The following is a 58216-nucleotide window of genomic DNA, read 5'->3' on the forward strand; positions in this document are numbered from 1 at the left end:
ATTCATTCAAATACTTATTGAGTGCTAACCATTGAATTATGTGTCACTGTACTAAACGCTGGAACTTGTAACTCCCCAAATACTTTATTACTGTTTGCCATTATTTTATCCATCTGTAATTTTCTCTTTAGCTTTCCAACTTTTGTGTGCCTAGTAAATTCACGTTCTTCCTTTAATACTATCTGCAAAAACAATCCCTGTCCCCATACCTCCATCACCATGAAGTTTATCATCCTCTTCTCCGTACTACCTATGCACCTTATACAGAATTCCATATTTTATTACCTGAATTCCCTGGTAAACTGTAAGTGTCTGCTGGCAAGAACAGTGTCTTATTAGTTTACATATCCACAGGATTTAGCAGTGATTGGTCCAGGGTATTTACATGCACAACAAATATGCAGCGAAAATATTTGCTAATGAAAGCTGGAAATCTATAGGCATCTATTAAAAGCAAAATACTGTAATAATGGGCTCTCTTACAACAGTCTAGGAATAAAGCAAAACATTTTTCTTGCCAGTTAAGTTTTCAGGACTTTAAAAAAACACAAAGTTGATTTCCTTCTTAGTTTGGATATATTTTTTAAATTCATGTAATGCAAAATAATTTAAATAATAAATGATTCGGCCTATTAGGATATAACAGTTCCAAGCAGTTGGGAGGACACATGAACCCAAAGTTACTTTACCTTTATTGCACTTTCACAAATGCCTTTAAGACCTTAAGAATAGGAGAGAATAGACAAAATTAGATGAAATGAGGATTTTTGACTAGGCCAGAAATAAAGCAGTGAGGATATGCAATTCTCACAAGTAATTCCAAGTTAAGTTTAACTTTATCATGTATTGCCATTCTAATGCTCTCTTGAAATCCCCAAGAGGAGCAAGAAATGCAATAGGCAATGAGATAAGCCTGAGGAAATTAGGTGACTGTGGGCAGGGCATTCTCTTGCTTCTCCCTAGTCTTCAGGTGTGTCACAATTTATTTGGGACTGACATGTATTTGTATGGCAGATTGGCAGAGGAATTAACAAGCTAGAGGGTGTGTGTAGAAAAGAGGGGGAAAAAAAGACCTGCCTCTCCATGAGTTACCTCTGTGCTGTTTGCTCACCCATTTGCTCCAAGGGGTGGATTTTTATGCTTGCTTTACAAATACGAAAGAACAAGTTTAAGTGGGAAGTTAGTAGTACTATCCTGTATGCATGCTCACCCTCACAATTTGGATTGTTGTTTTATCAATTGTGGTCAAAGTTAGGATGACCTAACCCATATACATTCCACACATTCCACAGTCATCTTAAATTTTAGGTATTCTCAAAAATAACTTTTACAGGAGGAAAACTTAAACAGAAGAGCCCAACTGTGTATGATCCAATTACAAAAAAGTTATCTGATTTTATTTCTTATATATTTGGCACAAACAGCAGAGACTGAAAGCTACTACACATGTTGAACTGCTGACAGGAAAAGAACCCAGTAGATAAATCTAGGGTTTCCACTCCATATATTAGCTGGGGCTGCCATAACAAAACATCATAGACTGGGTGGCTTAAACAACAATTTACTTCTCACAGTTCTGAAGTCTGGAAGTCTGAGAACAGGTCGCCAGCATGGTTAGGTTCTCGTAGGGTTCTCTTCCTGTTCTGTAGACAGCTGGCTTCTTCCTGCATCCTCACATGGTGCAGACAGCAAGCAGGCTTTCTGATGTCTTTTTTTTTTTTTTTTTTTGAGACGTAGTCTCACTCTGTCGCCCAGGCTGGAGTACAGTGGCGTGATCTTGGCTCACTGCAACCTCCGCCTCCTGGGTTCAAGCGATTCTTCTCCTTCAGCCTCCCGAGTAGCTGGGACTACAGGCACATGCCACTGTGCCTGGCTAATTTTTTGTATTTTTTTTTCCAGTGGACACGGGGTTTCACCATGTTAGCCAGGATTGTCTCAATCTCCTGACCTCATGATCCACTCGCCCTGGCCTCCCAAAGTGCTGGGATTACAGGCGTGAGCCACCGCACTCAGCCTGATGTCTCTTCTTATAAAGGCACTAATCCCATCATGAGAGCTCCACCCTCATGACCTCATCTAATCCTAATTGCCTCCCAAATGCCTCATTTCCAAGTAACATCACATTGATGGTGAGGATTTTAACATAATTAGTTTTGGGGGGGACATAAACATTCAGTCCATAACAACTCATATTACACCACTTATTGCATACCAGTATTGTTACATGAAAATACCAATGTTTACTCATATAAATATAGATGATTTATTTCCAAATAAAACAATACTGATTTCTCCTGGCTCTGAAATCCTCATTCTTCACTATATCTTGGTTCTTTTACTGATAGCTTGTCTCAGCCATGTTAGACGTTCACACCATGAAGATCATATATCCTCATATCCGTGGAGATGGTACAGTAAGGTTTCTACTGTTACACACCACTATGAGCGACAACTTTATCTACCTAAAGACTCACTTTTCTTTATTCTCACCCACAAGTCTGTCAGCTGAAAGTGGCACCCTGTTTTGCCGAGAAGTTCCTTATATTTGATAATTCTAGATCTGAGAAACAGACTCAAATTCTTTTTTTCTGTGACCTTAAATCAGGCTCAGAGCCCTATAATGGACTTCACAATTCTATTTTGTTGTATGTGACCAATAAATTACCTTTAAAACTATGCTGGAAGTAAAATATCAGTAATTTTTTTTTTTTTTTTGACACAGAGTCTTGCTCTGTTGCCCAGACTGGAGTGCAGTGGCGCAATCTCTGCTCAGTGCAACCTCCACCTCCTGGGTTCAAGCGATTCTCCTGCCTCAGCCTCTCCAGTAGCTGAGATTACAGGTGCGCACCACCACACCCAGCTAATTTTGTATTTTTTAGTAGAGATGGGGTTTCACCATGGTCTCAAACTCTTGACCTCGTGATCCGCCTGTCTCAGCCTCCCAAAGTGCTGGGGTTACAGGTGTAAGCCACTGCGCCCAGCCAGTAATTCTTATCAAATGAAAAATGATCTTCATTCACAATGACTGACCAAACTTCTGAGTTTCCTTCAGTTAATTTCAAATCCTGAGGTCAAAATCACCAATGACTTTTGCTCTTTGGCTTTCAAAGTGGGACATATCATCAAATGGTCCCATATACACAAAATTTACATTATAGACAAATACATATTTGCCATATGTTTGATAGCCTCATTCGTTGATTTTATAGATTTAAAACAACCTTAGGCTTTTTCTTCAGAATGTGTATTCTGATGTCGAATCAGGGATGAACTCCGACTATATGCCTTCCCGCATTTACTACATTCATAGGGTTTCTCTGAAGAATGACTTCTCTGATGTCGAATAAGGTCTGAGCCACTGCTAAATGCCTTCCCACATTCATTACATTCATAGGGTTTCTCTCCAGTATGACTTCTTTCATGTAGAATAAGAGATGTGCGCTGACTAAAGGCCTTACCACATGTTTTGCATGTATATGGCTTCTCTCCAGTGTGAATTCTTTCATGTTGGGCGAGGTGTGCACTCTGGCTGAAGGCCTTCCCACACTGATCACATTCATAGGGTCTATCTTCAGTATGAATTCTCTTATGTCGTGTGAGAGATATTCGGTGGCTGAAGGCTTTTCCACATTCCTCACACTGGTAGGGTTTTTCTCCTGTATGAATTCTTTGATGTTCAATAAGAAATGATTGGCGGCCGAAAACTTTACTACATTTATTGCATTTGAAAGGTTTCTCTTCAGAATGAATATTCTGATGTATTTTAAGGTTTGCAGTTCCAGAAAACATCTTCCCACATTCCTTACACTCAAATAGTTTCTTTTTCTTTGTATGAACTTTCTGATGTTGAATAAGGGATGAATGCCGATTGCAGACCTTCTCACATTTATTGCATCTGTATAGTTTTTCTCCATTATGAATTCTTAGATGCAGAATAAGGGTTGAAAGCCGCCTGAAGAACTTGTCACATTTATCACATTTGTACGGTTTCTCTGAAGTGTGAATTCTCTGGTGAAGCATCAGGGGTGAAACCCTATTAAATAATTTCCCACATTTTCTGCATTTAAAAGGATTCTCTAAATGGTGACTTCTTTGCTGTAGACTCTGACTTAAGGCCTTCGCATTTTCAGGGATTTTCTCTCCAGCATGAATTCTTTTATGTACAACAAAGACTGATTTCTTTTTGATGCCTCTCCCACATTTATTATATTTATGTGTTTTCTTTCCATTGTGAATTTTCTTATGAAGTAAAAGGGATGACATCTGACTGAAGGCTTTTCCGCACTTTCTGCACTGGCAGACATTCCCAACAACGTGAATTTTCTGCTGTATATTGAAAGACTGACATTGACTCAAGGCCTTCCCATAGTCAAGAATTTCCTTTCCATCATGAATTCTCATATGTAGAATAAGAGTTGTTCTTTGATTGAAGCTTTCCCCACATTTACTGCATTCATGGCTTTTCTTTCCACTGTGAATTCTCTGATGAAGTAGGATGGATGAGATCTGTCTGAAAGCTTTTCTACAATTACTGCATTCAAAAGGCTTCTCTCCCGTATGGATGTTCTGATGAAGTTTAAGAGAGAAGCTTCGACTAAAGGTTTTACCACAGTCATTACATTTTAAAGGTTTCTTCCCTGAATGCCCTTTCTTAGGTTTTATTAGGACTGAATTTTTGTTGCAGCCACTCTTTCGTGTAGGAGCTTTTTGTTGTGCAGAAACTAGTTTCTGGCAGATGCTTTGCCCAGATTTGTTGCATTGATTTGGAGGTAACTTCTTGGTCTCACATTTAGACCCCAAGTCTGAAAGACATAAAGGAATTAAATGTTTCTCCTTTTCCATGCTGAAAAAATGAAGATTCTACAGTATAAATGTAATTATCATTATTAATCATAACAACAATTATAATTACCAAAACATAACTTTTTAGTGTTTTATTGTGGTTTTGATGACTACACTAAAGGCTTTACAGAGATATTTAATAACCAGAGTTCAGAAGAGTCTGTAATTTGAAAATGAATAAGTCAAGATTTTATTTATAGGATAACTTTTATGCCATATACGGCACATTGAACTCCACAGGTTGTTCAATGGATAAATGTATGTTTATTAGAGAATGTGTCCAGAAAAGGCAAGTCTACAGAGACAGAAGATAAGTGGTTGCCTGGGGCTCAAGGTAGGAATGGGGATTAACTGAAAATGGACATGAAGAATCTTACAGGGTGATAAAAATGTTCTAATACTGGACTATATTGATGGTTATACACTCTGTAAATTTATCCAAAATCATTTAATTATATTCTAGATATAGTGACTTTTATGATGTTTACCTCAATAAAGTTGTAGATTTTAAAAAATGTATTCTTAAGATCAAATTTAAAAAGAACTAGTAAAAATTAGAATTGAGTACAGTCACGGTTGCTTAACAATGGGAACATGTTGTAAGACATGCATTGTCAGGCAATTTCATCATTGTGCAAACATCTTACAGTAGATTTACATAAACCTAGATAGTATAGCCTACTTATACACCTATGTTATTTTGTATAGCCTGTTCCTAGGCTATAAACCTGTACATGACGTTACTGTATTGAATCCTGTAGGCAATTTTAACACTATGATAAGTATTTGTGTATCTAAATATACATAAATGTAGAAAAGGTACAGTACAAATAACAGTTTTATGATCTTGTAGAACCATGGCCATATATGTAGTCTGTTGTTGACTGGACTGAAACATCATTATGCAACATATGACTGTATTTAGATATTTACAAAGGTGAAGACTTTAGCAAGAAGCAGGAAAAGCTCAGAAAAATAGGTAAGAGATTAGACTAAAAGAAGGAATCTATTTTGTAGTAAAATAGATCAATGTGGCTGGCATAGGGTGTCAAAGTCCAAGGTGATATAAAATAACTACTTGTATGGCAAACTGACTATAAACCTGAGTGAATGTGGCATGATAAACACAGGCTTTAGAACTATGCTATCCAATATAGTAGCCATTAGTCACCTGTAGCTACTGAGGAATTGAAATGTGGCTGGTTTGAGGTATACTATGAGTATAAAACATATGCCAGACTGTGAAAATTTACTACAAAAAGTATAAAGTATCTCACTGTAAAAATGCTGGTTATATGATATAATATGTTGGATATATTAGGTTAAATACATATATTACTAAAATTAATTTTACCTGTTTGTGTTAGGAAGTTCTTATATTGCTATAAATAAATACTTGAGTGGGTAATTTATAAACAAAATAGGTTCAATTGGCTCCTGGTTCTGTAGGCTGTACAAGCATGGTGCTGGCACCTCCTTGGCTTCTGAGGAGGCCTCAGTGAGCTCTTACTCATGGTGAAAGATGAAGTAGGAGAAGGCACATCACACGGTGAAACAAGGAGAAAGAGAGAGTGTGGAGGAGGTGCCACATATTACAACGATCAGATTTTGTAAGAATCACTCCCTATTGCTAAGACATCACCAAGGGAATGGTGCTAAACCATTCATGAGAAATCCACCCCCATGATCCAATCACCTCCCACCAGACCCCACCTCCAACATTGAGGATTAAATTTCAACATGAGATTTGGTGGGGACACAGATCCAAACCATATCACTGTTTTTAAATTTTTATTTGAATGTGGATACTAAAGATTTTTTCAGTACATATGTGGCTCACATTATATTTCTATTTCATAGGTGTGCTTTAAAGGCAGACATTACTGAATTAACTGAGGTGTTTTTCATTTAACTGCATAATCTTGTGACACACTTGTTAACTCTATTACCATAAGCATATTGTCTTGAAAATATAGATAATAATCACGTACCTCGCAAGGTTTTCATGAGAATTAGAAATAATGTGTGAAATTTCTGGCACATGCTATGACCTCTAATCTGCCATTCCAGTATTCAAAAAGCTGAGAACCAAAGTCTTCTTTCCTTTTTTCTTTTCCTTTTTGAATAGATATTTGGAGTAAAACCGCATCTGAAATGCAATGAGGCTATTCATAGCCTCCATTTATTGCTCTTAGGAAGTCTAGTCTTTGTAGCTATCTCAATGTGTTTGACTTTGGGGTACTGCTCCAGCCCCTGCTGGGTATGTTATGCCACACATAGTATATGACCTGTTCACCTTTCTAAAATCTGCACCATTCTGAATTCTGAAACATATCTTGCTCCAAGGGTTCTAGAGAAAGCTTTGTGGACCTGCAGTTGCTTAATAACTGGTAGTAGCTACCATTATAATTATTATTAGTAGAAATTCCAGAAAACAACCAGACAAAATAAGGAATTAACACAGGAAGATAATGGAAATTTTATAGTGAAGCTAGCAGCATCAGCAAAACAAGAAACCCAAGATTCTTCCTATAGTCCTTCCCACCCCACATCCCATTAAGTCACATCAGTTAAGCTGCTTCTCCCTCTCACATTTTACTAAAACTCTTAGCTTCCCTTCCTTTTCCTTTGTACCTTCCTTTGTTCCTTCCTGTGTGGAATACTAACATATCCCCTCAGCCCATCTCCCCATCTTCAATGTGGAAATCCTTAAACCACACCAGACACCAAAATTAATCCCAGGTAAATTAGTTCAATATAAAGTACAAAATCATTACAAACTAAAATAATATGAAATCTACCCCAAATTCTTTCTAACTATGGAAATAAAAAGAAAAATTACAATGTGAATGCCAACACTTCCAATCACACAAAAATGAAAAAAACTTTCATATAACCAATTAGAAAAATAAGAGGTAAATAAAATAAAAAGTCTTAGGAAAGAATGGGGAAATATTTGAAGTCAAATGTAATGTCATATGGTTAATGCATTTTCTATATGAAAGCTTACTATACAAGCAGAAAATAAAAAAGTCACTGCTAGATAAAAGGGGAAAGATCACGAAAAAACAATTCACGAGAATAAGTAAAAACAGAAAACAAATGCTAGTAAATCTACAAGAAAGATTTATGGCCTATCCAGCATGGGTAAACCAATATGGATATCCAGTCTATCCACAAGGGCTCAAGAAACAAACTGGTACTTGGGAGGCTGAGGCAGGAGGACTGCTTGAGCCCAGGAGTTTAAGGTTGCAGTGAGCCATGACTACACCACTACACTCCAGCCTGGGTAACAGAAGACCCTGTCCCCGTCTCCTTAAAAAAAAAACAAACAAACATGGTGACTCACACCTTTAATCCTAGCACTTTGGGAGGCCGAGGTGGGTGGATCACAAGGTCAGGAGTTCAAGACTATCCTGAACAACATGGTGAAACCCCATCTCTACTAAAAACACAAAAATTAGCCGGGTGTGGTGATGTGTGCCTGTAATCCCAGCTACTCAGGAGGCTGGGGCAGGAGAATTGCATGAACCCAGGAGGCGGAGGTTGCAGTGAGCTGAGATGGTGCCACTGCACTCCAGCCTAGGTGACAGAGTGAGACTCTATCTCAAAAAACAAACAAAACAACTAAAAAGGAGAAAGTGGAAGAGCCAGATGGCCAAATAGAGCCCTCCAGCGATGGCCCCCTCTGCAGTAACACCAAATTGAACAACTATCCACATAAGAAAACACCTTCATAGGAACCAAAAATTAGGTAAGCAATCAAAGTATCAAGTTTTAACATCGTATTCAAAGAAAGAGGCACTGAGGAGGGTAGAAAAGACAGTCATCATACGCCTGCACCACCCCTCCCCCAATGCCTGGCAGTGCAGCATGGCAACAAGAGAGAATCTATGTGTTTGGAGGAGGAAGAATGGAGTGATGGTGGGACTCTGCATTGGAACTCAGTGCTGCCCTGTCACAGCAGAAAGCAACGTGGGGCAGAATTTGGCCAGCACCCCAGAGGAAGCATTTAAATCAGCTCTAGCCTAAGAACTGTCTGCCACAGTGGTGGAAACTTGAGTTCCAGCAAGTACCCCCACCACAGACTAAAACACTCTGGTGTCCTAAGTAAATCTGAAAGGCAGTCTAGGCCACAAGGACTGCAATTCCTGGGCAAGTCCTAGTGCTGTGCTTGGCTCAGAACCAGTGGACTTGGGGTACCTGCTACCCAGTGACATACCAGTGACACACCAGCTGGAGTGGCCAAGAGAGTATTTGTATCAACTCTCTCCCAACTCCAGGCAGCACAGCTGGCAGCTCCAAGGGGACAGGGAAGAGTAAAGAGGACGTTGTCTTGCAACTTGGATATCATCTCAACCACAGTAAAAAAAAAAAGGTGCCAAGCAGTGTCCTGAAGGCCTCGTTCTAGGCCATAGGTCCTGGACAAGATTTCTAGACCTACCCTGGGCCAGAAGGCAACTCGCTGCCCTAAAGGGAAAAACAGGCCTGGAAGAATTTACCACCTGATGAATTAAGACGTCTTGGGCTTCGAATAAACATCAGTGGTAGCCAGGCAGTGGTAGCCACAGTCCTTGGGCAAGAATGAGTACTACGCTGGCTTCGGGTCAGACCCAGCACAGTCCCAGTGTTGGTGGCCATGGGAGTGTTTGTATCATCCCTTCCCCAACTCTAGGCAGCTCAGCACAGAGAGAGAGAGACTCCATTCATTCAGGGAAAGTAAGGGAAAAGAACGACTTCCTGGTAATCTAGGGAATTCTCCTGGATCTTACCAAAGACCACCAAGGCAGTACTTCTGTGAGTCTACAAGAGTCACAGAGTTACTGGCCACGGGGTGACCCCTAATGCAAACATGGCTGCAGTGAACAAAGACACACCCTAGCCCCTTTGAATACATGGAGAGTCTTCTCTGGAAGGACCAGTACAAACAAGCCCAGACTACAAAGATAAGAATAAATACCTAATTCATCAATGACCAGGTACTGACAAACATCCATAAGCATCAAGACCATCCGAGAAAACATGACCTCACCAAATGAATTAAATAAGGCAACAGTGACCAGTTCTGGAGTGACAGAGCTAATGTGACTGTTCAGTCAGAGAATTCAAAATAGCTATCTTGGCCTGGCACGGTGGAGCATGCCTGTAATCCCAGCACTTTGGGAGGCCAAGGCGGGTGGATCACCTGAGTTCAGGAGTTCGAGACCAGCCTGACCAACATGGTGAAACCCTGTCTCTACTAAAAATAAAAAAAAATTAGCTGGGCATAGTGGGACACACCTGTAATCTCAGCCGCTCGGGAGGCTGAGGCACGAGAATTGCTTGAACCCAGGAGGCAGAGGTTGCAGTGAGCCGAGATCATGCCATCATTGTAGTCCAGCCTGGGGAACAGAGAGAAACTCTGTCTCAAAAAAAAAAAAAAAAAAAAAAAGCTATTTTGAGGAAGCTCAACAAAATCCAAGATAACACAGAGCAGGAATTCAGAATCCTATCAGATAAATTTAAAAAAGACATTGAAATAATTAAAGAGAATCAAGCAGAAATTCTGGAGCTGAAAAATTCAGTTGACAAATTAAAGAATGCATCAGAGTCTCTCAACAGCAGAATTGATCAAGCAGAAGAAATAGTGAGCTTGAAGATGGGCTCTTTGAAAATATAGTCAGAGGAGTCAAAGGGAAGAAGAATAATAAAGCATGCCTACAGGATCTAGTATATAGTCCCAAAAGGGCATATCTAGGAGTTAGTGGCTTAAAGAGAAGGCAGAGAGACTGGGGTAGAAAGTGTATTCAGAGATAGTAACAGAGAACTTTCCAAACCTGGAGAAAGATGTCAAAATTCAAGTACAAGGAGGTTATAGAACACCAAGCAGCTTTAATCCAAAGAAGGCTACCTCAGATAATTTAATAAACTCCCAAATGTCAGGGATAAAGACATGATCCTAAAAGCAACAAGAGAAAAGGAACAACATAAAACGGAACTCTAATACATCTGGCAGCAGATTGCTCAGTGGAAACCTTATAGGCCAGGAGAGAGAATTATGATATATTTAAAGAGCTGAAGAAAACAAAAACCTTTATCCTGGAATATTATATCCAGTGAAAATGCCCTTCAAACAGGAAGGAGAAATAAAGACTTTCCTAGACAAACAAAAGCTGAGAGATTTTGTCAACACCAGACCTCTCCTACAAGAAAGCCTATAGGGAGTTCATCAGTCTGAAAGAAAAGGATGCTAATGACCAATAAAAAATCATCTGAACATACTAGCAATAGTAATTGCACAGATAAATACAAAATATTATAATACTATAATTGTGATGTGTAAACTACTCATATCTTAAGTAGGAAGACTAAAAGATGGACTGACAAAAAAACGGCAACTACAACAACTCAAGACACACAGTATTAAAATATAAACAACAAAAAGTTTAAAAGCAGAGGAGATGAATTTAAAGTATAGAGTTTTTATTAGTTTTCTCTTTGCTTGTTTGTTGGTTTGTTTTTGCAAAGTTAAATTGTCATCAGTTTAAATTAATGGGTTATAAGATATTATTTATGAGCCTCATGCTGACCTCAAATAAAAAATATGTAAGAGATATACAAAAAATATAATTCAAGAAATTAAAACATACCATCAGAGGAAATCACTTTCACAAGAAGGAAGACAAGAAGGAAAAAGAAAAGGCCACAAAACAACCAAAACAAATAACAAAATGTCAGTAGTAGGTCCCTACTTATAAATATTAAATGTACATGGACTAAATCTCCAATCAAAAGCCACAGAGTGGCTGGATGAATTTTAAAAAAGACGCAATGATCTGTTCCCTATAAGAAACATGATTTCCCTATAAAGACACACATAGACTAAAAATAAAGGGAGGGAAAAAAAATCCCATGCAAATGAAAACCAAAAAAGAGCAGGAACAGCTATATTTAGATAAAATAGAGCTTAAGACAAAAAGTATGGAAAGATACAAAGAAAGTCATATAATGCTAAAAGGATCAATTCAGCAAAAGGATATAACAATTGTAAATATATACACACCCAACAATGGAGCACCGAGATACATAAAGCAAATATTTTCAGAGCTAAAGAGAGAGACAGACCACAATACAATAATTGTTAGAGACTTAACCACTTCATTTTCAGCATTGCACAAATCATCCAGACAGAAAATCAACAAAGAAACATCGGACCTAATGGACCTAATAGATATTTACAGACAATTTCATCCAATAACTACAGGTTACACATTCTGCTCAGCACATGGATCATTCTCAAGTATAGACCACGAAATATTAGGACACAAGACAAGTCTTAAAAATCCAAAAAAAGCTGGGTGCACTGGCTCACACCTCTAATCCCAGCACTTTGGGAGGCTGAGGCAGGTGGATTGCTTGAGCTCAGTAGTCTAAGACCAGCCTGGGCACCATGGTGAAATCCCATCTTTAAAAAAAATACAAAAATTAGTCAGGCGTGGTGGCACATGCCTGTAGTCCCAGCTACTCAGTAGGCCAAGGTGGGAATATTGCTTGAGCCTAGAAGGTTGAGGCTGCAATGAATTGTGATCACACCACTGTATTCCAGCCTGGGTGACAGAGCAAGACCCTGTCCCAAAAAAAAAAACAAAAAACAAAAAAAAAAAACTTTCAAATTGAAACCATATCAAGTATCTTCTCTGACCACAATGGAACAAAACTAGAAATCAATAATGAGAAGAACTTTGGAAAGTATACCAACACATTGAAATTAAACAATATAATACTGAATGACCAGTGGGTCAATGAAGAAATTTTTTTTTTTTTGAGACGGAGTTTCGCTCTTGTTGTCCAGGCTGGAGTGCAATGGCGCGATCTTGGCTCACTGCAACCTTTGCCTCCCGGGTTCAAGCGATTCTCCTGCCTCAGCCTCCCGAGCAGCTGGGATTACAGCCATCCACCACCATGCCTGGCTAATTTCTTGTATTTTTAGTAGAGACAGGGTTTCACCATGGTGGCCAGGCTGGTTTCGAACTCCTGACCTCAGGTGATCCGCCCACCTCTGCCTCCCAAAGTGCTGGGATTATAGGCGTGAGCCACCACCCCCGGCCTGAAGAAATTTCTTAATTAAAATTTAAAAATTCCTCAAAACAAATGATAATGAAAACACAACATATGAAAACATGCTGCAACCTATGGGATACAGCAAAAGCAGTATGAAAAGAGTTTGTAACAATAAACGCCTACACCAAAAAAGTAAAAAACTTCAAATAACCTAATGATGCATCTTAAAGAACTAGAAAACCAAGAGCAAACCAAACCCCAAATTCGCAGAAAAAAATAGTAAGGATCAGAGCAGAGAGAAATGAAATTTAAATTAAAAAACCACAAAAGAGGCTGGGTGCGGTGGCTCACACCTGTAATCCCAGCATTTTGGGAAGCCAAGGTGGGTGGATCACCTGAGGTCAGGAGATCAAGACCAGCCTGACCAACATGGTGAAACCCCATCTCTACTAAAAATACAAAAATTAGCCAGGCGTGGTGGCGGACGCTTGTAATCCCAGCTACTCAGGAGGCTGAGGCAGGAGAATTGCATGAACATGGCAGTGGAGGTTGCAGTGAGCCGAGATCGTGCCACTGCACTCCAGCCTGGGTGACAGAGCAAGACTCTGTCTCAAAAAAAAAAAAAACCCCACAAAAGATCAACAAAATGAAATTTTTTCAAAAACATAAACAGAATTGACAAACTTTTAATCAGATTAAGAAAAAAAGAGATAAGACCAGAGATGCAAAAGGAATGACTGCAACTGATACTACAGATACTCAAAGGATCATTAGAGACTACTATGAGCAACCTAGGCCAATACATTAGAAAACCTAAAAGAAATAGATAAATTCTTAGACACATACAACCTACCAAGACTGAATCATGAAGACATCCAAAACCTGAACAGAGCAATAACAAACAATGAGATTGAAGCTGTAATAAAGTTTCCCAGCAAAGAAACACCCAGGACCTGACAACTTCACTGCTGAGTTTTACCAAATACTTAAAAAAACTTAATACCAATCCTACTCAAACTAATCCAAAAAATAGAGGAGGACAGAATACTTCCAAACTCATTCTACAAGGCCAGTATTACCCTGATATCAAAACCCAAGGACACATCAAAAAAAGAGCTTACTATTAATTCAAGAATCCTCAACAAAATACTAGCAAACTGAATTCAACACATTAAACAGATCATTCATCATGAACAAGAACGATTAATCCCAGGAATGCATGGATGCTTTGATATATGCAAATCAATGATATATATAAACAGAATGAAGGACAAAAAACATATGATCACTTCAGTTGACGCTGAAAAGCATTTGATAAAATTTAACATCCCTTCATGACGCGATCCCTCAAAAAGCTGGTTATAGAGGAACATTCCTCAACACAATAAAAGCCGTATATGACAGACCCATGGCTAGTATAATACTGAATGGAAAAAAAACCTGAAAGCCTTTCCTCTAACATCAGGAAAATAAAAAGAATGCCCACTTTCACAACTATTATTCTACATTCAACATAGCACTGGAAGTCCTAGCTAGAGCAATCAGAGAAGAGAAAGAAATAAAAGGCATTCAAGTTGGAAAGGAAGACATCAAATTATTCTTCTTTGCAGATGATATGATCTTTTAGTTGGAAAATCATAAAAAATCCACCTAGAAACTATTACAACTGATAAATTTAGTAAAGTTGCAGGATACAAAATCAACATATAAAAATCCAGCAGCATTTCTATATGCCAACAGTGAGCAATCTGAAAAAGAAATCAAGTAATCCCATTTACAATAGCTACAAATAAAATAAAATACCTAGGAATAAACTTAACAAACACAGTGAAATTACAATGAAAACTACAAAACCTGATGCAAGAAATTGATGAGGACACAAAAATATGGAAAGATAGTCCATGCTCATGGATTTGAAGAATAATTATTAGTAAAATGCCCATACTACCCAAATTAATCTACAGATTCAATGCAATCCCTATCAAAATATCAGAGACATTCCTCATAGAAATAGAAAAAGTAATCCTAAAATTTATATGGAACCACAAAAGACCCAGAATAGCTAAAGCCATCCTAAGCAAAAAGAATAAAACTGTAGGAATCATATTACCTAAGTTCAAATTATACTACAGAGCTATAGTAATCAAAACAGCTTGGTACTGAGAAAAACAGACACACAGACCAACGGAATGGAATAGAGAACCCAGAAATAAATCCATACATCTACAGTGAATTCATTTTCAACAAAGATGTTACAAATATATATTGGGGAAGGGACAGCCTCTTCAATAAATTGTGCTGGGAAAACTGGATATCCACATGCAGAAAACACTAGACTCCAATCTCTTGCCATATACAAAAATCAAATAAAAATGGATTAAAGACAAATCTAAGACCTAAAACAATCAAACTACTAAAACAAAACACGGGCAAAAGTCTCCAGGACATTGGTATGGGCAAATATTTCTTGAGTAATACCCCACAAACACAGGCAATGAAACTAAAAATGGACTAATAGAATCATATCAAGTTAAAGAGCCTGGGCACAGCACAGGAAACAATCAACAAAGTGAAGAGACAATCTACCGAATGGGAGAAAATATTTGCAAACTACCCATCTGACAAGGGATTGATAACCACAGAATACATAAGGAGCTCAAACAACTATATAGGAAAAAAATGTAATAATCCAATTAAAAAATGGGCAAAAGATCTGACAGACATTTCTCAAAAGAAGACATACGTACACATGGCAAACAGGCATATGAGAAAGTGCTCAACATCACTGATCATCAGAAAAATGCAAATCAAAACTACACAGTATCATCTCACCCCAGTTAATATGACTTTTATCCCAAAGCAGGCAAAACAAATGCTGGTGAGGATATGGAGAAAGGGGAACCCTCGTACACTGTGGGAATATAAATTAGTACAGCCACTATTGAGAACAGTATGGGGGGGTTCCTCAAAAACTAAAAATAGAACTAATATATGATTCAGCAATCCTACTGCTTGGTATATACCCCCCCAAAAAATAAATTAGTATATAAAAAAGATCTCTGCATTTCCATGTTTATTACAGCACTACTCACAATAGCCACATGACCATCAACAGTCATGCAGTAGTATTTAGCCATAAAAAAGGATGAGATCCTGTAATCTGCAACAACATGGATACAACTGGAAGACCTTATTTTAAGGGAAATAAGCCAGACACAGACAACCTTCACATGTTCTCACTCATTTGTGGGAGCTAAAAATCAAAACAATTGAACTCATGGATATAAGAGAGTAGAAGGATGGTTACCAGAGGCTGAGAAGGGTAGGCAGAAAAAAGGAGATGGTTAGTGGGTACAAAAATACAGTTAAGATGCAATAAATACAATCTACTATTTGATAGCACAACTGGGTGAATACAGTCAGCAATACTTTGTTGTACATTTTAGAATAACTGAGAGAGTACAATAGGAATGTTTGTAACACAATAATAAAAGCTTGAGGTGATAGATACCTCACATACCCTGATGTGATTCTTACACATTATATGCCTGTATCGAAATATCCTATGTACCCTGTAAATATTAATATATACACCTCTATATCCCGTAAAAATTAAAGGGAAAAAAATTTAAAAAGGTGAACTGCCAAGGCTTCAAACCTTCTACTGCATCTCCCGGACAGGAGATCCTGGGCAAGTTATTTAACATTTCTAAGACTCAAACCCTCATCTTGTCACTTGGGAATGACAGAGATTTCTACAAGTGTTGTGAGGACTAAATGAAATGCTAAACTTACAGGCTTTAGCACAGAATCTGCACAAAGTAAGTTCTCAATAAATGCTGACTGCTATTAATTTATTTTACTAAATAAAGAGAAACATTTTAATGGCAATATCCAATACTAGTGAGTATGAAAAATCAAACCCCGTTGCTATAGATGGTGCTGATTTGATAATTCTCCTTTTTAAGTTGTAGTCATGGTTATGATTTATTACAGCAAAAGGATTCAAAGCAAAGTGTGCAAAGGGAAATGGGGCAGACTCTAGAGGAAACTGGTCACAGCTTTCAGGAGCGGTGTCCCTGTGCAGTCACACAGGCTGCACTTCATTCCTCCTGCAACAAATTGCGACAACACACCCACAATTTGTGAAATTTCACAACTGTGAAACCTCACAATTGTGAGAAATGTTGTCTTCTAGATAAAGACCTAGTGCCTAGGGTTTTTTACTGGGGGCTGGTGATATGACAATTCTTCTGCAAAGTAATTCAGAAGTATCTAGAGCTCCCCCTCTGTGACTCAGTACTATAGAAAACAGGCAAAAGCACTTAATGCAGATACGCTGATGTTAATAATAAATTAGAATCTAAATGGAAAATAGAACATGAGAGACTAGTAACATAGAACATTTCTACTAAAACAAAATGTGAAAAAAGCAGAAATATATAAACCTTATAATAACGATGAAATCCAATTTCATAAAATAAACAATCAGTGATAACTCTATGTATAAACAGTTTTTGTCTTTTCCTTTTTCTAAACTTTGTTATATGACTAAATTTCTTCTAAACTTAAAAACAGTACTTTAATAAAGGATATTTCTTCATGTTGAAATTAAGATGTAAAACAATGCATATGTGTCTTCTTTTTGCACTGTGCTTCCATCTGGCTTCTCATTACACACCCTCAGAACCTGGACGTCACCAAAGCCAGATGCTCGAGGTGGTGCCGTTTTCTCCCAGCCTACACCAAAATGTTGATCCCTAGCTCCTAGATGACGCATTCCATCTAAGCAGAAACTCAATGAATGCTACTTAAAGAAACAAACATACAAAATATATAACTTGGCCAACCAAAGAGGAACCTATTTGTCAATGAATCCTTGAAAAGTAGCTGAAAAGAACACTTGGAGAAAAGAGTTAAAAAATATTTTTAAAAGAATCACAAAAATCATGCAGAGTTGAATGTTATCGTAAGTATTAACAGAGAGGGCAGTGTACACCTTCTCTGAAAGGAAATACGAAAGCAGAGATGCAGGGGGACAGGTGGGCGTAAGGGTGTGGAGAGCTGAGCTTCTGGAAACAGGCAGAGGCTGTTTGGCCCTCTGAAGAGGGTCTGGGCCTCAAACCCTCCTCTGCTGCTCCTTCCTAGCTGGGTGACCTTGGGCAAGTCAACAAACCTCTCTGGGCCTGTTTGCTTATCTATAAAGTAGGGGTAATAACAGCACCCACCTTATGGGGTTGTTGGGAGGAAGACCCTGAACTTAGAAGAGTGCTTGATACCTAGTAAGGGCTTACTAAATGTTGCTTTTTCTTCCTCCAGGACTCATACTGAAGAGACTTGAATTCTCTGTACAGGCCTGGAGCCTTTCAGTGGGAGAGGCACACAAATAATCTCTTAAAGAGATTGTCCCCTCACAATCACATGAGCTCTTATGCAGAACACCTGCCTCTATGCTGCAACAGATTGAACGTTTGTGTCTCCCCAAATGCCTATGTTGAAATTTTACCATCTAAGGTAATGGTATTAGGAGGTGGGGCCTTTGGGAGGTGTTTAAATCACGAAGGTGGAGCCCTCATGAATGAGATATCATCTATAATCACCTATAATCTCTCTCCCAGAGAGCTCCCTCACTCCTTCCTCCATGTGCAGACACAGCAAGAAGGTGCCACCTATGAACCAGGAAGCAGTCCTCACCAGACACCAAATCTGCTCATGCATTGATCTTGGACTTCTCAGCCTCCAGAACTGTGAGAAGTAGATTTCTGGTGTTTGTAAGTCACCTAATATATGGCATTCTGTTATAGCAGCCCCAGTAGACTGAGACATATGCCTTGGTTCTCTGTCACTCACCAGGAGCCCGGCGTCTTCTTACTGGCTCTACCATCCAGGGTGCTTTCCCTTTCTCCAATAAGGTGATCACATTTGGTCTCCGAAAGGAAAGACCTGTACGTGGGACAAACATGGGAAATGATCATAAATGTGGGCACCACAGAAGTCAGAGCCATGCTCTGCATCAACAGGAATGCAGGTTTAGTAGCATGAAGGGAGCACAGAGGATGTGAAGGGCAGCTGGAGAATGGGGAGTGTGATATTGTGATTTATAAGAAGAAATATGTATTTGCTTTTCATCCCTGTTTCCTGGCACACAGCTCCTTAAACCCTGGGAATCTCCTGCATATGTGTCTTTTGTATGTTAATGAGAAGACTGTGACTGGGGGCTCCTGGACAGCCTTCAGATGGGGGCTGGTTGCCGATCATGTGATTAGAGGATTGGAACTTTCAGCCCCATCTCCTGACCTCTGGGGAGGGGTCAGAGGCTGGAGGTTGAGCCAATCACTAATGGCCAATGATTTAATCAACCTTGCCTACCTGAAGCCTCCTTAAAAACTCCAGTGGACTGGGTTTGGAGAGCCTCAGGGTTGCTGACCACGTGGAAGGTGGTGCAGTAGAGGATGCATGCTCTGTGTCCCTCCCCCCATAACTTGCCCTCTGCACCTCTTGCATCTGGCTGTTCAACTGCATCCTCTGTAGTATCTTTTACACTGAGTTGGTAAGCATAAGTAAAGCGCCTCCCTGAGTTCTGAAAGCTACTCTAGCAAATGACTGAACTTGAGGAGAGGGTCATGGGAATCCGCTAATTTAGAGCTGGTCAGTTGGAAGGCCTGGACATGCAACTGGCCTCTGAAGTAGGGGACAGTCCTGTGGGACTGGGCTCTTACCCTGTGGGATCTGACACTGTCTCCAGGTAGACAGTGTCAGAATTGAATTGGAGGACACCCAGCTGGAGTGTGCTGGAGAACTGTTTGGTGTGTGTGGGAAAACCTCCAAACATCTGGTGTTAGAGTGTGCAGTGTTGAGTTTGGTTGTTTAAATCTCACATGGAAAGGCAGGAATCTAAATTATAGCCAGTAGAGTTGTTAAATTTTAATTCGACAAAGCAAACTATTTTCCTGAGAATTGAGTCAGAAACTCCTGAGGCTGGTTATGAAGTTACTGTCTTTCTGCTCCAGACCCTCACCCTTCTATTATCTGTTTTGTGCTGCCAGGGCGGGGGCCTTGCTGTCTTCACTTCCGCTTCACCGGCTGCTTCCTGTCAACATCCACCAATAGGGGCTTTGTTGGTTTCTATGTCTGGGTTTTTTAGTTCTGTACTCCCAGAACCAGTTTCATCTGGCTCCTCAGAAGTATAAACAAACCAGGCAGCACACTGCCCCCTCCTTCAGAAGCTCTGAGTCCCAGATCCGAGGGGACCTTCCCTGAAGCCCTAAAAACCCCAAACTCTTCTCTTTGTCTCTCCAACCCCAGGAATGGTGGCAGCATCCTGCAATTACTGTCTCTGTGTTACATCAATGTCCACTATTCACCTTTCAACAACACCTCTTAAATCAATTCCTTAAATTCTATCAAAAGAGGGCTGGGTGTGGTGGCTCATGCCTGTAATCCCAGCACTTTGGGAGGCCGAGGTGGGCAGATCACGAGGTCAGGAGATCGAGACCATCCTGGCTAACACGGGGAAACCCCGTCTCTACTAAAATACAAAAAATTAGCTGGGTGTGATGGAGCGTGCCTGTAATCCCAGCTACTCGGGAGACTGAGGCAGAGGAATCCCTTGAACCCGGGAGGCGGAGGTTGCAGTGAGCTGAGATCGCGCCACTGCACTCCAGACTGGCGAAAGAGCAAGACTCTGTATAAAAAAAAAAAAAAAAATTTATACCAAAAGAACTCAAGAGTTACCTACAGAGTTTCCATAAGACCCAGCAATTCTACCCCTAGGTATATGCCCCAGAGAAATGAAAACATACATCCACACAAAAAATTTGTATATGTTCATAGCAGCATATCAAAATAACAAGAGTGAAAACAACCCAAATGCCCATCTATTAACTGATGAATGGATAAACAAAATGTGGTCTATCCATACCATACATATTCTTTGGCAATGAAAAGGAATGAGGTATTGGCACATGCTACAACGTGATGAACCTCAAAAACATTAGAAATCAAAGAAGCCACATATTTATGATTTCATATGTATGAAAGGCCCAGAGCAGGCACAACCAGAGAGATAGAAAGTGGACTAGTAGTTGCTGAACCTGGGGGGATGAGTGGCCAGGGGAGACGAAGAGTGACTGCTTATGGGTACTGGGTTTTTGGGTGGGAATAATGAAAATATAATTGATTGTGGTGATGGATGCATAACTCTGAATACACTATTATAAAAACCATTTAATTGTGTACTTTTTATGGGTGAATTGTATAGTATGTGAATTATATCTCAATAAAGCTCTTTTAAAAAAGAAACTGCAGTGGCTTCCACTTTCCTGACTAGACCCAGAGTGATGCATGTCCCTCAATAGGCTGGTTCTGGATTGTGGGGGAAGGAGAGCCTTACCAAGCGAGACCAGGTTCCGGTAATTCTCCAACATGACATCTTCATACAAATCCTTCTGAATGGGGCTCAGCCATTCCCACTCCTCCTGGGAGAAGTAGATGGCTAAGTCCCCAAATGTTATAGGTGCCTGAAATGAAAAATCAAATGTCTATTCACCATGCACTTGTGCTTCCACATGGCTGGACAAACGGTGCACACATCTTAAACATGGTAGACACAAGGTACCAAGAATCATTCAGGAAGCATTCAGGGTTCTGAGGCCAAAAGGGGCAGGTGTATTAAATAAGTTAAATAAAATACAAGACATAGCTGTTATTAAAATTATGTTGCATTAAGAACACGTGGCAACCTGGATCTACCAGGCAGTTACAAAGTCAAGGCATTCTTCTAAGCACCTGACTGTACTGGCTCACTTAGTGCTCACGTGAATCAGTGACAGAGGCACTGTCAGCGGAATCACAGTATGTTACAGATGAGGAAACTGAGGCCCAGAGAGATGAGAAAACTTACTGCGGGTCTCACAGCTAGTAAATGGAGAAGCGAGTGTTCAGCCCAGACAGCTCCCGATTTAATCTCCTAACCACTTGCTCTCCAATAAACATGTGAATATGTTACACATGACAAAAGGTTCTTTGAGGGTATAATCAAGGTTACTGATCACTTGACCTTGGCAGATTATCTTGGACTTGACCTGGCCAGTTGGTTATTGGTTCTTGCTGTCTTGAAGATGAAAAATGAGGGTCAGATGGAAAGTGTAGGAAGGAACTGAATCTGGCCAATAACCAGCAAGTCTGGAAGAGGACCTGAGCCCCAAAAGAGAACACAGCCAGCTGACACCTTGATTTCAGCCCTGTGAACTCCAAAGCAGATGACCCAGCTAAACCATGTTGTGCCTGGACGCCAACCACAAAACTGCATGATAATAAACACGTGCTGTTTTGAGCTGCCAAGTTTGCAGCTCATCTGTTACAGCAGCAAGGGGCAACTAATACACCCAACTGAAAGCAAACATGCTTGTTATGGGAAACTGCATTTGAGATGCCTGTTGTAAAAACCACTCAATGATTGACAGTCGTGGAGCATGCTGACCACAGGAGCCTACGCATACAACCTCACTGCCTGCACCAGTGCAGTCAATGGAATAGCAGGGCTATGTGGTGCCTTTTAGTCTTGGGACCTTAGTTAAAGAGATTTCCTCCATGTAAATATGGGTTTTACAAGGAGAAACAAAACCACACAACAAGACTAACTCCAGAGCACATGTCAAGTCCCCTCTGCTACTGTAGGCCCCACCTGGGCATTCATCTCCATGCTGAGAAATCACAGTGGCTCTCACCTTCCTCCACGGAGGACATTTCTCCTGGGGAGGGCATTTCTCCTGGCACTGGCAAAGCCCCTGGGAATGCTGAACAAACAGGCCAGTGGCCATGTGCACACTGGGAATGGAGAGAGGCTCGCTGGGCAGTTTCCTGGCTGCTGGGCCCTTCTCAGGTTCTCATCCCCCATGGGAACGGGAGAAAACCAAGGACTAGGTGTTGGATGGATCTCCAACAGACAACAAGTCTCCATGGAAAGAAAGCAAATGGTCCACCACTCACAAGACACGATGGGGTGTTCCGGAAGGAAGAGGAATTGCCACTTACCTTGGATTTGGATTTCCCCCGTGCAGAAGGCATCCTTTCCTCCCCCTTTAGGATCCACACTGAGAGATGGGCAGAGAGCTGGTAAGGCAGGGCTGTGGGGAGAAGACAGGTCATGAGGCCAACTGGGCCTTTTGGGCAGTGCCAGAGTCCACAGGCCCCTACCTAACCTGGAGACACACACACACACACAGACACACATGCACACATATGCACATGCACACACACACACAGATGTCAGAACACCTGGCACATTCCTGTCCCCCCTCACCTGCTCACGGTCAGGGAAGGGCACGGCCAACCCTTTTTGTGCCTAAGATCATAGCAGGTTCTTGGTCAGGAGGCAAATAAGGACTGTACAGACCTCTGGCCATCCATCTGACAAGTATTTACTGAGCACCTACTGGGTGTCCAGCTGTCCCAGGTACTGGGGATAGAGCAGTGAGTTAGAGTGGAAGAGTGCCGGCTCCCAAGCACCTTACATTCCAGTAGGGAAAGCAGGTCCATATAAAGCACAATGATGGTCATGGTCATTGCTATGAAGAATAAACAGGCCAGGGCAGGGGTTAGAGTCGTGGAATGGTCAGGGAAGGTGTCTCTGAGGAGGTCACATTGAGCTGAGGTCTAAATATGAGAGCATGAGCCATGTGGGTGCTAGGGGAAGAGCATTCCAGGTAGAGGCACAGCAGGTGCCAGCATCGTGGGTGGGTGCAGGCTAGGTGTGAGGAGAGCAAGGTCTGTATACTGAGGCAGAGTGAGTGCAGCGGGGAGGGTGGGCTAAGGCAGGAGGGGCCGGATCATGAAGGGGGTGCTGAGCAGCTGGGATTTGATCTCAAGTGTGACATCACTGGGGGAGGAGGGGGAGCTGAGCAGGGGAGTGACACCATCAGACAACATTTAACAAAAATTTGTGGCATGTCTATATGGTGGGTAAACTGTGTGTTAGAAGAGGGAGCAGGAGTGAGGACAGGACTCACTAGGTAGCTTTGCAGAAATCTGGGGAAGATGTTGGTGGCATGACTAGGGTGGGTGGAGTGAAGGAAGGAAGATGTGGTCAGATCGCCTCCTCAAGAGGGCCCCTCTATCCATCTATCTCAGAGAATCTCTGCCCTGTATCAGTCTATACCTATGCTGTCCAATGTGAATGCCACTAGCCACATATGAAAACTGAGCACGGGAAATAAGACTAGTGGAACTGAGGAACTCATTTTCTTCCCTTTTTTTTTTCTTTTGAGACAGGGTCTTGCTCTGTTGCCTGCCCAGGCGGGAATGCAGTGGTGTGATCTTGGCTCACTGCAGCCTCAACCTCCCCGGCTCAAGCGATCCTCCCACCTCAGCCTTCCAAGTAGCTGGGACCACAGGCACCCGCCACCACACTCAGCTAATTTTTGTATTTTTCAGAGACAGAGTTTTGCCATGTTGCCCAGGCTGGTCTCAAACTCCTGGGCTCAAGCAATCAGCCTGCCTAGGCCTTCCAAAGTGCTGGGATTACAGACATGAGCAACTGTGCCCAGCCTGGAACTCATTTTCATTCCAATCTATTCACTATTAAAACAATAATAAAATAAAATTTAAAATTATTGCTAAAATTATTAAAATTTACTGTAAATTTAAAATGAAAAACTGATACTCAATTTGGTTACCGTAAAACTTTAAAGTATGTCTGGAACAACTTGGATATGTGACTCTGCTTTTCCAAAGGTTTTATGAAATTAAGTACAGATCAGGTATCTCCACTGAAAATTAAGGGTCTAGATGGACCGTGTGTATAAAATTTGTATCAGATTTCAAAGACTCAGTATGAAAAAATGTAAACTATCAGTATGAAAAAATAACTATTTCATTGATAACTGTTTATATTGGCTACATGTTGAAATGTTAATATTTTGATATAGTCAGTTAAATGTTATTAAAATTAACTTTAATGGGCCAGGCACAGTGGCTCATGCCTGCAATCCCAATGCTTTGAGGCTGATGCAGGAGGATCACCTGAGCCTAAGAGTTTGAGAGCAACCTGAGCAATGTAGTGAGACCCTGTCTCTATAAACCATTAAAAAATTAGCTGAGTGTGGTGGTGTGTGCCTGTAGTCCTAGCTACTTGGGAGGCTGAGATGGGAGGATTGCTTGAGCCTGGGAGGCAGAGGTTGAGGTGGGCCAAGATCATGCCACTGCAGTCCAGCCTGGGTAGCAGAGTGAGACCCTGTCTCAAAAACAAAGCAAAACAAAACAAAATTAACTTTAATGATAAATGTGTTGCTTTTTACCCTTTTCAATGTAGCCTCTGGAAAATGTAAAATTATCAGCCTCACATTATGTTTCTGTGGGGCAGTGCTGCTGCATGCTCTCTTATTGTATTGCCCCATTTTCCACATAGCACATACCGCTTTCTGAAAACAGCTTGTTTATGTGGGTAGTACCTCCCCGCTCCCTAAACACACACAATGATCTAGGCTGGAAAGCAGAGACTTTGTTTTGTTCACCGCTCTACTCCCAGGGCTGAGAACCTACCTAGCACAGAGCAGGTGCTCAATAAACACTTGTTGACTAACTCAACCAAATCCTCAGTGTGCTGAAACCCCATCCCAGAGACACAGTTCTGCTGCAGCCATTCCCTGGCCCTCCACATTTGTCTTTGGAGAGGACAGAAATGGGGACATACTTTTCACTTCCCTTACTGTGGAAAGCTTGACATCTTGAGAAAATGATACAATGAATGCCTAATTACTCTTCACCAAATGTTAACATTTTTCCTACACTTTTTTATAAAAAGTCAGTTGTCTGAAAGTTGTAGAATTACAGTTCATCCCTAAATGTTCCAGCACACGCCTCCAAAGAATGTCATCGTCATACCCTGCTGCCAACAACAGCAGAAATATCCCCAAAAGCTTTTTGTGACTTTGTAATGAAAAAAGTACAGCAGGATACAGCCTGGAAAATGGAAATAATGGATGTTCCCTTTACAGATGTTTGTTTCGTCCCCGTAGGGGTGGAGGTAGAAGAAGATAAATAAATCCAAGGCCATCAGGCTTGAGTTCAGAGTTAGGTAACGGATATGTTTTGATACAAAACATGGATCCTAAGATGGCCTTGTCCTATTTAAGAGAAGCTAGGCAGAAGAATGCTTGGATTATTACATTTCTCTCTTTGTAGGATGAAGTTGTAGTAAGAATACGAATACTAAGATGAATTATTAACAAGATGAATAAATGTTCCACGTGCTAAGCAACACTGAGGATTATCATTTCAATTCTCACATCTGGTGGCAAGTCCAGTTCTGACGCCGTTTTCCAGATGGGAAGGTGGAAGCACAGAGAGGAAGGAATCACTTGCCCAACGTCATAAGGTAGACCAGTGGCAGAGCCAGGGTTCATACCTAGACATTTGCCCCAAATGCCTGGCTCTTAACCATACTGTGTGGCACCCTCCCCTCTGCCCATGTCAGAGGAAACAAGCTGAGCAGAGAAGACCAGCAAGGCAGGCTTGAGGCTGCTCTCCCAAGAGGCCTGTGTGCAGGGTCAGCCCCAGGCTGGCATCTAAGGACCTGGCTGGGAGACCATTCCCTACACGGATATAAAACTTTTCCTCACTGTTAAGAATACCTTCAGCTTCACTGTGTGGTGCAGGGAGCATACAATTTACGCCTTATGTTGAACCCCTGCTTTCCTCCTGGGAGTCTGCAATTTTGTTATCTGCCAACCAGAGGATGCCGACGTAACCAGCTCACAATAACAAATGTGGACACTGAGTCTCTAATGGGCATGCTGCGTAGACAGCACCTCGCATGTGTTGTTCTAACTCGTTACTAAGGGAATTAGTATGTCACTCAGGACTGCACTGGGAGAGGACTCCGGGGAGCCTGGCCCTGGCTTCCCCAGGCTCTGCTCTGTGCACCCTTCCCTTTGCTGATACTGCTCTGCATTTTTTGGCTGTAATAAATCATTAGCTGTGAGCATGACTACAGGTTGGGTCCTGGGAGGCCCTCGAGAATGCTGGAACCTGGGAGGTGGCCCTGCAGACTCCGAAACATAAGCCAGTAAGAGGTAACCCCCACTCTATCACACCCCTCAGCTGTATCAGCCTTAGAATGAGGATCCAGCGAACAGTCATTCTGCAACAGATGGAGTTGAGGTGGGCACATGATCAATGTCCTGGCCCCAATGGGAGGCAGCTGGAGGTGTGGCTTCCCAGCCCCTCAGGATGGTGCCCTGAGCCACACCCCACTTCTCTGGTGCTCTTGTTAGAGGGACCCCTGGTTACCAGGCCTCTGGTTTAATAAAACATGACTAGAGTGACTCTGTCTTAAAGTGAGTAGCTAGGCGCTCACAAGGCCCCTGCTATAAGGTTAATGCTTACAGTATGAAAGTAGCCACATCCTGAGCTGACCACCTATTACAATTACAGAAAATTTATAGACACACAGAACATCTCCCACCAAGCCTGCAGAATGTCCAGATGTCCTGAGAGTGCAGCCCACTTTACTCAGAGATAACATCAATGACCAGGCTTAGGCTGAAGGATGAATGGTCATTGACAGCACAAATAGCCCTACCTTTAGTGAGTGCATCTGCACATTCCAGGTTTAATGACAGCTCCTTACAGTTTCCCATTCCTTCTCCTGCTTTCTGAGAACACCCTACTCTGCAACAGAGTAGTTTCCAATAAACTTGCTTCTTTCACTGTGCTCTGTGACTCACCTTGAATTCCTTCCTGTGCAAGATCCAAGAACCCACTCTTATGGTCTGGATTGGGACCCTCTTTTCCAGCAACACTCACTGGGCAAGAAGGGGCGGGGTCCCATGCAGGTGAGCCATGGTCCAGGAGGGGCCTCTAATTAGCACTGTGTGCCATGCCGGCCACATCAGGCTAAGGGGAATACTTGACTTCATCTGCCTGGGAATGGGGTGGGTGGGAATGAGGGCACTGGGGGCATTAGTGACTGTGGTAGACCAGAGTTATGGCCACCCCCCCAAAGATATGGACATCTTAATCTTCAGAACCCATGAATATGGCACCTTACACAGCAAAAGGAACTTTGCAGATGTGATGAAGTTAAGGATCTTGGGGGCGGGGGAGATTATCCCGAAAATGGAAAACACGCAAACCGTTTTTCCTCTGCTGTCACACCACAACAATCCATGACCACATGTGTGAGGAGTTTTCCCCACACACCAAGCAAGCAATCATTTCTGCAGCGGACCCCAGCTGGGTGTCCTCCAACTCAATTCTGACACTATGTTCCTGGGGACAGAATCAGATCCCAGAGCTTGAGGTCTCAGCCCCCAAGACTGCCCCACCTGCCCCACCTTCAGATACCAGTTGCAAGTCCGGACTTCAGGAATGTTTGACTGGCTTTAAGTTGGGGTTCCCACAATCCCCTTTTGGGTTCAATTATTAATAATTTGCTAAAGCAGCTTACAGAACTCAGGCAAATACTGACATTTACTGGTTGATTATGAAGGCTATTCCTAAGAATACAGAGAAAGAAATGTGTAGAAATACAAGGTATGTGTGAGGTGGTGTGGAGCTTCCATGCCTTCCTTGGGAACCCTCCAGGAACCTCCATGTGTTCAGCTATCCAGAAGCTCTTCAAACCCTGTCCTTCTGAGTTTTTATGATGGCTTCATTACACAGGCAAGATTAAACTACTGGCCCTTGGTGATCAACTTAAACTTTAGTCTTTCTCCCCTCCCCAGAGGCTGAAGGGTGGAGCTCAATGTCCCAACTATCTAGTCCTGCCTTGGTCTTCCTGGTGACCAACCCTATCCTGAAGCTACCCAGGGGCTGCCAGCCACTAGCCATCTCATTAGCATACAAAAGACATGTAAAAGAAAAGGGCATGGTGCCTCACACCTGTAATCCCAGCACTTCGGGAGGCTGAGGTGGGCAAATCACTTGAGGTCAGTAGTTCAAGACCAGCCTGGCCAAAATGGGAAAACCCTGTCTCCACTAAAAATACATAAATTAGCATATGCCTGTAATCTCAGCTACTCGAGAGCCTGAGGTAGGAGAATCACTTGAACCTGGGAGGCAAAGGTTGCAGTGAGCCAAGATCACACCACTGCACTGCAGCCTGGGTGACAAAGCGAGACTCTGTCTCAAAAACAACAACAAAATCTCTGGACCCCAAAATCACCAAGCCAAAGGGAAGTCAAGCTGGGAACTGCTTCAGGCAAACCTGCCTCCCATTTTATTACTAACCCCGTACCTCCCTCACAATATGCCCAAAAGAAAATTCTTTTTGGACGAAGGACACACAGAACTCATGAGATAAATGCATATCTGATTGCTCCCTTTGCCCTATTTCACTAAGCCAGACCAAGGCATAAGTGACTACTCCTCTACCCTCCTGTCACATGTAAACTGTGTGTTCAGTGAAAGGCTCATCAGAGATTCGAAGGAATGCAACTGTCTGTCTCTTATCTACCTATGACCTGAAAGGCCCCTCCCTTGCTTCGAGTTGTCCCACCTTTCCGGACCAAACCAACGTACCTCTCACACATGCTGGCTGATGTCTCATGTCTCCCAAAAACATATAAAACCTAGCTGTGCCCCGACCACCTTGGGCACATGTCAGGACCTCCTGAGGCTGTGTCACAGGTGTGTCCTTAGCCTTGGCAAAATAAACTTTCTAAATTGACTGAGACTTGTCTCCGATATTTTGGGTTCACAGGCATCACTTTGGAAATTGTAAGATTTCAGGAGTTTTATGCCAGGAAACAGGCTAAAGCCTAAATAGTTATTTCTCAGTAGCACAATCCTGGATTGCCCAAATGGGCTCAACATAATTACAAAGGTCCTCTTTATAAAAGGGAGGCAGGAGGATTAGAGTCAGACAGAAAAAGAAATTGCAAGATGGAAGCTATGCTGCTGGCCTTGAAGATGAAGGAGCACCTGCTGCCATGGCTTCATAGCTCTGCCTTTCAGGACTGTGGGAGAATAAATGAGTGTAGCTTGAAGCCACCAAGTTTGCGGCAATTTGTCACAGCAGCAAGAGGAAATGAACACAGTGACCCTTCCACCATTTCCTTCCAGTCCTCATGCCCAATAAATGGGCTTCTTTTGTCAGTGACCTGGTGCTGAAAACATCTGTAATTCAGGGGAATTACAGGGCTAGGGTGAGATAAAGAGGTTGGCTGGTGATCGCTGAAGCCGGCCTGTGAGGCCACTCCAAGAGGCAGAAAGGAGCCCTGAAACATCAGCCCTGCCTGCCTCCCTCTTGCACACGTGCACACACACCCACACACGCACATCCAGAGCTCCCTCATGCTGAGGAAGCTCAGGGTCCTGCCTTGTTTTAGCCAGGGTCAGAGGGAAGGGTGAGGCGGCCCCCAGTGGTGGTAAACACATCACTCTGGGGTCAGACTGAGGGTGGCAAGTGTTCCTATCAGCTGTGTTACCCTGGGCAAGCCACTAAACCTCTGTGCCACAGTTTCCTCACCTCTCAATTGGGGACAATATAGAACCTACTTCTGGAGGGAGTTGTAAGAATGAAGAATCACGTTCGGGTCCTACACCCCCACCCCCATGCCAGTGCCTCCCTGCTAGTCCCTGAAGGGGCTGCCACAGCCCCACCTCACTTCCTTCAGTCTGTTCAAACCTCACCTTCTCAGCAAGCCTCACTAACCATTCTATTTAATAATGCAAGCTGCCCCCCACCACCCTTCACGGCTGGTTCAGATATTTCTTTTTTCAGTAGCTCTTATCGTGGTGTAACTCGCTGCAGAATTTGCTTATTATGCTTACTGTCAACAGTCCTGAGGACAGGCAACTCTGTATTCCAAGTGTCTCAGACCAGCATCCAGCACACGGAAAGGGCTTAAGTGTTTGCTAACTGAATGACTGAATGGCTTTGTAATAAATATTAACTTTCTTTACCAACACTTTTTCAAGGAGCCTTCCCTCACCCACTAAACCGGGGTAGCGGTATCCTTCACATGTATCAGGTGCCACTTCTTCACAGCGGAAACACATTCCATTGTGAGCACATTTGCCTTCTGGCTTTACCTCTTGTCCTCCACCGGACAATGCATTGACCAATGTTCTCATGTGTGCAGCTGTGTGACCTTCGGCAAGTTACTGAACCTTGCTGGGTCTTTACCTCCCTCCTTTACATCTGCAAAGGGAGGACAAAGGGCTGCTGGAGGATGAGATGAGATCGTATCAGTCAGTGCTCCGTTAAGGTAAACTATTTACCATCATTGCTGTTCAGGTTACAAGTGCCAGGTGGGGCCAGTTCTGTGGGATGTGAGTTTGGGAAAAGGTCGCATTGACCGTCCTTAGCCCACATGCTCTATGCACGTGCTCAGGTGTGTGTGCTGAATGTGCTCCATGCCTGGGCAGCAACATCACCTCCTCAGTTAATGATGACGAGAATGAAAGCTGTGCTGGCTCCTTTATATGCATCACACCATCTCCTTTAACCTTTAATGGCAAATCAACCACCCAGGGTCCTTATCTTCCATCGTGGGGATGAGAGAGGGACGATGACCCGCCTGTTGTCACAGAGCTTTAACTGATGGAGCCTGGATTTCAGGCCCTATCCACAAGCCGCACACTCTGCACTCCTCACACAAGGCAGGAGTCCACTATCCACCCTGGCAGGGCACGGGAGGCATCGGTGTGGTGAAATGCTTCCTGAAAACATCCCATATGTATGTTTCTGTCATAGTAGAGTGGCCACAGGAGTTGGGGAAAATTTGAGCATATCATGTTAAGACTGAGGAGCGAGGGCTCAGTGATGAACTGAGCAGACTGGCCTTCGATTCTGACTTTTCTGAGCGAGGTTTCCTTCGTACAGAGATGGGGACCAAGAGGCCTGCCCTGAATCCTGGACACCTGAATTCTGGGCTGTGTTAGACCCTAGGACAACGGTGTGCTGGGGAATGTTTAATAAGCAGCTTGCTGCAGGGGTGATTTATAGTGTTTACAACTTCCATGGAGTAAATACTCTGATATGGTTTGGATCTGTGTCCCCATCCAAATCCCATGTTTAATTGTAATCCCCAATGTTGGAAGTGGGACCTGGTGGGAGGTGACTGGATCTTGGGTGTGGATCCTTCGTGAATAGTTGAGCACCATCCCTTTGGTGCTGTTCTCGTGACAGAGTTCTCACGAGATCTAGTTGTTTAGAAGTGTGTAGCATCACCCCCCTGCCTCTTTCTCCTGCTCCCACCATGTAAGACACCTCCTCCCACTTTGCCTTCTGCCATGAGTAAAAGTTTCCTGATGCCTCCCTGAAGCTGCTGTTTCCTGTACAACTTGCAGAACCGTGGGCCAATTAAACTTTTCTTTAAAAATTACCAGTCTCGGGTATTTCTTTATAGTAGTGTGAGAACAGACTAATACACACTCCCACCACAGCAGGTTGTAAGCTACTGAACTGATGTCGCTTGGCATGGGGCTGAATGGCTCGGGTGAGCCAGCTCCAGCACACCACTGCTGCAGGGCCTTTGAGAACAAAGCCCTATTCTTTGCCTGGGAATTCTTAAACTTTGGGCAGATATCCCTGAAGAGTACAGGAGGGCTAATGCCTATTTCTATGGTTTGAGATATATCCCAAAGCAGCTGCCCATAACAGAAAACTCTTTTGATTTCTTGTTTTGAAACACATTCATTTGTGCATATTACTTCATAATAAATCTGGGTTTGTGTTAATGTAAAAATCATGTTTTAAATGATTTACCAGATAAGCAGATCAGTTGGCTTTTCCCTTCCAATTACTTAGGTAAAATGACTTGTTCCAGGAAGTCGTAATGCATTCATCCCGCAGTTTTCACAGGTGTGTGCACTCAGCCACGCACCCCAAATTTGAGAAGATGATTCTTGTCTGATATGGTCTGGCTGTGTCCCCACTCAAATCTCATCTTGAATTATAGCTCCCATAATTTCCACGTGTTGTGGGAGGGACCCGGTGGGAGATAACCGAATCATGGGGGCGGTTTCCCCCATGCTGTTCTCATGGCAGTGAGTAAGTCTCATGTGATCTGATGGTTCTGTACGGGGACTCTCATTCTCCCTGTGGCCATGTAAGACATGTCTTTCACCTTCCATCATGATTGTGAGGCCTCCCCAGCCACGTAGAACTGTGAGTCTGGGTATGTCTTTATCAGCAGCATGAAAACAGACTCATACATTGTCCATAAAATAATTTTCTTCAAGGAACTCGGCACTACTGGGGAAGAAAGAACAGCAGTTTGATATTAGGTAATCCTGGATTCAAAGCTTGCCTCTGCCAATTACTGGCTGCGAAAAAGTTACACAAAGCCTGTTTGCTCATCTATACAATGGGGTAAAGAAAACCTACCTCACCTCTGCTGTTAGGATATCTACATGTGATGTCTTCGGTAACTGGAACATGGTCATTGCTTGCCTTCCTTTTCCTTTTCAACTCACAATACCGTTGACCCTTGAGCCACGTTAGTTTGAATTGTGAGGGTCCACTTATATGCAGATTTTTTTCAATAGAAGTTACACTGAGTGTGCCTACCTCTCCGGCCTCCCCCTTCCGGCTCCTCCACCTCTTCCACCTCTGAGACAGTAAGACCAGCCCCTCCTCTTCCTCCTCAGCCTACTCGACTTGAAGGCCATGACGATGAAAACCACTCCTACTCCATGAACAGTAAATATATTTTCCTTGTGATTTTCTTAATAACATTTTCTTCTCTCTAGCTTATTGTAAGAATAGAGTATGCAATACATGTAACACACAAAATATGTGTTAATAGACTGTGTAGGTTATTGCTTAGGTGTCAGTAAGGTGACCAGTAGACCATTAGTACTTAAGTCTTTGGGGAGTCAAAACTATATGTGGATTTTCTACAGTACAGGGGGTTGGTACCACTAACCCCCTGTACTGTTCAAGGATCAACCATATACCAAGCATCCAAGAGACCAACGAAGACTGAGACCCACTAAAAAGGCTGAGATTAGAATTCTTATCCAGTGCTGGAGGAGACAAATTGGTGTAACTTCAATGGAGGGCAATTTGGCAATGTCTTTAAGACTGAAGATACACATTCTTTACCCCTGTCGTACTCTTTAATCCAGCAACCTTATTTCCTGTACATGTCTTCAGACATCTTTGCACATGTGCACAATGAGAGACACACAAGGGTATTCACAATGGCAGAGTTTATAGAAATAGGCAGTACATTTCCTTGGGTAATGGTGTGGGCCTGCAGCAGGCTGTCTAGGTTCAGTATTTAACTCTGCCGTCCGCTATCTGTGTGGACTTAGACACTCTATGTGTCCTCTCCCGGCCTGAGCTTCCTCATATGTAAGATGAGACAAAACACAGTAATGACTTCACAGGGTTGTGGTGAAGATTAAATGAGTCAAAATACGTAACACATTTAGAGTGGTGCCAGGAAGCAGGGCCAATGCTAAGAATTTCATTATTACTACCACCATCAGGAGATTGGAAACAACCTAACAGCCCATCAATAGGAAAATGGCTAAGTGAATATTACATGCATATAATGAGACACCACATATTAAAAGAAACAAAGTAGAACCACAGTAGTGATTCCTAACTGGGGGTAATTTTGCCCCCCATGGGAAAACTGCAATGTCTGAGGCTATTTTTGGTTGTCACATCTGGGAGTACGGGTGCCCCTGGCATCTAGTGAGTGGAGGCCAGGGATGCTGCTCACCATCCTGCAATGCACAGGACAGCCCTCCAGAGCAGAGAAGGATCTGGTTCAAAACATCAACTGTGCCAAGGCTGAAAAGCCTCCAAGATAAAATCGTATTATAAGGGCAAAAACATAGAAAAACCATTTAGAAAAAAACAAAATATAGTATACAAATACATGACTTTGAAAAGGCTCTGGAAAGATAAACAAAAAGTTTGTAGCAGTGACTGTCCCTGAAGAAAGGAACCAGGTTATATGTGTGAGTATGGAAAAATCCAAAACCCGCTTTGGCGTTTCGTGTCATGAACGTATAATTACATCTTCAAAACAACAAATGAAATAAAAGAAGGCTGGATCGCACATACCGCATCAAGGCAGGGCTGTAAACCTGGCTCGTCTTCTGAGTCCCTGATGATAGATGAGAAAGGGCTTTGAAAGGCACAAAGCTACGTCCTCCTGAGGTGAGGACGGCTGGAACCTGGATGGGAACATGCTTCAAAGAGTTACTGAACCGTGGTTGTGCCTCCCTTCTGAGGCAAATAACTGAGGGGCCTTCCCCTCCTGCCCTGGCACCCCTTTGAGCCTTGGGGGCTGTGCTGGGTATTGAATTGCGGGAGGGTCCTGATATACTGAAAACCAGCCATTAAATGCACTGCCACAGCCTCATTGCCTCCTTTGGGCCAGTCAGCTTTTGCTGTACCAGCTGTCAAATATTCAAAGATCACTCCTGGCCTGAACCTGCCAGCCCCAGAGGCCAGGGACATACGTAGGCAATTTCTCCAAAGACCTCAGCACAGCTGTTACAGGAAGAACACAGGCTATGCATATGCATGTCTAGCCTGCCATTTCCCCACTTTGCCCGGGAACACATTAGGTTACCTCACTTGCAGGATGGGGCTAGGAATACCCCTACTGCAGGGAAGTGCAGCTGTGAGGACTGTTTTTGATAAGATAGCCAAGCAGAGGTCACTCGCATCCTCCCCGACTCCTCCAAATCAATTTATCTCATTCTCAGAGGCCCCAAAGGAGCCTGAGCTGCAGGCACTCAGAGCTGTAGCTCTCAACCCTGTGCGTAGTCTCTTGGGAGCTTTCTAATAAATAGTCACAGCTGATGGCAGTCCACTGTGCCAGACCAATTAAATCAGAATCTCTGGGGATTGAGTCTGACCCGCCCTTTTTTTTCTTTTTTAAAATAAAGCATTCCAAGGTGAGAGTAACATGAAGCCATCGTTTAGAATAACGTTCGAGTCTCAGAGTCTCAAGGACAGGGCTAGAGATCTGACCTGTTTCTGTTGAAGTCCAGACCTCAGTGAAGAGAAAAGTCTTTGGTTAAGATCAAAGTCAAACTCTTAGATTCTCCAATCAAGTGATACCAAAGGGTCACTGCTGGTGGCCCTTCCTGGCTCTGGAGTTGACCAAGATGCCCATGGGAGACCTGGATGTTGACTCTAAAAAGAACACCTGCCAACACCCTGTAATCCCTTTACCCTGCTTTACTTTTCAAAATACCTATCAGCACCTATTATAGACTTTATTTTTGTCTCTCCTACTAAATGCAAGTTCCAGCTGAGTAAAAACCTTGCCTGTTTTGTTGAGAGACTAGCACAGTGCCCAATCCATGGTAGGCACTCACTGGCTGAATGAATGAATGCATCTCGGAGCTTACCCGGGCTGCAGGCCCTTTCTTCTCATCTCAGAACACTATCCTTTTATCATCTCTCCACTCCCCGCCTTCCCCAGCTCCCTTACTCTTCTCCCTGTCATCATGCCTTGGGTCTGTCCATGCGCTTGCATCACGGTCCTCTCAATCAGAGTGATTTTGCCCCTGCAGGGGACATCTGACAGTATCTGGAGACATTTTTTTTTGCTTGTCACAACCCGGAGGGAGGCGCGGTGTGCTACTGGCCTCGTAAATAGAGCCCAGGGTTGCTGCACAACATTCTATAATACATAGAATAGCACCCCCTCCCACCTCCCAACAAAAAACTATCTGGCCCCAAATGTCATAGTGCCAAGGCTGTGAAACACTGGTCTGGACAGAAACATTTCCAGACCCATGTGTTATATGGAAACATCCCTTAGTCCCTGACACTTCAAAGTTCTGTTCTTGACCCCATGGGCTCCCTAGGGACATCTCCATCAGGAAGATCCTTTGTTCCTGACCCCACCTCCTCTACCCTAATGCTGCCCTCCCAGGACCCTGCCTACACAATTCTGAACCTAAGCCCTGATCTAGACGTCCAAGTTATTTTACCTCTGGACCTGCAACCTTTACTCTGGGGCTCATCCTTTTGCATTCCTACCTATGGATTTTATTCTCCAGGTGTGGGACGCCTGCGGTTATTATGCTAATAATAAAACGATGATCATTGATGTGGCACTTCCTTGTGCCAAGTTCTACTTATGCTCATCATAAACCTGAGGTTGGTTCTGTTATTACTACTGTTTTACAGGTGAACCGAGAGGTGGTGGACTTAAGTAAGCTCTCTCAGTCACACAGCTAGCCAGTGGTGAAACCAGGAGTCAACACCAGACAGCGGGGCGCCACAGTCCATGCTCTTAATTTTCCAAGCTACCCTGGTAGGAAGGGGACACAACCATACTTAGCGTCAGTGGAGGGCTCTGTCCTCCACTCAAATGTACACATGCAGAAAACTGACGACGCAGGTGGTTGGCGGGGGCAGCGCACCACTGCTCAACTGGAGATGGTCAGATGCCCTGGTATGTGGACAAAGATCGCCCAGTCCCAAGTTCAGAGATGCAAACTCCTCCAGCATTCACCACTACCTCTGCCTCTGTATAGGGTCAAAGAAAAACGACCACCAACACCATAACCAACACCTAAACACGGTGATTAGTATGTGACAAGCTCTGTGCAGGGTGTTTCAGCTACGTCATCCCATTTAATCTTCCCAATAACACCCAGGCAGGTGCTATTAATATGCTATTTTACCAAGGAGGAAAGTCATGCACAATTAAACAGTTCCACAGATTTCCAGGGCAGCCCATCACACCTCAGAGCTGCTAAGAATTCTTCCCCTGTGGGCCTCCATTTCCATGGTTACAGTGAGATATACACCAGAAAGGCACAGTCACACACTCATAACCGCAAAGCCACTGACGCTAAGTGGCAGACAGACGCCCAGACAAGTCACACAGTAACCCAAGGCTACAATAAACGCCCACATCAGCCTGACACTGACACACGCACACACTCCAGAAACACAAATCTTCACAGTCGGCGTCACACACCCACTCCCGGCTTCCCAATGGCTCCATTGTTTCCTTCGCGTGGGTCACGCAGCGATACACATCCGCGGTCCCGACATAGCTCCCTCACACACAGGCACACACGGCGCGCCTCACACGCGGCGCCCACTTCACACTTGGGCGCACAAGCCCCGAGAGCCACAGCGGCGAAAGGGCGCAAACCCCACGCCGTGGCGGGCCGAGAACCCACGCAGGCGCGAGCCCACCGCCCACGCAAGCACCCGCGCAGACGCCCACGCCATCGTGGATGCGCAAACCCACGCGCGCCTTGGCAGGAACGTCCACGCAGTGACGGGCGCGCCTCCCACGCCCTCAGAGAGACACACCCACACTCTCGCCAGCCCCCTCACCTCGGTCTTCCCGGGCTCAGACCCCGGCGGCGACCACCGAGACAGCCGAGCAGGGACTCAGCGCCTGCGCACTCCCCTCCGGGACCCCGGGACCGCGCGCTGCACCCCCCTTCTCACACGCACCACGCAGGCGGGCGCGTGGCCCCGCCCCCAAACAAGGCCACGCGGCGCGCGCTCACCCGCCCCTCGAGGACAGTACCACCAGCCCCGGCCTGAGGCCCCGCCCCCTCAGCGCCACACGCACAAGCGCGTTCGCACGATCGGTGCAGGCGGGCGCGCGAGGTCCCGCGCCTGCGCACACCCCCGGGGCTGGCACGCACACCGGTCTCCTAGGGGACTGGCGCCTGGCCCTGCTTTTCATCCTCTCAGGAGATCACGTGTGGACACTGAGGCCCTTCCTCGAGCTCTTTAACCAAACCCAACCTCCCTAATTCGCCGCCTTCCCCGCTCCCACAACCACACGTTCCCGTGTGAGGGCTTATTGCCTCCAGCCAGCCACCGTCCTTCGCCCCCACATTCACGAGGTTTGGAGCCGGCCTCACCCGCGGAAGCGGACACCCCCCACCCGCGCGTGCGCACTACGCAGTCATCCTGCGACATCCAGAATCCACCGGGGTGCAGCGAGGCTGTGGAAAGTCCCACCCAGAACGTGAGGTGAAGAAGGCTTGGGCTGCGCTGGTTCTGCTCTGTCCGGGTCGGAGATGAACTGAGCCGGGAGAGCAGCGGAGGGATGTTTCTTTCGGCCAACAGTGGGCACTCAACTGCACGTTTTGCAAAGAGGCCCACAGTCCTTTGCGTGGCGCTCGGACTACATTTCCCAACGGCTCCTGCGCGGCCTGGGGGCTGTTCCATGCGGTGTTGCGCCTGCGTAGCCGGCGGGCTGGCAGTGAGACTGACTGCGTCCGGGTTGAGACTGGGTGGATGAGGCTCACCCCGGCGGGGAGAAGGGACGAGGAGGGGCGGACAGCGGAAGGTCTGGGAGTGTCCGCCATAAAGTCGTTTGAGGTGACCATTGCGTAATTGTGAGTCTGTGAGAGAAGATGTGAAGTATGGCCTCGTCCCGGTCATCTGGGAGTGCGGGTCCCGGGTTTTGATCGCGCGTTTGTGTAGGTGAGACCCACATTGTGTTACCCTGAACATGTGTGAGGACGAACCTTTGTGTTTTCTTATACGTGTGTCTCTGAGGCGATTTTTGTGGTTTTGTACGTGGCGGGGGGCACTGATTTTGAATATGTGTGTATGTTCTGGACATTTGTTTAGCTTCTGCATCCACTTTTGCGGAAGGGCAGAGTTGAGTAGGTGGGAACAGGTACTGTGTGGCCCCACAAAGCCTGAACTATTTACTGTTGACTCTAGAGCCCCGTTTTTGTGGTGTGTACATCTCTGTGGGGAACCACACATTTTGAATATGTATACTTGTGTATATTTACGTCTATTCTATGACTGCTTTTGCACAATGGCAGGGTTCAGTACTTGCAGCAGAGATCTTGTGGCCTATAAAGCCTAAAATACTATCCGACTAAGGTTTCGAGCCGTAGCCGGTTTTTGTGGATGAGTGTTGTGTGTGTGTGGGAAGCCAGTGATTGATTGATTGATTGATTTGGGACGGAGTCTCTGTCTGTCGCCCAGGCTGGAGTGCAGTGGCGCGATCTCGGCTCACTGCAACCTCCGCCTCCAGGTTCAAGCCATTCTTCTGCCTCATCCTCCCTAGTAGCTGGGACTACAGGCGCCCGCCACCACGCCCGGCAAATTTTTTTGTATTTTTAGTAGATTCGGGGTTTCACCATGTGGGCTCTTGACCTCGTGATCCGCCCGCCTCGGCCTCCCAAAGTGCTGGGATTACAGGCGTGAGCCACCGCGACCGGCCAAGGAAAGCTAGTGTTTTTGACTCTGTGTGTGTGTACCCGCCTGTGTGTTGAGACCCAGTTTTTGTAGTTGCATAGGTGGGTATGTGTGAGGGGAACCCAGGGCCTGTGATTTCTTTCTTCCCAGGTGACTCTGAGCAAGTTTTGGGGACTAGGTAGTAGGGAGAATGTGTGAGGAACTAGTTTTGGTTTCCCATTTCTGTGATTAGGTAGTAGCAATAATAAAAATAAAAGCTAACAGATACTACTATTAGGACTTTTACCATTACCTCTGTGACTAGCAGCTAGCACTTACTGATTGTTGTCCCTGGTCAAAAGTGAATTTTTCCATTTAAGGTTTTCTTTAATCCTGTAAGCCGTTCTCTGAGTTGTTCCTTGGAGCAAGTTTCTTTCTAGACTGGAGATTGTTCTAAATACCTGGTAATACTAGAATAAGAGGTGTGGTCAAGAGATCCAAGAAATCTTAGGATAAATCTGTCACTTGGCAGTTTCTTTGTTTTCTTTAAACCACCTCCCAAGAAAGTATGTCATCCTTTCTGCTGTTTTAGGGGCATGTTAGTGCGAAAATCTGGGAAAAAGCTTTATGCCTCAGACTGTCCTAGTTCAGAGAAACCAGAGTGTGTGGGTCGGATGTCTTGGCTCCTGATCAGGCTCTGTTGTGCCCATTCTCCGAATAAAGCAACTATCTCCCAAGACACCCATAAGTTTTCTAAGACAGTTTGTCCCAGAGCCCAGGTCCAGAATCTAGTCCTGGTCTTGGATTTGGTCAGACCTTCCCTCACTCTCACCTCAAGACTCCCCACCACTTCCCCCCCTGCCCCAGGAACCCATAGGAATTACAGGTATAAATTAAATACCTGATCCTATGACAGCTCCAGAGTATCTGGAATCTTTTTTTTTTTTTTTTTTTTTTTTGAGACAGTGTCTCGCTCTGTCGCCCAGGCTGGAGTGCAGTGGCGTGATCTCGGCTCACTGCAAGCTCCGCCTCCTGGGTTCAGGCCATTCTTCTGCCTCAGCCTCCCAAGTAGCTGGGACTGCAAGTGTCCACCACCACACCCAGCTAATTTTTTTGTACTTTTAGTAGAGACGGGGTTTCACCTTGTTAGCCATGATGGTTTCACTCTCCTGACCTCGTGATCTGCCCGCTTCAGCCTCCCAAAGTGCTGGGATTACAGGCGTGAGCCACCACGCCCAGCCCAAGATTTAATTTGTTAAAAAAAAAAAAAAAAGTAGGGTAAAGACGCTAGAAAGTCTAGAGAGGAAGGAGGGATTATTTTACACAGGATGGTCAGGGGAGGCCACTTTGATAGGTGGCATTTAGCAGTGAGGCTTCCTGAACTCAGCATGACTGCTCCACTTGGCTCAGATTCCAGCTCTGTCCACTGTAGTTGAGGAATTATCCCTAGACAGAGAATGGGAAGATAAAGAGGCTCAGCTTGTTAACAGGTTCCCCTCTCACATGAATCTTTTGTCCACTGCCTCAAAACTACCCCGATATAGTTTAATTTCGTAGTATGCTATTGTGTCATGCTGCAACTCTTTCAGCTCCAAAAGGGATGGCACCAGGTTCAAGAGGCTAAAGAAGAGACTCAGATCCAGGAAATGAGGCATAGGTTATATGTGAGATGGAACTTACATACAGAGTGGTCCAGTGGTGGTAGGCTGAACAGGAGGACTGCCACCGCCTGCAGAAAGCATGGATTTTGTATAGCATTTTCACTTAATACTCTCCTCCTAACAGCATCCACATGGCAACCCTCATTTAACCCAAGACAAAGAGCCTCAGCCCCCATAGGGCCAGCGTTCCACAGGACAGGCCAGGGACTCATTTAACCCAAGACAAAGAGCCTTAATCCCCTATAGGGCCCACGTTCCACAGGACAGGACAGGGACTCAGACATTTATCATAGATAAAGATGAATCTCCAGGTTGGTCATATTTGGAACTCCGAACATGTATTCAGGTGCGTCTGCCATGCTGGGTCATTTTCAGAGTATGCTTAAGTTATTGCTATCAGTGTCTACCATACACAGTTGCATCTACCATACATAGTTGCATCTGCCATATGCTATGATAGGAAGACTTGTCTAGTACAAGCTTCTGTATCATAGCCCACAGCAGAACTCGTATTTGGGAGTATTGTTTGAAGGGATTAAGCAGAGAGAATTGAGTCAGGATATCACTGGGGAGGTATACAGTTTATTTGTGGGATTTCAAGGGCCTGAATTGTGACAACAGAATAAAGTTCTTGTGGGAGAAATATTTTCAGAGGATTTGAGAGCATGGTGTTGAAGAGTTAAGGAAACAGCATATATCTTTTCGTGCTAGATGCTTACATGCAAATGAATCTCCTTATGCTGTCACAAATGTATGCTTCTCTCTCCCTCCCTTTCACTTATCAGTCACATCCCACTAGTCCTGGAGCCTCTCCTACCCTGAGGTCAGGCATGAACCCTGGTGTGTAGTTTTGCTCAAATGCTTACGATCGATAACCCAGTTGTGCACCAGGTTTCTTTATATCTTGAGGTTATCTACTGAACACATGAAAAATAAATTCAGCAAATTATAGAAACTACGAGACACTGCTGTCTACCCTTTGACAAACGTTTACTCAATGTTGTGTGCTGGCTTATTTGCATTGTGTTTTGCGAAAGTCTTAAAATCACAGTCATATCTAGGTTTTTTCCAAGCAATTCTCCTGCCTCAGCCCCCTGAGTAGCTGGGATTACAGGCACCTGCCACCGTGCCCGGCTAATTTTTGTATTTTTAGTAGAGACAGGGTTTCACCATGTTGGCCAGGTTGGTCTTGAACTCCTGGCCTCGATGGTATACACATTCCTATGGAAGGCAAGCATTATCTTGTGAGGTACATAGCTGATATGATGCTTCTGCATGGTCTTCAAAGACAGGGGGGCCTTATCTTTCAAGAAACTGAATGAAACTCTTCTTAAAGCAAAAGTAAGGCTAAAGAGAATATGACTGTTTAAGATCTACAACTTTATCTGCTTATATGCCCCATCTCCAGTCCTAAAGCCAACTCTTTCCTCATCAAGGGTCCAACTTTGGCTTGGGAGACTTGTGTAGTTGAGAAATTGAGCCTGAGTCACCTCTTCCAATAAGTGCATATGCTTGGACTTGAGGTCTGCCTGCCCTCTGACTGCAAGAGATGACAGTTTCTTTAAATGCTCCTTTTGACATTCACGCTTTAGAATGCTGATTAAGGTATCTGAGATTGTTATTTTCTCTGCTGTTTGCATTAGTAGCACTTTTTAAAAGGCACCTATTCCACAGTCCTAATAGTTGCTATTTCTGCTGTACTAATCAAAGGCCAGAGGTACTGCACATGGCAGGGCATTCTTCTGCACCTATATCCCATCACAGTAGATAATCTTAGCAATTGTACTGTGAAAGCTGGCCAGGAGCTGTCTGTCCTTTTGATGTCCGTTTCCTTGATGCTTAGTGATATAGAGCATTTCTCATATACCTGCTTGCCATTTGTGTGTCTTATTTTGACAAGTATCTATTCAGGTTTTTTCCCATTTGAAAATCAGATTATTTAGTTTTTTGCTATCGAATTGAGTTCCTTACATATTCTGAATATTAATCCCTTGTTAGATGCATGGTTTGCAAATTACTCTTTCCCAATCTGTAGGTTGTCTCTTTACCTGCCCAAGGCTTATGGCTGCCAGTGAATTGATTTGAGGCTGCCTGCCAGTGAATTGATTTAGGGCTGAGGCCATTTTAGTCAGCCAGCAGTGAAGTGGTCTGGGACATGGGACCCTCCTGCGTGGGTGGCAGATTCTCTTCTGGCCTGGGGTGGGTCTAAAATCTCTGTTCATGGCCACCATTCTGTACTCAGGGGCCTTGAGGTTCTGCCCAGTGCTGTGTTTTACTGTGGCAGGGCAAGTACTTGTACCATGCACGTTTCCCTCTCCTTCCTTTAAGGCCTTCCGTGCTATGCTGCTAGGGTTGGAAGAAGGGAGGTGAGGCCAGTGGGAGAGTATCCTTCTTACTGTCTTCAGTTGTCTTTCCTTGTTATGCTAAGCCCAGGTACTGTGATCTTTCATCTAGTTTCCTTAGCTCTTGTGAATATATTTTCTTGCATGGATAGTTGTTGAAATTTATTTTCCTGCCGGGGGGGTTGCTGAAGTGTTCCTTTCTGCCATCTTGCTCCACCTCTCTGTTCCTTGACCTTTTCTAGTGACCATGTCTTCTACCCCATCAGCCACTCAACTAAAAGATTACCCCACCTATGTTTCATTAATAGTGTATGTATTTCCACCATCATTTCAATGTCACATATCTATATTTTAAGAAAATGTGCATTAGCAGCTACTCCATTTCCACAGTACTTCAACTCGAGAATTACAATTGAGTGATCTACCTTCATCTTACTATCCCTTTCCTCTCATAGCCCACATTGAGATGTTGAAATTAATTACTTTAGTCACTTCTTTGCATTTTTTGCTAGAGAGAATTCATCTGATAAACACTAATCCCAAGTAAACTCAACTTTAAACATGACAGGAGATGAAACCAGAAAACCTTGCTTACTTATCTTTCTTTAACCTTAATGTCCACTTAACAAAGACTTGTTGCCTGAGAAAACATCATACCTTATATTTCTGCTTTACCTTCAGTAGCTTCTTCCAATCTTCTCTTTCATCCGATGACCTTGAGGCACATTTAATGAGTAAACCAGGATGGGGTCAGGAAGAAGTTCCACATTTCCCAACAGGACAATCATCCCCCTGCCCCCTCCCATTACTGTGGATGAGCTGTCCATGTTCCTGCTGAAGGCCAACCACTCATCTGAGGCTCACTTTTCTCACTGCTTTGCTTACTTGCTCAGGGTGTAGCTCTAATAATTATGAGCATTGTCTGCTCTAATAATTATGAGCATTGTCTTCCACATAATTTTCCTACTCTCTTAAATCATTCTAGAATAATAAAAATGTTCTGGAATTTCCCTTAATTTAAAAACACTGTTACTCTAAGTCATGCATACTCTTTAAACAACTCCCCCATTTCTCTGTTCCCCATTTCAGAAAAGATCCTAAAAAGAGTAGTCTTTGTTCTTTGTCTGTGGCTCCTTGATAACATTTTTCCTTGAACACACTGGGCCTCTAACGCCACCATTGAAATTGCTCTTATAAATGTCACCAAAAGTTGTCCATGATGCTAAATTAAAGGATCAATTAGTCCTTCTTCTACCTAAATCCTTACCAAGATGTGAGGTTGCTGATGAACCCCCCATCCTTGAACCTCTTTTTATTTGGCCATTTGATGATTGACACCATCATTTTCCACGTGGATTACTTCAACAACTTGTTAACTCATTCTGTCACTTTTTTATAGTCATGTATTCTTAACATATCAGGTAGATTAATTCTATAAAACCTTAAGTCAGATCATGTTCTGGTCTCCTTTAACTTCTCCAGCGACTTTCTGCCTCACAAAGAATAGAATCCAGATTCCTCACAATGGCCTAGACAACCCTAATGAAACCCCACACTGTGAGCTCTCAGATTCCACTTTAGTCCCACTGGCCTCCTGTGTTCTTCCTCAAACGTGGCTGGTTTGCCTTCACATCAAGGTTTTGTACATTGCTGTTCCTTTACCTGGAATGCTCTTCCCTTGGGGAGCCCAGCAAATAGGTCAATGTCATCCTCTCCTTGAGGTCTTCCCAACCACCCCATTGTAGACTGCAGGTTGAAAATGGAATCTTCCCACCCTGTGAAGTCAGCAACCTCATTCTTTCCAGTGCCCACTGTGTGGTGAGCATGTTTAGGCTTTATTACAGGGTCTCAGATGAAGGTTTGACCTGTAATAAGTCACATGTCTGTCCTCTGTTTTTCTCCATAGGGGTTCTATTCAGCCTCTTTGGTGGGATAAACATTCCTTATTTTCAGTATATGTGAAGAAAGACTCACTCCACAGGGCTAGGGCCTAGATCAGCACTGTGAGCAGAAGAAACTCTCTAAGAAGAAAACGTGAGAGTGCTCTACATGATGAACAATATCTAGAAAATGAGTGTGGCCAGGTCTGGCACGGTGGCTCATGCCTGTAATCCCAGCACTTTGGGAGGCCGAGGCGGGCGGATCATGAGGTCAGGAGATCAAGACCATCCTGGCCAACACAGTGAAAACCCGTCTCTACTAAAAATACAAAAAATTAGCCAGGCGTGGTGGCAGGCGCCTGTAGTCCCAGCTAGTCAGGAGGCTGAGGCAGGAGAATGGCGTGAACCCGGGAGGTGGAGCTTGCAGTGATCCGAGATTGCACCACTGCACTCCAGCCTGGGCAACAGAGCGAGACTCCGTCTCAAAAAAAAAAAAAAAAAGAGTGTGGCCAGATGGTTTCCCAAGATACACACTATTCATTAACAATGCTCTGTTTTCAGAAGTCTTCTTCATAATCTTAAAAATACTCCATTTCTTAGTCATTCAAAGTCATGAGCCACTTATGTTATTTTATAAAGTCAAATATTTTTCTTGTCTCATGTCTTAGTGTATCAATAGAAGAAGGGAAATTCAGTCTTTATTTCTTTCACATCCTAATACTAGAACTCTTACCTTTTCTCATGAACCATCCTTTACTGTGATGCATATGGTTATCAAGTACCCATTTATGGCTAGTGTTCCATTATTGGAATGCTAAGCATGTGGGAGTTATATCCTACTGTTCAAGTCATTGCCAAGGTCTGATTGCAGAAATTCAAAAAATTGCAACCTCAGGCATAAATGGTAAGGAATAGTTGCTCATTTTATTATCTTTCATGGTCCGGAAGGATGTGTGCTTAATGACTGGAGTTCAGTTCTTCTGGGCTTAGTTTCTTGCCCACTAATTGGCTGATTCTCTCTACACTGGCTCTTATGTCCTAGGATGAGAACCACAAGAGAGAGGACATGAGGGTAAATACAGTGGGGAAAAAGAAAACAAACAGTGGCAGCAGAGAATGAAGATGAGGAGGAAAGAAAAAATGAGAAATAGGAAGAGAATTAGTTTGTTATGCTCGTCTGGCAAACGTGTAATCCGAATAAGTGATAGAGGATAGTGTTTATAAGAGAATGCTCTTCAGAGGCAAATAGACTGTTTAAATGCCATTAGATCTGAGTGTCCTTGATACATTCTTAGCCTGAAAACTAGAGGAATATGGGCTGGCAAACCAACACTGACATAAATAAATGGCAAGGAATATTAAAAAAGAAAACAAGTTTTGAGAGCTACGGGAACATATAACTTTAGGATATTAATCATTTCAGAAAAGGCTTTTATGAAGTAGTGAATTTTTTTCATTCTTTCTTGAAGAGTTTTATTTTTAAATAAGTTTGGATTACCAAAGAGCTGCAGAGATGGTACAGAGTTTCTATATACACATTCCCCAGCTTTTCCTAATGCTACCATCGTATAGAACCGTGTTACCTTAGTCAACCTAAAACCTTCACATTGGTACAATACTCTCAGAGAAACTGCAGACTATTCAGATTTCCACTGTTTTTCCAAGTATTATCTTTTTTAGTTCCAGGTTTTAGTCACAAATCTCACATTTCTTTAAGCCATCATGTCCCTTAGTCTACTTGGGTCTGCAATGATTCCTCAGTCTTTATCTTTTATGACCTTGTCACTCACCAGGATTTTTATCAAATGTCCCTCAGTTTGAGTTTGTGTGACTTTTGTGTGTGTGTGATTAGTCTGAGGGTATGAATTTTTAGGGATATTATATGCTAGAGAATTTTAAGCTGTTTTGTAAAGAATTAGTCAAATCAATGCAAGGACACCATAGATTTTTCTAGCAGAAGAAACAGCAACAGCATAGATGGTGAGTGGGAAATGATTATGGTGTATTTTACCTCTTTTAATCCAACTTAAATCTCTAAGATAGAGCTATCTTTCAACCAAAATGACCAGCTTTCCTAATTTTATATATCACCCATGTAAATGGACTAGAACAGAAATGATAGATTCCCCAGTTTTCCCTCTTTTATTTTCTCCTCTACCCCATAAATGGTTATTAACTGACTCTTTGTGAGATTTGCAAAACAGTTCTTTAGAGTGGGATTGTCCCAACCACTCTGAGCAAGGGGCAAGAAAACCAAGAGAGGCTAGAACAGCAAGTTTCACAATAGACGAAAACTGCCACCTGAGTTCAGACACAGAGATATACTCCTCTCTTCTCATCCTGTAAAACTCAAACCTTGGTTCCCCTTGAGGAGAGCCCGGCCTTTAGCTGCCCCAATGCACATTGACTGAACTTTAAGCTCTATTTCAGCCACTTTTGATGGCACCCATCCCTTTCTGTGCATGTCTTTGAATATTGACATGCTCCATCCTTGCTGGAATCCAATTTCCTGTCAATCTTGGAATATATAAATACTTCTTGCTCCATTTTTGAAGCCCCCTCAAAGCCCCATCTTCCTTCCCACCCATTCCTGACACTGCCTCTGGGTTTCTAGAATTCATCAAAATTTTCCCTAGAATTGTTGATAGCCCTCAGCATGTATATGTTAAGCTCTTCCTCAATACATGCATGAAATGTTGCCAGAGGAAATAAGAAAATTGAATAAATAACATTTGCCGCCTAACTGGAACAATGAAGAAAAGGCAGACAGCGACCATCCTTGATCTTCTCACTGGGATAACCTTTGAATGGGACAGTGGAATAGAACCATTAAGGGAGGGAAGATAGCTGTGAAATGGTGTGAAAGAGAGTGAATTTTGAGGAAAGATGGTTACCTGATGCAGTTCCTCACATGCTACTATCAGGACATTCTTTTTTCCTCTCATTTGTAGCCAGCCATGAGTGTGGTCATACCATGAGTCATGAGTCACTGTGAGAGAGATGAGGAAAAGGTGATGGGTTTGATTGTCTGCACAGTTGCAGCCCACTGTATGCATGCCATAAGTAGTTAAGGAGCACATGGGTGAAGTGAATGGAAATCCTTTTCCTTTTTTTCTCATTTGCAAGAGAAATAGAATTCTGCCCTTACTGCCTAGATACAAGGCAGCAGGTGCTATGTGAGATCGAGTATTGAAGATAAGTTTCACCTCTACCTGTGAAGTGGATTTTCAATTATGAAGAAAATTCAGTTAGCAAATATAGGAGCTAAACTTCATTGTTCTTTTTTTTTTGAAGTCAATGACTTTGTTGTTTCTATCATGAATTTAGTTGCTTTCTCTTATGCCAGAAAATGATGTAATTAATGGCTGCTAACACATGTTTTTTGCTTATCTTCTACCCACCAAGATGGTTTTTCCTCACATTTTCACTGTATCCAGATGACTGTGGCTGGAGGGGTCATGTCTCAAGGGATCCTGTTACCTGGATATTGTTGACTTATATAGTGTGGGGCATCTGACACATGCACACCAGCGTCTCCCCTTGATATTTTTAGTCTTCATATCAAGAGTAAACTTGCAGTTTCTCTCTGTAAATCTGGACAGTAAAATAGAAGAACTAATATTCAGGAATGGTCAGCTTGCTTTCGGGTCATATGTAATAGAAACCTATGCTGAAACATAAAAAGTGAAACATTCAAGCAGAAAAGTGCAGAGATTGAGGGAATTCTGTTTGATTCCACTGCTCCAGCTCATTCTAAGGAAGTTGAGTTGAATTCTTATGTAGGATTCACTGAAAAAGCATAGTGTTTTCATAATTGCCCTTTTGCTCAAATTATTTACATTTAATATTTCTTGCAACTAAAGGTTTGGCATAATTCAGTAAAAGCTATGGCTGTGGACATGATGGTGCTGAAATGCAAATAATGAAGTGATCTGCTCAATTCGATGTAGATCATATACCCCAAGAACTTCAAATACCAAAATGGATGCTTTTAAAAATCTTGCAATAAAGATGCCAAGTATTTTTACATTTTTTTTTTATTTTTATTTTTTGAGACAGAGCCTTGCTCTGTCATCCAGGCTGGAGTGCAGTGGCATGATCTTGGCTCATTGCAACCTCACTGCCTCTCAGGTTCAAGCTCTTCTCCTGCCTCAGCCTCCCAAGTAGCTGGGATTACATGTGCCCACCACCATGCACGGCTAATTTTTTTGTATTTTTAGTAAAGACGGGGTTTCACCATGTTAGCCACTCCTGACCTCAAGTGATCCGCCTGCCTTAGCCTCCCAAATTGCTAGGATTACAGGTGTGAGCCACTGCACCCAGCCAGAGATGCTAAGTATTTTTGTAACATGGAGCAGCTCTGAACACTTTGATCAATAAGAAAATTGAGGCTCGTAGAAGTTAAACCATTCTTCTGCTGAAAATAGCTAGTAAAAGTTGAATAATCACTGTTTGAATGCCGACACTGGGACCTCTGAGAGGAGAGCATTTATGCAGGAACATGCTAGATCATGGACTTTGGGAGCATGTTATGCTGCTATAGCAAAAATTGTACTAGTTAAAAATATGGTTACTCCATGAATTACAAGGTAATCTCACAAGATGCCAGATAATTGCACAAGCTGGCAGAAAGAAAAACGATGTTTTAAATTTTTTATTTTTGGCATGATAGCCTTTAAAAATAACTTTTATGGAAGTCCACCCTTTAAAAACAATATTTAAAAAAAATTGAAATACAGGTTAAATTTGAAGCTCTTTAATATAGTGATTAAAGCTGCACATGATGTTGACCATGCAGATATTAGTACCTTAATGCCTTCACCACACCTAACTCCCATCCTGGTTCTAAGCTGTACCAGCTTTTCTCACCTCATGCAGTTTCCTGAGTTTGTCCTTCAGCTTGGTTCCTTGATAGCCTAGTCTACAGGTTTTTCTTTATATCTTATTTTTTTTAGGTTAACAATGGATCCTAGAGGCCACTGTGCGGTGATGTGGCAGTATTCCCTATTCCTGTTTTAAGTTGGGTACTATTCCAGAATATTGTCAGTGGCAATTTTGGTTCTTTCTTGTTTGCTATTTCAAGTAAAGAACATTTGAATAGTTTTGTAAATCCATCTTTTTTTGTGTTTTTGCTTTTGTACTTCTTCTATTTGATAAGGGGGAATTCTGCATGAACATGTAACTGCAGGAACGTGAGAATTTGCAAACTTTTCCTACATAGATTTATGTCATTTTCCATCTAACCACCAATATATGAGCATGCCTGTCTATGAGAGTCTCACCACTAGGGTGATTGGAATGATCTGAATGCTAGCTGTGGTAGGCAGCAGGTCCCCCAGTACACACACACCAAAGATATCCATATCCTAATCCTCAAATCTGTGAATGTGTTACTTTTCGTAGCGCAAGTGACTTTGAAGGTGTGATTAAAGAATCTTCAGATGGGGAGATTATCTTGGCCTATCCAGCTGGAGACAGTGTAATCACAAGGGTCATTTTAAGAGGCAGGCATAAGTGGGAAAAGCAGAGAAAGAGATGTGATGACAAGAAGGATGTGGCCATGTGACGAAGTGAGGGCAGCCTCTAGAAGCTAGAAAAGGCAAGAGGTAGATCCTCTCCTGGAGCCTCAGGAGTGGCAGGTAGCTAGGCCCACAGATTAATTTTAGCTCATAAGACATATTTTGGAATTCTGAACTGCAGAACATAGCAGTTTAAACAAAACTGCTTAGTTTTAACTGCTATATTTGTGGTAATTCATCACAGCAGAGAGAAACTAATAAACCTAGTGTGATAGGTGAGAAATGGTATCTCGGTGTGGTTTGAATTACACTTCTCTTATTTTGAGTATGGTAAGTTGTATTTTTAAATGTTCACAGCACTTAGAATAATTTGGAGGGACAGAGCATGTTCACTGAGATTCTGTTGCTAACTGGAGGTACCAGAGATTTAACCAACACCTAGGTTTGGAGGGCAAAATTTGTTTAAACCATGAGACAGTAAGACCTGGACATAGAAACTCCACCATTCTTCTAGGAACCCCTATTTTGAGTCATAGTCACCATGTCCTTGAAGAAACCATTCAAAATATTCTTCAGATGACTCTGGATTTTTGACCATCCTTATTGCTCTCCAGAAATAGTAACTAGAAATAACAGCATCTGTGGGATTTCTCGCTATGTAAATAATCTTAAATGAAAAAGGGGATATTGAGAATAAATATATCCATTTCCTTTGCTCCAGGATTTTTGCAAGTGGATAAAAAAATTTAACTCACATTAGAGTCTTTGGCTGTAGCTCAGCCTTCTTTAAATCATTCATTTAACAAAATGTATTGAGAACCTACTATGTGCTAGACATACAGCTATAATGGATCAATGAAAGAAGTCTGCGTCCGAGTCCTCTGTACATTTATGGCTAAGGGCTGGGCTGTACAGGCATGGGGCAAGATCACCAGAATTTTACCAAATAGTAGTGACTTCTAACAGCTTCTTAACACTCCTGTTATCTAGCTGAGTCATTGAAAGCAGCCAGCTACAAACAGACACATTCCAGGCAATGGAGAAAGAGGAGAAAAATGCCTCCTAACTTCTCATCAGAAAAACAAAGGCCTAATGAAAATGGAAAATTGTCTTTAAAGTGCTGAAGGGGGAAAAAAACCTTCATGCTAAATATGCTTCACATATGAGGATGAATTCAAGGTAATCTTAGAAACATGAAAGCTGTGAGAATTTATTGCTGTCAGCTCTACACGACAACGAATTCTAAAGTCCTTCAGTCTGTGAGGAAATCATAGTGTATGTCAAGGGGGAAGGAAGGAAGAAGCCAAGAAACAGTAAAGGAGTAAATTTAAAAGACATTTTCTTTCCTCTTCCAATTAACTTAAAAGACAGCTGAGTGTTTAAAGCAAAATAACCCCGTAGACAGTTTTTGCAATGTAGGTAAGAGTGAAAATTGTGAGGGAAATAGTACAAAGAAAGATGGTGGGTAAATGGAATCAGTTAATAACTCCAGATTTTCTCCTCATTCAGCTTGACAAAGTCACCAAATCCTCCATCTGCATAACTCCATCAGTAAACACTGCATTTAATCTCCTGGGACAACCAATACTTTTTCTGTATTTTTCTCCCTGCCTCACCCTCTTTACCTATCTATGATATTTCTTAAAATAGATGTTTTCACCAACTGCACCCTGGGATCTGATACTAAGCTAGGCTGTCAGTAAATGATATTGTCACCACAGAAACCAAGTATATGTCTACTCTTTGTCGTGCCCAAATACAAATCTGTAAATTCCCTTAATATGTGGGTTGGGGTCATCTTAATCATCACCTTTTTCTCAATCCTGTTTCAGAGCCTGACACATGATAGGTGCATAATACTTAAATGTATGAAGGAATAAAAGGCATGAATGCATACATAAGTTAATTAATAATCAGAAGTGAGTACATGGAAGAATCAGTACTGCCAGTTTAAACACACAGAAACTGTGCTTCAAAGACGTTGCACTATTTGCCAGTAGACAAAATGTGGAACCAAGGTTCAAACTGGAATTTTCTGAGATAAAGTCACAGTCATATTACAGAGCTTGGTCTTGGGCTGTTTGCTTGGGCTATTTGTTTTCTTTTTCATTTATTCATCCTATATTTTCTTAAATCTCTACAACGTTTTAAGCACTTTGCCAAATTAGTATAAAACAGTAAAAATAGTAACATAATCAACATGGTCTTCATAATCATGGATGTCACGGTAAAATGAATCAGCCCGACATTAAATAAGCAAACAAATGAAACATAGCACAGTAGTAATACAATGTGATAACATAATACTATAATACCTTTTTTTTTTTTTTCCTTTTCTTGAGATGGAGTCTCTATCTGTTGCCTAGGCTGGAGTGCAGTGCCGTGATCTCGGCTCACTGCAACCTCTGCCTCCCAGGTTCAAGCGATTCTCCTGCCTCAACCTCCCGGGTAGCTGGGATTACAGGCATGTGCCACCATGCCCTGCTAATTTTTGTATTTTTCATAGAGATGGGGTTTCATCATGTTAGCCAGGCTGGTCTCAAACTCCTGACCTCAGGTGATCTGCCCACCTTGGCCTCCCAAAGTACTGGGATTACAGGTGTGAGCCAGCACACCTGGCCTATAATATCTTGATAATACTGCTACTACCACATAACCTAAGATGCTTCAAGGGAGTTTCATACAGTTCTGATGGTTTTAATGCCATATGATTTAAACTATAATCTATGATGAGTAAACATTCACATTTTATAGCGCAGGGTCACTCAATGCTAGAGGTTTTATGTAGAGCTCCTGAAATGGTGCATCTGAGTCCTTTCAGCTGGGAAAGACATGGTCTGAATAGGTAATATCATGGTTAGAAAAACCCAATTGGGTTTCACATGTGAGTACCAAACATATATTTCCTCTCAAATAGAGGTACTGGTTTATAATTGAGGTGCTTCCCACATGGGCTTGTCAACATTGGGTGCCTCCATGTTGAGGGTGCAGCCAGGATTTATAAAACTGAAGACTGAATATTCTCTGGGGCAATACCAGGCAGATTCTCTTGTATATGACATTGTAGCTTAGAACAAGATTTTCTAATCTGCTTACTTTACTGAACCACATTTTAAGTTTGTTTCTAAAACAAAGATATTGAGGGCAGTCAGAAAAGTAGTCCACATGGACATTCTTTTTTTCTTTTTTTTTTTTTTTGAGACAGAGTCTCACTCTGTTATGCAGGCTGGAGTGCAGTGGCACAGTCTCAGCTCACTGCAACCTCCGCCTTCTGGGTTCAAGCGATTCTCCTGCCTCAGCCCACCAAGTAGCTGTGCCACCATGCCTGGCTAATTTTTTTGTATTTTTAGTAGAAATGGGGTTTTACCGTGCTAGCCAGGATGGTCTCGATCTCCTGACCTCGTGATCTGCACACCTTGGCCTCCCAAAGTGCTGGGATTACAGGCGTGAGCACCATGCCTGGTGGACATTCCATTATTAACTCACCTTGGCCTTGGAATTAATGACTTGGAGAAGACCTGAATGGGGAGGGGGGAGCAGTAGAAGCATGAGCCTTTCTGACCGTCTACATGTTCTTGCCCAGTTTTAACTTCTAGTCATGGCGAATGATCCCAGGAGAGCACAGACTGGACCCTGCTACGATCTCTCTTGGAGTGGATCAGACTGATGATCACCAACAACCAACTCATTCCCAGATAAGGAAGAAGAGAGTGTCACCTACTTCAGTGTGGTTTCAACCCTACTTCTGCATCTTAAAGACACTGTATGGTTTCAGCAGTAGTGCCCCTGTTCATTAGTCCCCCTGATGTTTTCATTCTTCATCTCATCTTTTTCTTAGCAGCATTCAATGAATCCTTCATTCTAGAAACACTCTATATCTTTGGTTTTCATGAGACCATTCTCACCTTGTTTTGTCCTATGACTTTTTTGAAAAAAACAAAAACAAAAAACCCTTTTTTCTTTTTAAATTCTGGTAAAAAACACAATGAAAATTTGCTATCTTAACCATGTTGAAATGTGCAGTTAGTAAAGTACATTCACATTGTGGTGCAAGCCATCACTACCATCCATCACTAGAACCCTTTTCATCTTGCAGATCTGAAACTCTACCCATTAAACAACTTCCCATCTTCCCATCCCCACAGCTCCTAGCAACCAACATTCTACTTTCTCTATCAGTTTGACTACTCTAGGTACCTCATATGAGTAGAATCATATAGCATTTATCCTTCTCTGCCTGGCTTATTTCACTTGTATAATGTCCTCAAGGTTCATCCATGTTGTAGCATGCATCAGAACTTCCTCCCCTTTTAAAGGCTGGATAATATTTCATGGTATGTTTAGACCACATTCTGTTTATCCATTCATCCATCAGTGAACACTTGTGCTCCTTCCAACTTTGGGCTGTTGGGTGTCCTGCCACTGTTGCTCCTAGTGCTGAATCTCGTTTACTCCCTCCTAATCAAGTGTACAGCGTTGGACACTGTGCAGGATGATGCCACTTCATCTTGGATGCTAATCTGCCATGTTGACTTCTGATTAACCCCAGGCCCAGGAATGCCTCAAGATTTCTACTTTACTTACTGTTGCTTGTGTAAGCCAAGACAACCTTGATGTTATCATAAACATGTACTTACCTAAGTCCTGTCCTTTGGCAAATTATGGGCTATGAGACACAGCATTCTTGCCTTTCCCTGAGAGGTCAATTTCAGCGATCCTACACATTCCTTCTGAAGCACGTATGCTCTTTCTATATGGGATGTAAGCTCTGGGTCTGGGGAGTAACAGTGCAGAGATCTACCTGTCTTGTTGCCACATGTTTCTAAACTTTCCAATAAATCACCTTCTACTGACAAACTGGATTTGTCTTCCTTATTCTTTGGTTTCTTGGTTCCTTTTTGGTATGGATTTGCTTTCCCTATGTGGTTCTTTCATGAAACTGTTGGTGAGCTAGCCAGGAGGAATTCAGGAGCCAAAAAGTATGGGCAAGGGAAGGAAGCCTCAGTTGGGGAAGTCTTGGGGCAGCTCTCTGTGTGTGTGGGGTGATATTGCCCATTTGCTGGATGCCTGCAGACCACCACCTGAGTACGGAGATGGCCCGGAACACTACAGGGTCTAGAGTGCTTGTGAGAAGAAAACCACACCATGCACTGAAGGTCACTGAAGGTGGCAACAGAGGGGTGGCCGCTATTATGGGTTGCACATGTGACCCCAGAAGTACAGTTAGCAACCGAGACAAAGGTACAGAAGCTAGAGAAGTAATTACAGTTAGAGAAGGATATGAGGATCTCCACATCTGTGTTAGCATCTAATTTGGTGCATAAGCTTGAAACTCAGGAGGTGCAGGTGGAAACTGTTGTCTGCCGCTTTTATGCAGCTGCGAGGACAAAAACTGCACTGGTTGCAAGTGTGAGCTGTCCTTGCTAGACCAGACCAAGATGCTGAGACCTGGAATCCTTGGGAATCTATGAAACCAAGCTGTACCTCAACCACCTTGGGCACATGTTCTCAAGACTTCCTGAGGGCGGTGTCACGGGCCATGGTCACTCATATTTGGCTCAGAATAAATCTCTTAAAATATTTTACAGAGTTTGACTCTTTTCGTCAACAATAATCTGGCGCCCAAACGTGGGGCCTCAGAGAAGACTCAGGACCCCGAAGGAGTTGCCCGAAACCGGAGCTAAGGTACCAGCAGGGGCCCATTGAAGCCCCACTGAGTTCAAGCTTCTCCTCCGGTGGAACTGGTAAGTCCTCCTGAGCCCCAGACCTCTCCTTGACCAGACTTTTCTTAGGCTTCCCTGAGCCCTCTTCTTGAGTAGGCCTGGACCTTGGATTTCTGTGTCCGTCCTTGCTGCACCCAGTTTTAGCAAGAATCCTGTTAAGTAGGTTTAGTGAGAATTCCCTTATCCTTGATCAGGTTCCTCATCTTCCACCCTTAATGTCTAAGTCCTTGGCCTGCCTTTAGCAGGATTCTACCCTTAATACTTAATCAAGTTCCTGTTTGTGATTTCCCACCCATTGACCCCCTTACTCTTATAGTTGGCTACAAAACCAACTGTTGTTGCTATATTGGGGAGTTGAGTTCACTGTCTCTCCCCCATTGCAATTGTCTTGAACAGTATTACTTACCGTTTACACACGTGTATTCTTTTCCTGTTTCCCTCATTTGCATGAGAAATGGAATTCTGCCTTTACAGCCTTAATGCAGAGCAGTGGGTGTTGTGTGAGATACAGTATTGAAGATGAGTCTCACCTCTGTCTGTGATGAAATAGATTGTGAATTGTGAAGAGAATGCAGGTAGCAATGTAGGAGCTAAACTTAAGTGTCCTCTAATTTAGAGTCAATGGCTTTGTCGTTTCTGCTGTGAATCTGGCTACTCTCTGCTATGCCAGAAAATGATGTACTTAACTGCAGCAAACACGTATCTTTAGTTTATCCTCCACTCACACAAACCTTTGGGACAGCACATGTTATCAGGAGTTTTCCCCTCACATTTGTACTCTCTTCAGATGAATGTGGCTGGAAGGTCATGTCCCGAGGAATCTTATTACTTAGATATTATTGATTTTTGCAGAGTGGGGCATCTGACGTATGCACACCAGTGCCTCTTCTCTGGACATTTTTGCTCTTTGTATCAACAGTGAACTTGTTGTTTCTCTCTGTATATCTGGACAATAAAATCGAATTCCTCATACTCAGAAATGGTCAGGTCACATTCAGGTCATGTGGGCACAAAATAATAGAAACTTACACTGAGACCTAGAAAATGAAACATTCAAGCAGAAAACTGCAGAGATTTAGGGACTTCTGTTTGATTCCACAATT

The 58216-nt window shown here is 43.1% G+C and overlaps 1 protein-coding gene and 1 long non-coding RNA gene across 8 annotated transcripts; both read right to left on the minus strand.

The window, feature by feature from the left end:
* Nucleotides 1–1365: 1365 nt before the first annotated feature.
* On the minus strand, nt 1366–38969 carry ZNF667 (zinc finger protein 667). Of its 7 annotated transcripts, none has more exons than XM_063701672.1 (6): nt 38710–38723; nt 34913–35025; nt 22918–23009; nt 21275–21401; nt 18733–18825; nt 1366–4802 (listed from the first exon to the last, which is right to left on the minus strand). In XM_063701672.1, exons 3-6 carry the CDS (start codon nt 22948–22950, stop codon nt 3223–3225), a joined length of 1833 nt encoding a protein of 610 aa, XP_063557742.1. In that variant the 5' UTR covers nt 22951–23009; nt 34913–35025; nt 38710–38723; the 3' UTR covers nt 1366–3222. The 7 variants fall into 7 exon arrangements, with proteins under 7 accessions (XP_063557742.1, XP_018872012.1, XP_030860259.2 ...); XM_019016467.4 differs by adding an exon at nt 32597–33082 and having other exon boundaries at nt 34913–38723; XM_031004399.3 differs by lacking the exon at nt 34913–35025 and having other exon boundaries at nt 38710–38969.
* Nucleotides 38970–46776: 7807 nt separating this feature from the next.
* Nucleotides 46777–49460, minus strand: LOC129528736 (uncharacterized). The gene is made up of 3 exons (XR_008674026.2): nt 49292–49460; nt 48766–48860; nt 46777–46909 (listed from the first exon to the last, which is right to left on the minus strand). It is a non-coding gene; the product is annotated as an uncharacterized lncRNA (long non-coding RNA).
* Between the last annotated feature and the right edge of the window lie 8756 nt (nt 49461–58216).

This window comes from Gorilla gorilla, chromosome 20 (genome assembly GCF_029281585.2).
Source record: "Gorilla gorilla gorilla isolate KB3781 chromosome 20, NHGRI_mGorGor1-v2.1_pri, whole genome shotgun sequence".
Lineage (NCBI taxonomy): Eukaryota > Metazoa > Chordata > Mammalia > Primates > Hominidae > Gorilla > Gorilla gorilla.

Coding starts and splice junctions, on each gene's coding strand:
- ZNF667 (XM_031004399.3), bottom strand. CDS start 38,767: ATGTCGCAGGATGACTGCGTAGTGCGCACGCGCGGGTGGGGGGTGTCC. Junction 23,010..38,709: donor GGGGGTGTCCGCTTCCGCGG/GTGAGGCCGGCT, acceptor TTCTCCCCACAG/CCCTGCCTTACCAGCTCTCT. Junction 21,402..22,917: donor GGGGGAAATCCAAATCCAAG/GTAAGTGGCAAT, acceptor TTTTCATTTCAG/GCACCTATAACATTTGGGGA.